This window comes from Coptis chinensis, chromosome 4, assembly GCF_015680905.1.
Source record: "Coptis chinensis isolate HL-2020 chromosome 4, ASM1568090v1, whole genome shotgun sequence".
Taxonomy (NCBI): domain Eukaryota; kingdom Viridiplantae; phylum Streptophyta; class Magnoliopsida; order Ranunculales; family Ranunculaceae; genus Coptis; species Coptis chinensis.
The window spans coordinates 23,259,636-23,331,003 of NC_141459.1; the positions used below are offsets into that span (position 1 = coordinate 23,259,636).

General features: G+C 39.8%; 4 protein-coding genes, 1 long non-coding RNA gene and 2 pseudogenes across 14 annotated transcripts; 2 read left to right on the forward strand and 5 right to left on the reverse strand.

Moving 5' to 3' along the window:
- Positions 1 to 7,474: 7,474 nt before the first annotated feature.
- Positions 7,475 to 24,895, reverse strand: LOC147502720 (rust resistance kinase Lr10-like). 2 transcript variants are annotated; one of them, XM_086607560.1, is made up of 4 exons: positions 24,251 to 24,895; positions 15,895 to 15,972; positions 14,512 to 15,792; positions 7,475 to 7,578 (listed from the first exon to the last, which is right to left on the reverse strand). In XM_086607560.1, exons 1-3 carry the CDS (start codon positions 24,282 to 24,284, stop codon positions 14,636 to 14,638), a joined length of 1,269 nt encoding a protein of 422 aa, XP_086463686.1. In that variant the 5' UTR covers positions 24,285 to 24,895; the 3' UTR covers positions 7,475 to 7,578; positions 14,512 to 14,635. The 2 variants fall into 2 exon arrangements, with proteins under 2 accessions (XP_086463686.1, XP_086463685.1); XM_086607559.1 differs by lacking the exon at positions 24,251 to 24,895 and adding an exon at positions 17,395 to 18,430.
- On the forward strand, positions 7,587 to 8,704 carry LOC147502721 (uncharacterized). Its single transcript, XR_015221782.1, has 2 exons — positions 7,587 to 8,071; positions 8,436 to 8,704. It is a non-coding gene; the product is annotated as an uncharacterized LOC147502721 (long non-coding RNA).
- On the reverse strand, positions 12,807 to 14,099 carry LOC147502722 (protein FAR1-RELATED SEQUENCE 5 pseudogene; annotated as a pseudogene).
- Positions 24,896 to 25,049: 154 nt separating the features above from the next.
- LOC147502723 (LEAF RUST 10 DISEASE-RESISTANCE LOCUS RECEPTOR-LIKE PROTEIN KINASE-like 2.8) lies at positions 25,050 to 27,665 on the reverse strand. The gene is made up of 3 exons (XM_086607561.1): positions 26,857 to 27,665; positions 26,557 to 26,634; positions 25,050 to 26,451 (listed from the first exon to the last, which is right to left on the reverse strand). The coding sequence occupies exons 1-3, from the start codon at positions 27,644 to 27,646 to the stop codon at positions 25,295 to 25,297; spliced, it is 2,025 nt and encodes a 674-aa protein (XP_086463687.1). The 5' UTR covers positions 27,647 to 27,665; the 3' UTR covers positions 25,050 to 25,294.
- Positions 27,666 to 28,768: 1,103 nt separating this feature from the next.
- On the forward strand, positions 28,769 to 29,932 carry LOC147502724 (uncharacterized). Its single transcript, XM_086604599.1, has one exon. It carries the CDS (start codon positions 28,769 to 28,771, stop codon positions 29,930 to 29,932), a length of 1,164 nt encoding a protein of 387 aa, XP_086460725.1.
- Positions 29,933 to 38,846: 8,914 nt separating this feature from the next.
- LOC147502725 (LEAF RUST 10 DISEASE-RESISTANCE LOCUS RECEPTOR-LIKE PROTEIN KINASE-like 2.4) lies at positions 38,847 to 45,829 on the reverse strand. 9 transcript variants are annotated; one of them, XM_086607567.1, is made up of 5 exons: positions 45,377 to 45,829; positions 42,837 to 42,925; positions 41,135 to 42,741; positions 40,440 to 40,517; positions 38,847 to 40,148 (listed from the first exon to the last, which is right to left on the reverse strand). In XM_086607567.1, the coding sequence occupies exons 3-5, from the start codon at positions 41,925 to 41,927 to the stop codon at positions 38,992 to 38,994; spliced, it is 2,028 nt and encodes a 675-aa protein (XP_086463693.1). In that variant the 5' UTR covers positions 41,928 to 42,741; positions 42,837 to 42,925; positions 45,377 to 45,829; the 3' UTR covers positions 38,847 to 38,991. The 9 variants fall into 9 exon arrangements, with proteins under 9 accessions (XP_086463693.1, XP_086463695.1, XP_086463688.1 ...); XM_086607569.1 differs by lacking the exon at positions 42,837 to 42,925 and adding an exon at positions 45,077 to 45,238 and having other exon boundaries at positions 41,135 to 42,433; XM_086607562.1 differs by having other exon boundaries at positions 42,837 to 45,238.
- Positions 45,830 to 65,760: 19,931 nt separating this feature from the next.
- Positions 65,761 to 66,264, reverse strand: LOC147502726 (rust resistance kinase Lr10 pseudogene; annotated as a pseudogene).
- Between the last annotated feature and the right edge of the window lie 5,104 nt (positions 66,265 to 71,368).

The following is a 71,368-nucleotide window of genomic DNA, read 5'->3' on the forward strand; positions in this document are numbered from 1 at the left end:
GTAATTTAGTTAATGTACATCATTGATGGGTACCTTTTGGTATTAGGTAAAATACCAACGAAACTGGGATAGAAGTCAGATAGCGTTGGGGGGGGGGGAGGTTTACACAAATTAACCCTAATGAAAATGTCATGGGATTTGTATTCATACAAAAAGAAAAAAGAAAGAAAGCAACAAATAATCTTCTCTTCTAACCTTCTTCTCTTTTCCCTTCTTCTCCTTCTTGCTACAGTTTGGAGTGAGCAAACAAATGGTTTAGTTGGTCATTAACTCATGACAGCTCTAAGCACTAAAACTCCTTGACTCCCTCAGCATATAAACACCACTATAAATGTTCAATATACATAGCAAATAGAAACACCACTACGACTCGTCTTCCCTTAAACGTCAGACGGTATATAAGCGGAAACAAACATATTGACGAAGCGAAAGCAAATAGAAAATAAAAAGGTATGTAAAAGACTTGAGTAATTTGATATTGATATTGAATGAATTGTTTAGAGACTACATTCTCTTATATAGAGTACTCTATTACTAATTTGAAAATAGAAACAATACTAAAAAGAGCTAATAGCTAACTTAGAACTATAGCTATAGTTGCTAAAACTAATACTAATTTTAATTAGCAATAACATTATTGTCCTGCATCAGTCCCCCGTTCTTGAAAAGAACTTAAACTCAAGTTCACCTCAGTTAAAGAAGCATACTCATCTCCATGTTAAGGAAAGATATCATGGACATTAAATGTAGGAGAAATATGCAAGTTTGGAGGTAGGTCGACAAAATAAACATTGTCACTTATCTTCTTGAGAATCCGTATGGGACCAATTTTCTTCCTTTTAAGCTTGTTATAAGTACCAACTGGAAAATGCTCTCTACGGAAGAAAAACTATAACCATGTCACCTTCTTCAAAAGTCTTTTGATGCCTATGTTTGTCTGCATCTTCTTTGTACCTAGCATTAGAAGATTCATGATTCTTTTTCACATCGTCATGCAACTTTTGCACATTATCAATCAACTCATCTGCAACAACATGGGAATCGGGCAAAGAAGGCAAAGCAACAAGATCCAAAGTATGGTTAGGCAAATGAGAGTACACAATCTCAAAAGGAGACTTGCCTGTAGACCGACTCTTTGAAGAATTATATACAAACTCAGCTTGGGAAAGAGCAAAATCCCATTGTCTTGGTTTATCACCAGTAATGCAATGGATAAGATTACCAAGAGTACGGTTGACTACTTCTATTTGGCCATCAGTCTGTGGATGAGCAGTACTACTAAACTTCAAAGAAGTATTAAGACGTTTCCACAATGTCTGCCAAAAGTGACTAAGGAACTTGGAATCACGATCAGAAGTAATGGACTCAGGAACACCATGCAAGCGAACAATCTCTCTAAAGAACAAGTTGGTAATATTAACAGCATCCATTGTCTTCTTGCAAGGAATAAAATATGTCATTTTAGAGTAGCGGTCCACAACAACAAAGATAGAATCATTACCTCGCTGTGTATGAGGAAGTCCTAGTACAAAGTCCATAGACAAATCAACCCAGGGGCCAGAAGGAATGGGAAAAGGAGTATACAATCCAGTATTTTGTCTCTGTCCTTTGAATTGTTGGCATATTAAACAACGTGAAACAAAATCAGCAACATCTCGCTTCAAAGAAGGCCAAAAATAACGCTCTTCAGCCAATGCTAAGGTTTTATCACGACCAAGATGACCACCAAGGCCTCCACCATGAAGTTCCTTAATAACAAAATCTCGTAGAGAACCTTGAGGAATGCAAAGACGATTTTCTTTGAAAATAAAACCCTCATATAATAAATAATCAGCAGTACCTGATAGATTGGCAGAACACTTGGACTACATATATGTAAAGTCTGGATCATCGGGATAAAGATCTTTCAAATAATCAAAAGCAACAATCTCACTACGAACAATCACCAATAAGGACTTATGTTTGCTAAGAGCATCTGCAACCTTATTTTGAATACCAGATTTATGTTTCAAGATGTAATTAAATGGTTCCAAATATTCAACCTAGCGAGCATGCAATCGGTTTTGATGTTTGTTACTCTTGATAAAGCGTAAAGCTTAATGATCGGAAAAAAGAACAAACTCACGATGAATCAAATAGTGTTTCCAATATTTCATAGCTTGCACCACTGCATAGAATTTCAGCTTATAAGCAGACCACTTCTGGCGAGTTTCACAAAGTTTCTCACTAAAATAAGCAACTGGTCTACCTTCTTGAGACAAAACAATACCAATGCCAATAATGGAGGCATCATAATCAACCTGAAATAATTTCTCAAAAGAGGGCAAAGCGAGAACAGGAGTTGAACTTAACTTTTCTTTCAACAAAGCAAAACTTTGCTCAACTTCATCAGACCAAACAAACTTATTTCCCTTCAAGCAATCAGTTAAGGGAGCAGCAATAGCACTAAAATTTTGAACGATAGAAAGTAGCAAGGCCATGAAAACTACGCATATCATGGGCAGATTTAGGAGTAGGCCACTCACGAATAGCCTTAACTTTCTCATATCCACATGAATTCCATCAGTGGATACAACATAACCTACAAAATGGTACTTCTTAAGGTTAAGAAACAACTTACTCTAGCTGAGAGCATTAAACACTTCCCATAGATTAGAAAAATGCTCATCTTCAGAATGGCTAAAGATCAGAATGCCATCAAAATAAACGACAACAAACTTTCCAATAAAGTGCTGCAAAACCTTATTCATTAAGCACATAAAAGTGTTAGGCACATTGGAAAGGCCAAATGGCATAACAAGCCACTCAAATAATCCATACTTCATTTTGAAGGTTGTTTTCCATTCATCACCAATTCGAATTCTAATATGATGATAGCCACTTTTTAAATCAAGTCTGGTAAAAATAACTGAATTTGCTAACATATCAAACATATCATCAAGACGGGGAATAGGAAAACGACACCTGACGGTAATCTGATTGATGGCTCTATTATTAACACACATACACCAAGAACCATCCTTTTTATAAACAAGTAATGTTGGAACGGCACAAGGACTCATACTGTGATGAATCAATTCTTTTTTCTAGTAACTCTTCAACCTGTTCTTGGAGAATACCATGTTCTTTTGGACTCATTCGATAATGTGGAAAATTAGGCAAACTAGTACCTGGAACAAAATCAATATGATGTCAAATGTTCCTCATGGGAGGCAAAGAAAGAGGGCCATTAGAAGGCAAAACACATGAAAATTCCTATAAGATGGGGACAACTTTATCAGGAACCTCAATAGGAGAATCAGAAGAAGTCGGCTTCACGACAACTGCAAATATCTCATTTGGCTTCTCAAAGTTATAGTTAGTAGAAACCAATAAAGTAGGAGCCTCAACAATTGAAGTTGTAGATTGTAGAAAGTATACTTCAAATATTTGTAAGAAGTTGAGGTTCATCCTAGATTGTTTAGAGTTGAGAGATTGGGAGTTTAGGGAAGAAGGTAAACTCTTAGTTTAGGACTTGGCTAGCTAGTTTAGTTGTGAATGAAAACATTGAAAAGCAAGTTGTTGAAAATTGAAATGACTCAAAACATTAAAAGCAAATGATTGAATGAAAGATTGAAACAAGAAAAACAAGGAAATATTGATTGATTGAAATAAACAAGATAGAAATACAAGAAAATAAAGAACAATAAAGTAAAACTTGAATTGAAAAACAAGACTAGAAAAGTAAAGCAAACCAAATGGTTTGGATCCTAATACAATGGATGGTTTCTTTCTCCCTTGCTTTTTGTTTATATACCCCTCTTTTTGCTAATTACAGATTTTCCCTTCTCCATTAGTCTTGAGACACCTCACATCATATTTTGCTTTTGCTTTTTTATTTCTTTCTCACCAAGATAGGTTTAGGAGAAGACCTACTTTTGAGTTAAGGATATCCATCTTGGGTATTTAGAGTTGAGGACCTTTGACTTTTGACCGTTGATTTTTTTTGGCACTTTTTCCTAGCAGCTTATGGTCTTCATAATAAGCATGATTAAGACTCTTTTTGGTGCTAAGACATTGCTTTTATGATAATTGGTCAAAATATCGATCTCCATAACCTAAAAAAGGCAATAAAAGCTATGAGTTGTCTTTTCGTTAAGCGTAAGAAATGTTGTAATGCATTAATAAAGGGGTAATAAAATGCATATTTGGGAGCTGATCAGCAGTAGATGGAGAAGACTTAGGTTTGGCATAGGAAGGAGCCAATGTCACTTTCAAACCATCCTTGACAAAAGAATAAGTATTCTGCTTGCAATGATGAATAGCATCCACATCAAACATCCAAGAACGACCAAGAAGAATGTGGCAAGCATTCATATCAACAACATCACAAAGAATAGTATCCTTATAGTTGCCAATAGAAAAACTGAGAAGGCACTGGTCCTTAACATGTTGTTTACACTCATCTCGTATCCAACCAACTTTATAAGGGTGGGGATGTGGCTGGGTAGCAAGTTCCAATTTCGCAACCATTTTTTTGACACAATGTTCTCACTACTGCCAATGTCAATAATCAGAGAACACAATTTGCCTTGAACTGTACAAGTAGTCCTAAACAAATTATATTGGTGTGGAATAGAAATATATGGAGTATATAACAAATTCTGAACTACAAAACTAAAGTGTTCACCCTCGTCATCACCATATGTCGGTTCATCTGCCAACAATCAATATTAGCCTCAAAACTATTATCCATATTAGGAATCTCGTCTGCAAAAGCAATATTATGTTTTCGACACTCATCTGAAGAATGACCAAAGTTACCGCACTTATAACACGTACCAGGATTGGGACGGAGGTATAGATTGATGGATGGAGGTTTAGGATTTTGAGTGTTAGTGTTGGAGGAATTCGGGAAATGAGTTGAGCGGGTATTAGGACGGTTTGGAGGTTGATGATAGGGATGTGTTTTATAATGAGAGGTGGTGGGTTGGGTAGGGGTATCATGTGGAGTGGATGGGGTAGAAGGGACTTTTGAAGATGGAGATGGTGAAACACTAGAAGATGGTGAATTATGATAAGATGGGTTGGATTTAAATGATGGGGGGATCTTTGGTTATATGAAGGACGGTTAAAAAGTTTAGGTCGCTCCATGAATTGTTCAACCTTAAGTGCATTATTAATAACGGCATGTAAAGTAAAGTGTTAATGTAAAGCTAGATCTTTATAAATATTCCATGATAAACCATTAATGAATCTAGCAATTTATAAATCCTCAATCTCTTGCAAATCATTACGAGAAAGCAACCGATAAAATTCATCAATATATTCTTGAACAGTACGATTACCTTGTTTGCAATTCTGGAGTGCAGTGAAGAGAAGTTGAGCAAAATTTGGAGGAAGATATTGTGCCATTAATATTTGCCTCATACGTTTCCATGAATGAATCGGTTTCAAACCTTGACGAATACGCTCTTGTTGTTTCTGCTCCCACCAAGAAGATGTGCCACCAGTAAATTTAAAAGCCACAATCTTAACTTGCTTCTCTGGAGGAATTTCCATAATATCAAAAAAATAGTCAACAGACTTAAGCCAATCAATAAAATCATCAATATGCAAAACACCATTAAAAGTTGCCAAATCCACCTTGATGCGATACTCATTACTATTTTCACCATAATTGGTTCGGTTACCACCATAATTATTCCCTTGTCGACGAAAATTATTTTGACTTTGCAAATTTTGGAAAGTATTTAGGATAACAATTTCCTCATTTTCATCATCGTCATCTTCATTGTCGGCTAGACCATTAGAAGGTTTGAGGTTTTCACGAATATCAGGCTAGAAATTATGTTGGGTTGAAAAACCAATTTGGGTTGGGCCATTAATGGGTGGGGGTGTGCTGAAATTTGGACCATATTGGAATGTGTCTTGTGTGGATGGGTATTGAAAGACCTATTGGGCTTGGTGGGCTAATTGGGCTTGCTGGATATTAGTGTTAGTTGGAGGAAAAGGGTCAGGTGTGTGAAAAATATCAGAAACAGAAGGAATTTGGGGCCTTGTTAGCAATTCGCCGAATTATTTGTGAATCGAATTTTTGAAGAGCAATATGTATAATACTTCCGAATGTTTCAAAGATTCGGAATAATTCGCGATTTTTTACTTTGAAACGAATAATTCGGTTTTTGGTAAATTTTTCAAAAATTTGACTAAAAAATTTGGCTAAAAAAAATAAAATACTAATAATAATAATGAAAATTCAGTTGCGCTTTTGTTATTTTTTATGTATTTTATATCCTCACTCTTACTTTAAGTGCTTCACTCTTACATTCTTAGTAATAAATTAATCCAAAAGCTTTGCTTTTATACTTTTTAGGCAATATTTTAATTGTCATGTCATGGTGTGTGTGTATTTTGAAGTTTGAAATGTAATTTCAATCCAAGAACAAATAAATGAAGATACCTATGTAGACCGTTTAATTGGTTTCGATGTTTTTGTAGCTAAATTGCGTGGATTTGTTTGTTATGTTGTAAAGAATGACAAATATTATTAATATTTACTAACATAATATCACGAATTTTTAACTTCCGAATTTTTACAACAAAATGTTTAAAACACGTATTAATTAAACACCGCATAATTGCCGTATTGCGAATTTTTTACCGAATATTTGACCGTACCATTTTTTTGAGTCGCCGAATAATTGTTGAATTATTCCCATACCGAATTTTTGCCGTATCCCGAATTGCTAACAAGGATTTGGGGTTGAGGATGATGGGTGGGTGGTTGGAAAGAATGGCCAGAAACGTTTTCAGCACCTTGAAATCCAAGATTTGCAATGGGGTTTGTAATGATGGGATATTGGGTTTGAATAAAGGGTGGGTTATTGTGGATTTGGAGATCAGTGAGGTATTGGTTGTAATTTAAGTAAGGACCGGGATCATGGCGATGTTAGGTTTGAGAAAGAGTTATAATAGTGGAGGGAGGAATATGGGTTTGGGGAATAACTTGACGTTGGTAAAGTTGAGTTATTGGTTGCTATTGTTGAATTTGGAAGTAGGGCTGAGTTGAGAATTCAGTGGTGGTGGTCTGTAGTTGGTGAGCGGCGGTAGGTTGATGGGTTTGAATAGTTTGGGGAAGTGGATTGTTGTTGTTGTTGCGGGAATTGTCGGTATTGCGAGAAAGACGTTCAAGGTTGGAATCTAGTGCACTATGAATGGTGTTTTGAAGTCGAACTTGTCTGTCGCCTTCAGCCTGACTTTTTCCTCATTCTCTTTCTTTCTAGATTTCCGCCGAAATCGGGTTGATTTTCCGATCGGAAATCCGTAAAAGCTTGCTCCAAAGCACGATTGATATCTGCCATGGTAACAAAATCTCCCATATTTGCGTCTAGGGAACACGATTCATCATCATCGTGATGGGCCATCAAACCTTGGCTTGATACCAATTCATGAAGCGGAAGCGAATAGAAAATAAAAAAGGCGTGTAAAAGACTTGAGTAATTTGATATTGATATTGAATGAACTGTTTAGAGACTACATTCTCTTATATAGACTACTCTATTACTAATTTGAAAATATAAACAATACTAAAAAGAACTAAATGCTGAGTGATTTTTTGCTCCCAGCGTTGGTTCCTCCAAGCGCTCCAAGGGATATATCAGCCATACACGTTTCATTTTTTCCATCCAAAAAAAGATGTTACAGCTGTATAAAATCTTCAAAATTTTGGATTTTACTTGTTTGTCCCTCATAATTAAAAAGGAAATAAAAAGGAAAAATATAAAGAAAAAAAGAAAGTGGAATAAACCAACGTGTGTTCCTTCTTATACGGCAGTTTCTTCAACTTCTTACTGCAAAAACCAGTTACTCTTTTCAATTAATTAACAACCACACTTATCTAGTGACTAGATGCGTAGGTTCCCTAATCCACAATTATCCAACAGTAACAAAGATCTGATGTTGTTAGGCACCTCATTCAATGCTTGAAAATCACCAGACCTTTGATTCATACTAGCTAATTTATTTCCTTTGTTATTGAAGCTGGTCAAATGAAGCCAAACATGATATAGTACTTGAGGATAAGATTTCAGTAAGTTTCCTTGTCTTCATCCTTGAGCCACGTAGGTTAAAAGCGAAAAAAAGAAAAAATATAGTCAATATACTGAAACTACAGTATACCTAAACGTGCTAACCGCAGTTGTTGGTCCTCTGGGTGTGAGTAGAAGATTACAATTTGTTGTTTATAATTTTGCATACTGTTTCTAATTGTGCTAGTGATGGTGGTTGAGGACTTGGGGTCCATGGGTCTAATGAGTTAGCATATTTGATATGATATTTAGTTTTTATGGGAGTTGATCATCTTCTCAGATATTATTTTTCTATATTAATTACCCTGGGCTTTGTTTTTTCCGTCAATTTGTTGCTTTATCTATTTCTTTTTTGAATGACGACAGGGTGATGCTGACAGTGCACTTGATCGACTTTGGCAGAAGAAGAAGGTCGAAGTTCAGCAGCAGTAGAGATGCTGTTTAGCATTTGAAGGTCTTCTGTAGGGAGAGTAATTTAGAACTTAGAACCCTTTTGGTATTATTTTTGGTGAACCTAATAGTTTTTAATCGATGTTTGTCTTAACACTTGGGATACCTGAATCTACATGTTAGAATGAACTAATGAAGTGTGTCAACTGCTTTCTACTTCTGCAATGTTAACCAGCTTTACTTAATTTCCATCCTCATTGGGCGACATCTGAGTCTAAATTATTATTTGATGACTTAAAGAGATATTTAGATACTTGTCTGTATGCCCTATGTAGGATTGTATTTGTGTATATATATTTCAAGATGATACCTGCGCTTGTAGATGCTACTGTAAGTTGTACCGTAGTTGTGAAATAATTCCTACACTGTCGTCACTCACAACACTCTGTTTGGTTAAGGCAGTTGGCACATTGGGGTGGGAGAGGATTTTTCTTCATCCTCCAAAAATCAAATACTGATTTTGAGGAAATGAAGTGGTAGGTTTATCAGCTTCAGAGAGATTTATGATCCACTGCCTGCAGTGTTGATTCAGTTGAAAAAGAAGAGCGACTGAATGAGAGTTTTTAACGTAATTATGGCGGGGTGTAGCCCTCTCTTTGGATCCAAGGTCCAGAAGTCCAAGTTTGCAGTCAGCTAGTTACCATGGCCATAGGAATAGATAGGCAGGGAGTTGTCAACTTCTATGCATTATGTTTTGATCATGCACATCAAGAAACATGTTCTCTGGTAATGTCTGTTTGACTAATTCCTCAGACACCAAAATTGAGAGGAAATGGTAAAGCCATACCGAATAGATAGAATGCTGCACTTGAAATCCCAAATACTGAAGCAACAGAACTTCCCAATACCTAAAATCCCAAAATTCAGACCCCTCTTCTTTGAATCTGTCTTTGAATTGTAATAATTTAAGAACACAAGTTAGAGTGAAAACACTCCCTTTACATGTTCACTGAATTTTATACAAACGACAAATAAAAACAAAATGTATGTAAGTTTTCTCATTTAACTACAAATCAAGACTTCCTACATAAATCAAATATAAAAACAAGTACTATTTTATTTTTCTTTCCAACAATGATGCACTACTCTAGATAAACGTACTGTAGCTTTTGCATATTGGTCGGAACCGATCCATCCCACTGCCCAATTTTTTCTTGCGAACAGATTTCCACATTGCCCGGCAATCTAACAAGCTGCCAACCTCGCCAAACTGGAGGTAGAGGAGCAATATCTTTTAGCACAACTGGCACAAAATGTGTTCCTTTGTTTATGTGGCAAATGACGATTATCCGAAACAATTCTTCGGACTGTCCTCGGTGGGAAGTACGTAACACATAATTTTGGTGGTGCTATAGTGACAAAAGCAACATTAAAAGCACTTGCGACTAAGGAACCCATGTCCGTAGATCAAGCCATTCTTTTTCATTCATTGTAAAAGACTTGGTACACTCTAAGTTTCTTTTTGTGGTTTTCAAACACGCCATGACCGTACAACTTTGTATAGTAATCCGTGATATTGCATCAGCTCTTTCAACATAAGCTCCCTTATGGTCTTCCATGCTAAATCATCTGTATATCCTAACAGTGTAGCTATGGATCTATAACCACAATGCCCATCCGGAGTTACCTCGCCCAATGACTCAATCATATCACAAATCAAAGGATTAAAGTCACCCAAAACATTTTCCCACTTATGCTTGAGGTCTTCATTTTTTAGAATTATTTCCGGCCTAGTATTTTTTTTTCTACTTCTCTTCACCTTAATTTTTTTTGTTGCTTCCCTTTCCATGTCGTCATTTTTGCTGAAATCAAGCCTTCTACGTGGTAATCCCTGCATAAAGTGTACATTTTGTTTATAATTATTATGATTCTATGATATGATAAACTTGTGACCGAAAAAATTGAAGTATCTAAAGCTGTAGTACTAGTTTTTGACATACTAATAGCATGACTCTAACTAGATTATAGTTATTTTAGATGGTACCTGCCTAAACTCGATTATCATTGATCATGGAATTAAAGCTGCTTGATTGTGGTTGTCCTCCATGGTTCATGGAAACCTGCTTTGTGCCATTCAAACTTTAGTATAATTTCATTTGGTACAAAAAAGAGTGTATAAATTAAGTTATGGAATTGAATCACCTGTTGCAATAGTTGTTGAAAACTGAATGTAGAAGTAGTTGCAAAGCGATTTACAGAGCCGACTCCATTTTCTAGAGCACTAATTCCCTATCACAATTCACAAATACGCTTTAGCAAGACAAATAAGAATGTACACATAACCACTTTGTAAATGAAAATTGATCGCTTGCATTATCTACGTGAAAGAAAACCAAGCAGTGCATGGCTATTTAGTTTAACATCACAAGTCAGACTGTCAGAGTCCATAGAATAAAAGAGATTTTTTTTTTTTTGTAAAAACACATGGGTTACTACTTACTATCACAATGCAGCACATAAACTATTTGTACTATGCTCTATACTTTCTAAACCCATAAAACACCTCCTGATCACAGTTCCTGTACCTACTTTCATACAGTTTCTTCTTTACATCTGTTTAAATTGCACTCGATGACAAATCAAACTCTAGCAAACACAAAAATACGGTAACATGTGTGTATTCATTTGGTAAATGTTGTGATGTTTTGATATCAAGTTGTATTTGCTGTTCAAACAATGACTCCGTGGTTGTTTCCATATACAAAACTATTTGAATTACTGGTTATAGCCTTTGTGCCATGATCAGGATGACCAAGGAACTGATCACGGTGAAGTGTTTCACTGTTTGAAAGGGTAATTTATGGATGTTATATCAGTGTTCATATTTTATCTTTTTTACTTTCTGACTAAAAGAACCACAATAAGATCCAATCAAGGCATAAAACGTCATACGGAAAACCAAGTAGATTAATTCATAGAGAACCAACAAAAAACAAAGCTACTGATTTCTTTTGTAAAAGAGAATGTTAATTCAAACTAAACTTCACAAGTAAACCCACCAGCAAACAATAAAATGACAAACCAAATGACATGATGACTTTCAGACAAATAAACCATTTAACTTCTCAAATACTCACCTGGCTCAACGATGCCACAGGAGGTAAAGGGCCGGGGGCAGTGTTGCGCCCTGTAGGCAATGTCGAGGCTGACCTCTGAGCGGGGATACTAAGCTGTTCATATAGAGCCATTTTGTTCCTTGGAGGTGCCCTTGGTCCTCCTTTCTCTGTATCATTAACATGAAGCCTAGGAAACCATACTTGAGTGGATTGAAGAGCAACTTCTTCAGCAGTGTTAAAATGTCTATTTTCCTCGTCACTTGTAGCTTGAACAGTATTCTTGTCACCTTGTTGTCATAAAATAAAGAGATGATAAGGCCACTAAATTGTTAATTAATTAAAATATCACATCATTAACCAAATGTAAATAATATTAAGACAAACCTTTCCCGGTTCTTTTACTCTTCTTCGATTTCGTTTCCAACACGCCTTTAATTCGAGCCTTGGGACCAAAACGTTTCTTTTGCGTACTGGATTCCTTAAGGGTGGAATGTCACCTGATTGGCTTCTAGTAAAGTTTTCCTCAATCTGCTTTGCAACATTATGTGAGCTTCCATGTGTATCTCCTTCACTGTCAGAAAAGAACTCTAGTGTTGAAATTGTGCGAAGCATTTCAGATATTGCAAAATCCCTTCTTCTCTTTGACCTTGCTCCTTGTCCAACCAGTGTTTGTGCACAATGGGATATTTCACTAAACCGTAGTGAGAATTCGGGATCTAAGTCATCTCGAATCACTTCCCCGTTAGAGTCATACACAATATTGGTTGCAGCTTCCATTGTCCATCTCTTTAAATAATATCTTTTGAGGGAGACTAGACACCTCTAACTCAATGAATAATTTCAGTATGTGTTTACACAAAATCCCCGAAATTCAAACTTTTGCAACCGCAGCTCACTAGTTGTGTAGAATCCGTGTGAAATGGCTGTCCGGCTTCCTAGTATTTGCTTTTCCAACCAACCTTACTGAGTAAGATCTTGTCTCACCATCAACACCAAGTAGTTCTAACTTTAAAGCCAGACTTTTGATGCATTGCTCCTGAAAGATCTTAAATATATTTCTTGTGTACTTCTCCGATGCTTCACGCTCAACCACCCAAAGAGTAGACAAAGTAGGTTTTGTTTTTCTTGTTATTAGTATCAGCTAACCTTTCTTTCAAACGTCTCCTATTCAAAGCCTTGTCAAACTGACTTACAAATTCTCGAAGAATAAGATTTCCCGAGAAAAATTTCTTCAAAAATTTGTTAATGCTCTCACTTCTCTCAGCGTAGTTGTCATACCAGCACAAAAATGCTCGTGACCATAAACTTGTGCCCATTTAGTCTTCGTCTTATACAAATTCTTCAGCCATTCATTTGCTTGCACGCCATAGTCAGAAAGTAACTTTTTCCAACTTTCTTCAAATTCATCAACTGTTTCAGGGTTATATATACACCTTCTAAAATCATTTGCAAAAACTGTTGGGTATTTTTCGAAGACATACTTTAAGCACTTAGCCGCATTGAGATATATATGCCATAAACAAAATCTATGGTGGGTGTTAGGGAACACTGTGCTAATAGCATTGCCAATTGCAGGCGCTTGATCTGTAAAAATGGTTTCTGGGTGCTTTCCTCCCATTGCTTCTAGAAATGTCTTGAACAACCATTCAAAAGATGGTATTGTTTCATCCCCAAGCAAACCACATCCGAAAAGAACAGTTTGCCCATGATGGTTTACTCCGACCAGTGGTGCACATATCATATTGTAACCATTTGTCCTAAACGTTGTATCGAAAGACATCACATCTCCAAAATTATGGTAGTCCGACCTTGACTTCGCATCAGCAATGAAAACTCTACAAAGCCTATTATGCTCATCCCTTTTAAGCTTGTAGAAAAAGAACTTATTGGCTTCTTCCTTCTTTGACAAGTAATCTAATAGGCATTGTGCATCACCTTCTTTCACAGACTCAAGACGTGTTCTTGAAATAACATTATATAAATCTGATTCTAAAAAATTCAAATATTCCGCCCCACCAGCCTCAGTGCTCAAATAACCCATAATATCGTTGGTTCCAATTCCTGAGGAGCTCATATTTTGTATGAGGTCTTTTTGTGAAAGATCTATTCTACGGTGAGACCGCAACATGTGTGCATTAGTTGGATCCACAAGAGGATGATTGTGCTCTTCCACAAATTCAGTCACAACATACTTCTTATTATCGTTCAATCTTATCATCATCATTGCCTTGCATCCACTCCTCCTTTCATCTCTTTTTTTAACTGGAGTTGTCTTCTGTTTGTAAAACCCTTCCCAAGAGCAAGTCAAATCTCTTCGCATTATTTCACGAGCCGCATTTCGATACATCGAGTTCTTCCTAACACTAAATCCGACAGTCTTTGCATATCTGTTATAGAAATTATATGCCCCCATATCACTATCCAATAACATCCCAACTACTGTGAATTTGATTATCCGAATATTTGTTATACTCGAAAAGTCCACACCCACTTCCTCATTACTTTTGATAATCCATAACACCATCATTTTCCATCGAAAGTATAAGGATGAACGAGAGAGCCGAGCAGCAATGTGTGTGTATTTTTTTTTTCTTTTTAGAGAGTACGTGAAGAAGACTTAAGAGGTTCGAGGGACGGTTTTTTTTTTTGTTCCAATTTCCAACTCTTTCTGTTTTCTCCATCGTGTTTTGCGGTAAGAAGTTGAAGATACTGCCGTATAAGAAGAAACACACGTTGGTTTATTCCACTTTCCTTTTTTCTTTATATTTTTCCTTTTTATTTCCTTTTTAATTATGAGGGACAAACAAGTAAAATCCAAAATTTTGAAGATTTTATACAGCTGTAACATCTTTTTTTGGATGGAAAAAATGAAACGTGTATGGCTGATATATCCCTTGGAGCGCTTGGAGGAACCAACGCTGGGAGCAAAAAATCACTCCTAAATGCTAACTTAGAACTATAACCATAGTTGCTAAAACTAATACTGTTCTTAATTAGCAATACCATTACTGTCCTGCATCATATATGAATGTTAACATACAGATTTACACCCTAACCGACTTAAACAAGAACATCCGGAAATATGCTTTCATGACTTTGGGTTGTCTTTTGTCGAAGTGGATGGGGTGGTATTCCAATTTCAACATGTCCTTCCAACATTTGTACTACCTTGTCCATGGACGGCCTATTTGAAGGGATATGTTGAACGCACCAAAGACCCACTAAACACATCCTCTTGACAATATTTTCATCTTCTTCTGTTCTTTTTTCTTCATCCTCATCAATCTCAAAAGAAGCATCGTTGTCCCCTCTTCTCTTTACAAAAGGAAATTCATCATTCTCGACTTTGTTATACAACCATTCAGGGAAATACACTTGACTAGATTCAGACACTTCAGATTCATAGTTCTTCCTCTTGCCAACCATCTCTAGAAGAAGCATCCCATAGCTATAAACATCAGATTTCTCTGTCACTGGACCAAAAGTCTTCAACCACATCTCTGGCGCGGAATATCCCGGAGTTCCCTGAGCTGCAGTTAGGGACACATGACTACGGTCCTTATCAATCATCTTTGCTAGTCCGAAATCAGCAACTTTTGCTGAGAAATTAGAGTCTAGCAAGACATTTGGAGGTTTAATGTCAAGGTGCAAGATCCTATTCCTGCAACCTTGGTGCAGGTAGAGTATTCCCCTGGCTGTTTCTAAGGCAATGCTACACACTTGCTTAGGACTTAGCCACTTGTCTTTAGTTTTGATGTCATCTTCTGGTCCATCATTTTCTTTCTTGATATTGTAGATATACTTATCTAAAGATCCATTTTCCATGAACTCATAAACCACCGCATGAGTGTCCCCATCAACACAGTATCCAAACATACCCACCAAGTTATGATGGTGTACACTCCCTATAGTTGCCACTTCATTCATAAATTGTTTCTGAGTTTGCTTAGATCTCTTCAAGATCTTTACAGCTACTAGTATTTTGACCCGGTTTCTCTGAATGGTCCCTTTGTACACAGTACCAAATCCCCCTTCGCCGACTTTTGATGAGAAGTTATTAGTTATCTTCTTTAGCTGAGAATACGAGTACCTTTTTGGAGATATGTTTGACATGGTCCTCATGTCAAAGTGAAAGTTCAACTTCTTTCGACGAGTAAGGATCAGGACTAACGCAACAAGGACTACCAGAAACAATAATGACGCAGAAGCAGAAATAGCTACATTGAACCAAGAGCTGTTCGTTAGACGAAAGGTTGCTCATAGTGTATGTATGCACTATAAAATAAATACTGAGAAGCTCAAAAATGTGCAAAATTAACCTGCAATAACTCCTCTAGATGGTCCAGAGCCCCCGCCTCCTGGTGAATTCACCCACGTTGAAAGGTCCTCCAAAATACCTAGTTAAAGAGAGAGAAAAAATATAGTTGACAATAAAAATGTATGATTGGTACTTAAAAAGTAATAAAAATGTATCTATCGCAAACTCCGTGGCATTTTGAACTATACTATATTCTTGAACATATTCTCTAAACTACACATCAGGTGTCTGATTCAATGCAAACGTGTATGCACATCTGGTCAATGATAGATATGTAACCATGTAAGAGCACAGGTCAGAAAGCAATACTTGAAGCCTACAAGCAATCAACTGGAACTATGAGCAACACAACTCAGGAAGTTCAGAACTTGCATTGCCACTTTACACACTCTTGGGCTACAAAACAAACTCAGAAAGGCACCTCGGACTATGGATGCTACTGGTTTCTCCTCTGCAAGGCTTTCTAAAAGTCAATATATTGTGTTTGATGAATCCGGAGATGCACTTTTTACTGGGAGCTTAGGGAAAGGGAGGGCCAAAGCGCTTAGGGCACTTGAAATCTCAGTGACGAGTTTAGAACATTTAGTGGATACTTGAGTCTAAAGCAGAGCAAGTTGAGAGCGGCAGCCCGAGCACGAGCCTGCACCTTTAAAGCATTGTTATGTGAAAATGGATATAAAACTTGTAGAGAAAAAGACGTTTTTCTCTATCTGGTGTTAAGGGCACGACCCGCGCTCTATTTATGCCTGGACAAGGCGCGTGGCGCACTCATGTCTTTGGCGACTTCCAGATCGTTAGGTGTGACCGCGCTCGACTTTGCCTGGCTTTAGGCACGACCCGCGTTCGACCTTATTTCAGCAAGATAAGACTGTTTCGGAAGTTTTTTTTGAAACAGTATAAATATAGGTTTTTCTGTAAAAACCTAACCTAACCAAAAACCAAGAAAGAGAGAGATTATAAGAGAGCAATTCTTTGTGAGTTGAGTGTTCATTCTTTGTGAATGAATTGAGAAATCTCGTAATCTGTTACTCTGGACATCAAAGAAAGCTTGGAACTCGCAGTGTGGACGTAGACAAATTGCCAAACCACGATATATCTTTATCTTGTGGTTTGTTATCTTTTACATTAATTGTTTTACTTTATATGCTTGCTATTTGATATGGAGAAGTGCTGGGATATTACTTGGAGGGTGTTAAAGTTTTGTAAAGAGAGAAAGATCAATCCTTGTGTAGGATTGATCTATTTGTTGTGAATAACGTTGTTTTCACATTGTCTTATTCACAACAAAAATTTTCAACCAACATAAACAAATAGACTCTAGGACATTGATATTTTAAGTCATAGACACATGCACTAGGATTAAAATGTCTTTGCGATATAGAATTTAATTTTTCCTATAGTGTAAGCTCATCCAAAGGATGGAAGGGCGGGTTTTGACTTGATAATTTGAGTACCAATATATGTGAATCGAATTTATTTACCCAAAGAAATAAGTACATACCATCAGAGCAATTGAAGCTATGCACACTAGTTGGACAAAAGCAAACGAACGAGCCCGTTGTAGGTTTGTTCCCACATCTACCGCCAGAAACCTCACATCCACGACACTCCAAAGGCTTTGTAAATCTGATCTCAAATCCTGACCGTAGATATGCTCTCAAATCTCTTTCAATAGTCACATTAAAAGAGTCACTAGGGGTAAATACATGAAATATCTCACAGTTAGCATAATTAACATCATAAAATGGAGCGTAATAGCAAAAGTTGGAAGTAGTATTGCATCCAAGGCAAGGCGCATTTTGCAACCCTCGGATTGCGTTAGAGGGAATAGGACTAGTACAATTGAGGTGGGTGCCAGGATTATAGTTCGAACGTAGTGAAAAAATGGTACTGTCTAATGCATAATTTGGTTTAGATACTGGCACACCACAAGTGAAAAGAGAATTTGATGCAATAGATAAAGTGGCGGCAGTGGGATCAGTAGAATTAATGGAGAGAACTCTGAAGGTATCAGTGGTACGTGGACTAGTTAGGAGGAGGGTTTCATTAGAACGACAAAAGGGTTGGATAGCTGGAGCATGGCATGGAGTTGGCAGAGCAAATGGATATGGGAGTGAAAAGTTGTTGCATGTTGAAGGTGCACACAAGTTGTAATAATATGTAGGATCTGTGCTTGTTGGTATAAGTGGTGGGGGTGCTTGTTGAGAGTTTATTGAGGAGATTAATAGAGTGAATGAGAGAAAGAAGAGAATAGTGAGTACTTGTTTCGTAAAATTTTCAAGGTGAGCCATGGAGAGAAATTTATAGTGATGCTTTTCAAATTTTTTAAGTATAGAATGAAAGAGCATTCATTATTTTATATATATATAGAGTTCTGATAGATTTCTCTACCGTCCGGGTAGTGGGATTTGCTGGTCTTGTACGCATAATGGTATAAAAGTCAGTGTTTGGTGTTTCATTCTTAAGGAAAGACTTGGACTTCATGACCCTCATATCACATTTGCGAGAAATAATGTTAAGAAGCAATTAGCACGACTTGTCTTGTATGAAGTGGATTAGAGTGTTGGGGATTACACCAATATCAATCGGTTCCCCCACTACACAGATAACTTGTATGAACACACTTCAACTCCAGATAAATCTCAAATATCACAAACTACCTATACTAACATACCCAACTCGCTAAACAACTATTAACAATGTGATAATAATGTAAAGCAAAGTAAAGCAAAACCACAACACAAAGATTTACCGTGTTCGCCAATGATGCCTACTTCCACAAAGAGGTTCTTAATAAAATGGGAAGGAAGATTACAATCTCTCCCCTACAGTCTTCACCTTACTAGATCACTCTTTTATCTCTTTACTGTGGGTTGTATCTCAGAAAGGTACTCTCTCTCTTTGTTTTAGTCCGGATTCCAATCCTTCCGACTTGTTTGGTTATGTTAGGGTTAGGTTTTTCAAAACCTTGATTTTGGTTTTATCTCCAAAACCAAATTCGGGCAATCGAAAGCAAGCCCACGAAAAAATACTTCGAAGCGCTGGCGGCCGCTGAAATCGTACCTGAAGACTGGAAAGCCGAGCGGCGGGCTCTCACTTGAATTGGCCTACTATGTTATCGAACTCGAGCCGAAGTCGCTCTATCCGAGCGCTGGCGCTGGCCTCGATTTTCGACGCCGCCCGTTTCGCTTTCCTCGGTTTCTCTCCTCATGTGAGGGATAACTCCAACAATCTCCCTCCCAACAAATGGGGGCTACCTCCATGCAATTGCCAAATCATCAGGAGGAGTGTGTCGCCATTCCGCAATAGCACAACAAACATCAAACTTACCTTCGGGTAGCTTTTTCATCATCATATCCGAATTTCTTGTCGGTGATGGATCTTCTCGATACACAAATGCTTGTCTTCGAAAGTACTTCTCTAATCCAATGATAACGACGTGTATGTGTTTGGATCTAGAATGAAAACTTCGGATTCTTGCTCAAGTGGATGGCGCCCGATCGTCACATAGAACTACAAACCGTTTTCGCTTTTAGCCCTAGTTCGTCGAAGAACCTCTTCATCCATAGCAACTCTTTGCAACACTCGGTGGGTGGTCGCAATACTCGGGCCAGAAGTGGAGAGGCAACACACTTTTGCAACTTAGATTGCCAAGAAACCGCCCCGCAAAAGTAAACCGTGATAACCGGAGGTGGACTTCATCGAAGTCAACATCACCGCCATGTCCGCATCGATCAGTAGCCTTCAAGCAAGTGGGGCTTACTTCCACCAAAGCACAAACATGATTTGGAAGTGCCTTTGAGATATCTCAATATCCACTTAACACCTTCCCAATGTTCTTTACCCGATTTGATGTAAATCGCTTACCACCCCTAACGGGCGAAAAGCAATATCCGGCCTAGTACACACCATGGCATACATCAAACCGCACCATCGCGGATGCATAAGGAATCTTTTTCCATCCGACTCGCTTCATGCTCACCCTTAGGGACACATCTTTTGGTCAAATGAACCGCCACCAAGCGGATTAACCGACGGGCTTCGCTTTGATCCATGTTGAATCTCTTCAACACCTTTCAATGTAGCTTTCTTGAGAAAGCCACAACTTCCCACTCTTTCTTCACGAAAGTGATCCGCGATCCCAAGTATCCGCTTTGTTTTGACCCAAATCCTTCATCTCAAAGGACTTACTCAAGTCTTTCTTCACTTTGATATCTTGTTGATGTTTTGGGCCAACTATCAACATATCATCCACATACAAAGAATAAGACAATGAAATCTCCATCCGAAATCTCAACAAACACACAATGATCTGGAAGCGGACTTCTTGTATCCTTGCTTCACCATAAAGGAGTCAAACTTTATGTACTAATCGTCTCTGCTTGTTTCAACCCATACAAGCTCTTTTATCACCTTTGCATACTAGGTGCTCCTTTTGCCTTTGACCTCAAAACCCTCCGGGTCGGGTCCATGTAGACATCTTCTTCAAGGTCTCCATGAAGAAAAGCCGTCTTGACATCTAGCGCTTCAACCTCTAGGTTCATACTTCGGCCATACCCAATACCACCCGGATAGAAGTCATCTTCACTACAGAGAGAAAATCTCATCAAAGTCAATTCCTTTCCTTTCGACCGAATCCTTCACAACAAGGCGAAGCTTTGTGCCTTGGGTGAGATTGTTCTCCCTCATGCTTGACTTTGTATATCCACTTATTCTTGAGAACTTTTCTCCCTGGGTTTCTCAACTAACTCATAAGTGTGGATTCTTATGCAAAGAATCCATCTCGCCATGCATGGCCTTCAACCACTTTTCTTTTGTCCGTACCTTCAAGTGCCTCTTGATAGTACATAGGTTCTCCACCATCCGACAAGAAGACGCGACGCATGTGGTGGATACCCGTTGAAGCTATTCTCCTCGGTCGGACCTCCTTGCCCCATCCGGCCGGTGCCTCGTGAGGTTGCACTTCTGCTTGCTCGGTGGTGGTTCATGCATCTCATCCGTGATCTTCTATACCAATAGGTTCTATCCCATCATGAGCAATAGATTCTCATCATGAGCTTCAAACTCATGGTTCTCTCAGATTCTCAATGCCTTCTCGCGACGTTCCACGTAGGAACTTCGGTTCTCAATCAACAAGATCATTGGTGAAAGCCTCGTGAAGCTTTCCCTCCTCAAAGTCCGCTATGGTTTGGTCTTCTAGGAACACAACATCTCGACTTCGATTACCTTCTTGTTAATCGGATCATAGAGTTTGTAACCAAACTTTTCATCTCCATAACCCGTAAAAATGCATCGCTTGGCTTTGTCATCAAGCTTGATCTCTCATCCTTCGGAATATGCACAAATGCCCCGCGACCCAAATACCTCAAGTATCCATAATCAACATCTCTCGCCGACCATACTCTCCTCGATAATCACTATTCGAGCTTTCACGGGTGTGACAGTGTTGATCACATGCACGGACCAGACGATTGCTTCTACCCAAGAGCTTCTAGGTAGCTAGAGTGAGATAGCATGCATCTTATCCCTCTACAATGGTACTGCGGTTCATTCTCTCTCGCTATTCCATTCTCATTGCGGTGTTTGGGAACGGTCCGCTTCATGATTTAATCCCATGACTCGCAATACTCTTCAAATGGCCCAATGTACTCACCCCCATTATCCGATTTAATACACTTCAACAACTTCCCAGTCTCTCTTTCCACCATGTCGTGGAATTTTCAAACACGCCAAGTACTTCATCCTTGGTCTTCGACTATAGGCCCATATCTTTCTTTTGACGATCATCAATGAATGTCAAGAAGCAAGCCCCGGTGGGACTTCACTCTCATAGGACCACATAAGTCCGTGGTACTAGCTCAAGGAGGTTGTCCTTTCTTCGCGGAGATCGGAATCTTTGGAAAGACACCCGTGTTGCTTTCCTACCAAACAAAATGAGTACATGTATTTAAATGTGTACCTTTAATGTCCGGCACGGCCTTTTGCTTACCAAGAACTTCCATCCCTTTTATGCCCATGTGACACGATCTCTTGTGCCACGCGGTTCAGATGAAGCTTCTTCTTTCGCAGATTTGCTTCGCGCTTTTACACAAACTAGCCTGGTTTTGTAAAAGAGCAAGTTTTCTTTTCCTTGGCCGCTATAATGGAACCTCTCTTTCGTTTCCATACCCCGCTACCAAACGAAGTTTACAAAGCCATCATCATCTAATTTCCCCCAAATTAAATTAGTTTAACCGATGTCGTGGACATGTCTTACATCCTCGAGTGTCAAGGTGTAGCCGACATTGGTTTCTATATGAACATCTCCAATGCCTATAATCTTCGAGACGCCATCGTTACCCATCCTCACTTCACCATATTCACCACAAACCGTAGGTAGTGAAGAATCCTCGCGGCGGTGTGACGGATAGGATGCTCCTCAGATCTATCACCCACTCAGATCCCGACATGAGGTACTAAAGACAAAGACACACCACACCGACATAATTCCCACTCAGGTCGCCGACCGGTCGCGGTGCAAGATCTCGCCAGTGTTTCCCTTCCTCCTCCGCACCATGTCTTCATGTACACGCTTATTCTTCTCATCCCTCTTCGTTCCGCGACTCATATCCGAAGTGACCTTTGTGGCACAATAGTAACATAACATTGCCTCTCCGCCTTTAGGAGTTCTAGCTTCACCCCTAGATTTACTTCGCCATCACCTCTAGAACGAGATGGTTTTTCGCTTCGACCTCTCCCCGCTTTCCGCGGAAAAGGACCTCCGAGTGAGAAGAGTCGCTTTCTTGCACTCCTTCTAGTCTCCTCATTCAACAAAGACGTGGTAGCCATCTCCATGGTAACAATTCCATCCTTGGTCGCTCCATGTAGAGAAACCGCTAATGTCTCCCAACTTTCGGGCAGAGCCTAATAGAAACAAAGCCTCAACTTCGCCTCCCAAATTGATCTTCATCAAATGCATCCGATTGATGATATTCTCAGACTTCATTAAGATGCTCGCATATCAAGAACCTTCTTGGTACTTCGCGGTTCGCGAAACTTCTTAACGACTAGCACTTTGTTTCCACCCGACTTCCTCTCATAAAGGTCTTCGAAGTTTCTTCCATAGATCGGGCGTCAGTATTTGGGGCCTACATGGTGAAAGACACCGCCGCCAATCCATCGTCGAATGTATCCAATCTTTTTCGCTGCTTTTTCCACTCAAATTTCATCGGGATTTTTTTTTCGGTTTTACTCCCTCATTCTCAATGGAAGTGCCAAGTCCTTGCAAGATAGCAAGTCTTCCATCTTGGCTTTCCAGATGGTGTAGTTCTTCCTATTCGTGACTCATCATAACGAAAGTGTTCACGGAATGGTCCATCTCTACAAGTTATTTAACCTCAAATCTTCTCTCGTGAATTTCCCTTGGCCAAACACCTCCCGACTAAGATTCGGATAACACCCTAAAGCTATTCTAACCAAGGCTCGATACCAATTTGTTGGGGATTACACCAATACCAATCGGTTCCCCACTACATGATAACTTGTATGAACACACTTCAACTCCGTGATAAATCTCAAATATCACAAACTACCTATACTAACATGCCCAACTCGCTAAAACAACTATTAACAATGATAATAATGTAAAGCAAGAAAAGCAAAACCACAACACAAAGATTTACCGTGGTTCGCCAATGATGCCTACTTCCACAAGAGCCAGTTCTTAATAAAATGGGAAGGAAGATTACAATCTCTCCTTACGCCTCTCACCTTATTAGATCACTCTTTATCTCTTTACTGTGGTCAGATCTCTCAGAAGGGTTCTCTTTGTTTTAGTCCTGATTCCAATCCTTCCCGACTTGTTTGGTTATGTTAGGTTAGGTTTTTTCAAAACCTGATTTTGGTTTTTATCTCCAAAACCAAATTCGCGGTAATCAGAGCAAGCCCACAAAAAAATATGCTCGAGCGCTGCGCTACTCTGAGCGCCGAAGTCGAAGAAGACTTGAAGCCGAAGGCGGCCACTTTGAAGCTGGTCGCCTCTACGAGCGAAGTCTTGTCTTGGCTTCCTCGACTTCGCGACGTCGAAGTCGAAGTTTGCCAAGTCACTCCAGTTTCTCTCCTCATGTGAGGGATAACTCCAACATAGAGAAGGTGACACCAAGTCACTGCTCTGGTGAGACAAAGATGTGATGCCACAGCCAACTAGCTACAAAGTCATGGAGATGATAATCGGATAAGTATTAAATAGAATGATTTCATATATTCTTTCGTAGAAAAGTAATCAAATTTGTAAAAAGAAATATACATGATTCGAAATTTCAAACCATGGTGTTGAAGTCGCTGTGAATGTCTCAGTCTCTCGGGAAGAAGCGCCATACCTGCAAGACCAGGGTTTGGCTTCTGGAAGCCCATCTTGATTGATTTCTACTTGTACTCCTGATGGAGAAGCAGAATACTTACTTCGTCTTGCTATGGGGATTACAATGAGACCGTTCACCCTTGAGCGGAGTGGGGTAGACCTGAGAGATTCAGATTACATTGTACAGCTTTTACTGGTCATAATTTTGAGTGGGGTCTTACTGACTGACGCTTTAACGGAGTACCCTATACTTGGTCAAACAAACAGACCTTTACTAATTAAGTGAAAGTTCGGCTGGACAAAACCATTGCAGTCTCTGATCACAGTTTTATCGTTCCGAAAACTGACCCAGTGCATTGCAAAAAGCCAGTTTCACTTTCAGTCTTCCTAGCTTGAGGATGCTTCTTGTGCGCCTACTATCCAAAACTCTTGGATCTGGCAATCGTGTCACAGATTCTTCATCCTTTATCTTTTGTCAAAAGCTGAAGCAAGTGAAATACTCTATCAAGCTGAAGCAAGTGAAATACTATCCAAAAATCATTTCAGGAAGTTACAAGAGTCTAAATTCCACTCACACTCAACTCAATTGGATTCAGTCTCTCCCACCCAACCCGCATAACACCGTCTCCGAAGCTTGTATGCAGTTCCAATTGGTCAGACTAATGCTCTGTGAGGAAATGAAGCGGAGTGATAAATCACGAGCGTGTTACTTGCAGTGTGGTGACCAATAGACTAAAGCTTTTCATTTGTCAACTCTGGCAAAATGGCATCTATTGCATTAAAAAAGAGGACGGTGACTGGCTATATAACAAATCAAATATTGGTAACCATATTGTGAGCTTCTTCAGAGATCTTTTTACTTCAAAAAATCATGTTGTTTCACAGACTTTCAATGAAATTAAACCGCTTGTCACACATGAAGACAATGAGGTCTTGACAAGGGCAATTTCAATAGAGGAAATACATGCTGCAGTCTTTGATTTGGGTCCTTATAAGTCGGACGTATATTAAGAAGAAACACTCGTATATGAATGTTAACAGACAGATTTACACCCTAACCAACTTAAACAAGAGAATCCGGAAATATTCTTTCATGACTTTGGACTGTCTTTTGGCGAAGTGGATGTGGAGGTATTCCAATTTCAACATGTCCTTCCAACATTTGCACTACCTTGTCCATGGACGGCCTATTTGAAGGGATATGCTGAACGCACCAAAGACCCACTAAACACATCTTCTTCACAATATTTTCATCTTCTTCTGTTCTCTTTTCTTCATCCTCACCAATCTCAAAAGAAACATCATTGTCCTCTCTTCTTGTTACAAAAGGAAATTCATCCTTCTCGACTTTGTTATACAGCCATTCAGGGAAATACACTTGACTAGATTCTGAGAGTTCAGATTCATAGTTCTTCCTCCTGCCAACCATTTCTAGAAGAAGCATCCCATAGCTATAAACATCAGATTTCTCTGTCACTGGACCAAAATTCTTCAACCACATCTCTGGCGCTGCATACCCTGGAGTTCCTTGAGCTGCGGTTAGAGACACATGACTACGGTCTTTATCAATCATCTTTGCTAGCCCAAAATCAGCAACTTTTGCTGAGAAATTAGAGTCAAGCAAGACATTTGGAGGTTTAATGTCAAGGTGCAAGATCCTATTCCTGCAACCTTGGTGCAGGTAGAGTATTCCCCTGGCTGTTTCTAAGGCAATGCTACACACTTGTGTAGGACTTAGCCACTTATCTTCAGTTTCGATGTCAACTTCAGGTCCAACATTTTCTTTCTTGATATTGTAGATATACTTATCTAAAGATCCATTTTCCATGAACTCATAAACAACTGCATGAGTGTCCCCATCAACACAATATCCAAACATACCCACCAAGTTATGATGGTGTACACTCCCTATAGTTGCCACTTCATTCATAAATTGTTTCTGAGTTTGCTTAGATCTCTTCAAGATCTTTACAGCTACTGGTACCTCGACCCCGTTTCTCTGAATGGTCCCTTTGTACACAGTACCAAATCCCCCTTCACCAATTTTTGACGAGAAGTTGTAAGTTAACTTCTTTAGCTGAGAATATGAGTACCTTTTTGGAGATACGCTTGACATGGTCCTCTTGTCGAAGTGAAAGTTAAACTTCTTTCGACGAGCAAGGATCACCACTAACGCAACAAGGACAACCAGACACAATAATGACGCAGAAGCAGAAATCACTGCATTGAACCAAGAGCTGTACGTTCATTAGACTAATGGTTGCTCATAGTGTATGTATGCACTTTAATTTAATACAATGTGGCTAAAAAATGCGCAAAATTAACCTGCAATAACCGCTCTAGATGGTCCGGATCCACCGCCTCCTGGTGAATTCACCCACGTTGAAAGGTCCTCCTGGAAGCCTAGTTAAACAGAAGGACAAAAACTCTTAGTACGTACATTTCTTTTCTAAGTCACACACATGCGCGCACTAGGATGAAATTGTCTTTGCTATATAGAATTTTATTTTTGCTACAGTGTAATTAAGCTCATCCAGGGGATGGGAGGGAGGGGGTTATGACTTGATAAACTAAGTACCAATATACATGAACCGAATATATTTACCCAAAGAAATAACTACATACCATCGGAGCAATTGAAGCTATGCACACTAGTTGGACAAAAGCAAACAAACGAGCCCGTTGAAGGTTTGTTCCCACACCTACCACCAGAACCCTCACATCCACGACACTCTGAAGGCTTTGTAAATCGGATTTCAAATCCTGACCGTAGATATGCTCTCAAATCTCTTTCATTACTGACATTAAAAGAGTCTTTAGGAGTAAATACATGGAATATCTCACAGTTAGCATAACTAACATCATAAAATGGAGTATAATAGCAGATGTTAGACGTAGTGTTGCATCCAAGACAAGACGCATTTTGCAACCCTCGGATTGCATTAGAAGGAATAGGACTAGTACAGTTGAGGTGGGTGCCAGGGTTATAGTTCGGATGTAGTAAAAAAATGGTACTATCTATTACATAATTTGGTTTAGATACTGGCACACCACAAGTGAAAAGAGAATTTGATGCAACAGATAAAGTGGCGGCAGTGGGATCACTGTAATTAATGGAGAGAACTCTGATGGTATCAGTGGTACGTGAACTAGCTAGGAGGAAATATTCATTAGAAGGACAAGAGACGTTGATAGCTGAAGCATGGCATGGAGTTGGCAGAGCAAATGGATATGGGAGTGAGATGTTGTTGCATGTTGAAGGTGCACACAAGTTGTAATAATATGTGGGATCTGTGCTTGTTGGTGTAAGTGGTGGGGGTGCTTGTTGAGAGTTTGTTGACGAGATTAACAGAGTGAACAAGAGAAAGAAGAGAATAGTGAGTAATGGTTTCGTAAAATATTCAAGGTGAGCCATAGAGAGAAATTTGCAGTGATGGTTGTCAATTACTGTATATATAGTTGTGATAGATTTCTGTAGGCTGTATGTCCACAAATTTGTGGGTAGTTAAAGACTTTGACTTTAGTGAAGTCAAAATTCAGATTTCAGTGAAAGACTTTGACTTCATGACCCTTAGCGCCATTTTAGCGACACTAGTCTTGTATAATGTGGAGTTGAGAAGGTGACACACTGACACCAACTCATTGGTCTGATTAGACAAAGATGTGATGCCACTGGAAACAAGCTACAAAAGTCATGGAGATGATAATGAGATAAGTATTTTGTGGCTTGCATGATTTCATGTACCGGGTACAGAGATTAGGGGTGTATGTATGACCTAAGAGGGCTGGTGGTGACAAATGGACCGGATGTGATATAGTACAGGGAGCAGGCTGCATAGGATCAGGTCCGCGACATCCTAACCGTTTTGGAACCGCTGCAAAACGTGGAGAGAAAGAGAGCGGTATCCTAACTGTTTCGGAACTGATGTGAGACGTGGAGAGACTAGAGAGAGGGAGTGAATCATAACTGCAAGATAACTGCCGCGATACGTGGAGAGAGAGAGGATGATGGATGAGGCAAGATCGACGAACCAGAGGAAAAGAGAAAAGGAGAGGGGATAAAAAGGCCAGAGAAAAGAGGAGAAAGAGGAAAAAAAAAAAAAAAGGAGAGGGGAGAGAGAGAAAAAGAGTAAGCATACAAAGAGAAGTAATCTCATAGGTTGTAATAGTATAGCATACATTTGGCGCCGTCTGTGGGGACCGAAGAGAAAATGGCTACGGTAGTGAAAAGAGGAGTAGGGAGACCTAAGAAAGCAACGGTGAGAGAAACTATCGAGGAAACAGAGAGCACTGAAATGGAAAGGATAGGAGAGGAAGAAAGGGTAGGAGAGGAAGAAGGGGTAGGAAAGGAAGAGGTATCTAACGTGGCGGCGGACGCTACCAGACTTCTTCAGGAGGAGATAGTTAGGCTACGAACGGAGAATGACGAGTTAAGGAAGGGGAGAGAGGTTACGCAGGGTGCAACAGGTCGGGATGATCATCGGAGCAGCGAAGTAGAGGGGGAGAACGAGGGTACCCGCCACAGGACGCTGAACAAATGGTGGGTATCACCTTGGAGGTAGTACAGGCTATGATTGAGAAGGATAGGGAGATGAATCGCACTGCAGAAAAAGCGAACCAGAGCGCTGCGCAGAAGGAGGTTGCAAGCCTCAACAAAAATCCACTGGCAGATTCGATATGGAATTCAGAAGTGCCTAAGAGATTCTCCCAGCCCAGATTTGAGAGGTATGATGGAAGGGGAGACCCGACGGATCACCTGCACTATTTCCGACAACAGATGTCGTTATGGCAGGAGAGTAAATATGATTGGCTTCGTTGCATGATGTTCCCCGCTAGTCTGAAGGGGGGAGCCTCGGATTGGTATTACAGGTTGGCTTTGCGGAGCATTAAAAGGTTTGAAGAACTGGAGCACCCATTTGTTGACCACTTCATACACCAGAAAAGAAGGGTGGTTGACATCGCAGCACTGTTCAACATAAAACAAAGGTCGGCGGAGTCCTTGAGAGAGTTTCTGTATAGATTCAAGGAGGAAACATTGAGGGTGGAAATTTTGGAGGAACATGCAGCGGTCATAGCCTTCCAGCACGGCTTGAGGGCGGGAACTAGAGTTCATGAGTCGATTTCCAAAATCAAAATCACTTCTTTACTCGCTCTGTATCCCAAGGTAGAAAAATACATACGCTACGAGGATATAATGCAGAGAAATGCAAAGGAGCATAAGAGAGCAGGGAAGGCAGTGCAGGCCGTTGACCGCGATGACTGCAAGGGAAAAAGTAGAGTAGAGGAAAGAGAGAAAGGAACGTACAGAGGAGAGAGCCGAGGTCCGGATAGGACGGGAGACCGCGACCGAAGGGATATCCGAGAGAGGAAGTCGTACAGGAAAATCGAGCAGACTCCGCTCAACAGGCCCCTAGAGGAAATCTTGTCGCTGATTAAGGGACTACAGTACTTTGAGGGTCCGCAGAGTACGCCAATGGAGATAGAAGGGAAGCCATTCTGTGCCTATCATAAAATCAGGAATCACGCCACTAATGAATGTTACACCTTGAAGTGGTTGGTAGAGAGAATGATTGAAAAAGGGATGCTCAGGGAGTTTGTCGTAGAGGTTCACCAAGCCGAGAGAGTGCCAACTTCGGCTAGAATTTTAGGTACCATCAATGTCATCTTTAGTGGGGAAACCTTGGGAAGAAATGCACACTGAGAAAAGATGAGAAAGACAACAAGTTTACAACAAGTGAATGAGGTGGTAAGCATACCGTGGCTAGTTCGCAGAATCGCAATGGGTGAGGAAAGCATAAGGTTCACCCCGAAAGACTTAGAGTCAATAATTTCTCCGCATGAGGATGCACTAGTGATTACTATAGTAATGGGCAATTATTTGGTAAAAAGGGTGTTGATAGACTGCGGCAGTTCAGTGGACTTGTTGTTTAAAGGGGCGGTGGAGGAGATGAATATTGGAAAAGATCAGTTACAAGCCCCTCAAACTAATCTTTATGGGTTCAACGGTAGCATGACAGAGCCCATGGGGGAATTGATGCTACCGGTTACAGCCGGTCCGACAACGGTATTCACCAGATTTATGGTGGTGGATTCAAGTTCCTAGTATAATGCCATCCTGGGGAGAAAATGGATCCACAAAATGAAGGCCATCCCATCGACATTGTACCAAGTGATCCGCTTTCCTACTAATGGGGGGACATATGAAATAAGGGGGGATCAAGTAGCAGCGCAGAATATCCATCAAGTGACTATAAAAAGTCTGGTCCGCGATACAAAAGGAGAGGGGTCATCACACGAAACAGGATTGCATAACAATTACAGGAGGCAGCGGAAACAGAGGGGTACGAGCCTCCGCTGGGACCGAAAATGTTGGATGAGGTGGAGGTAGTGAACTTGGGGGTGGGAGATGAGGAAAAGTTTACCTGGGTTGGAGCTGACCTGCTGGAGGAATGGAAATGTAAGTTGGTACAGTTTCTAACAGACAATACCGATATATTTGCATGGGTAATCGAGGATATCATAGGTTTGGATCCAGAGTATGCTTGTCATCACTTGCATATGAATGAAGATGCTAAGCCAGTGCGACAAAAGATGAGAAGTATAAGGCCCAAATACGCTGAAGGGATCCGCGAAGAGGTTATACGGCTGAAGGGGGCAGGGATAATAAGGGAAGTGGAGTTTACAGAGTGGTTATCTAATGTAATCGCGGTACTGAAAAAGAACGGCAAGGTTAGAATGTGTGTCGACTTCACAGACGTAAACAAAGAATGCCCGAAAGACTGTTACCCTATGCCCCGGGTGGATGAGTTAGTTGATAGAACGGCAGGATACAAAGTGTTTTCCTTCATGGATGCATCGATGGGATACAATCAGGTCGTGATGTTCGGGCCAGATCAGGAGAAAACCACCTTTGTGGTGGAGGGTGGTACTTATTGTTACACCAGGATGCCTTTTGGCTTAAAGAACGCGGATGCTACCTTTCAGCGGTTGGGAGAAAAGATGTTCGAAGGCAAGATTCGAAAGGGGATAGAAATATATATTGACGATATGGTGGAAAAGAGCATGTCGGAAAAAGAGCACTTAGAAGGCATCCAGGAAACTTTTGGCATACTGCGCAAGCATAAGCTGAAACTCAATCCCGAGAAATGCACATTCGGGGTAACTTCAGGAAAGTTTCTGGGCTACATAGTCACCCACCGCGGAATAGAAGCAAATCCGATCGATTCGATCGTTGATTGAGATGCCATCTCCCGCAGAATGTGAAGGAAGTACAAAGATCGGCGGGAGAGTCAGCCGCGACTTAACAAAGTTCATTTCCAAATCGTCGGACAAATGCCGGCCTCTATACCGCTTGCTGAGAAAAACTCCTGATTTCCATTGGACCACGGAGTGCGAAAAAGCCTTTCAAGAGTTGAAAAGGTACCTTGGGCAGGCACCCTTGCTATCACGGCCGGAACAGGGAGAGAAGTTGCATTTGTATCTGAGTGTTAGTGAGTACGCGATAAGTTCAGTTCTAGTAAGGGTGATCGACAAGATAGAAAAGCCAGTTTACTTTCAAAGCAAAACCCTACTGGAGGCAGAGACCCGGTACAGTAGGATTGAGAAGTATGCTTTGGCGTTGATATTTTCAGCCCTTAAATTGAAGCCGTACTTCGAAGCTCATTCTGTGGTGGTAGTAACAAATTTGCCTCTCAGACAAGCATTGAAGGCCGAGAAGTCAGGTAGGATGCTTAAGTGGGCGGTATTACTCAGTTCTTATAAGATTACATACCAAGTCCGAACAGTAGAAAAGGCACAAGCCATGGCGGAGTTTCTAGTCGAATTTCCTGCAGAGGATCCTACTTGGGGAGATGAAATGGTGATGGAATCTGAAGGGGAGGTCGGCCGCGATCCAGTGGATCCTTGGGATATGCGCAATGGGTGGAGAGTTTTCGCGGATGGCTCTGCTATGGATACAGGAAATGGCATAGGGGTCGTGTTAGTGACTTTTTAGAACAATCGCCTTGAGCTATCCATGAAACTTGGGTTCGCCGCCTCAAATAATGAGTCTGAATATGAAGTTGTGATAGTTGGGTTAGACTTGGCCAGAGATCTAGGGGTGAATGAGTTGTCTGTTTTCTCAGATTCCAACTTGGTAGTGAGTCAGGTAAATGGAGGGTTTGTGGCTCGCTGTCCCCGGATGGCAAGATACCTTAAGGTCCTACAACGAAGGGCAAGTAAGTTCGACAAAATACAGTTTGCCCATCTGGGCCGCGGAGAGAATAGACACCCGATGCTTTGGTTTATGTGGCTGCAGTTCTGCCTGGATCAGAGGGTCGGTCTATTGAAGTAAGAGTTTTGAGCAAGCCAAGTACATCAGATGAGGATGGTATTTGGCTCACTACCGAAAGGGATCAGAATTGGATAGAACCAATAAAGACTTTCTTGAGGGGAGTAGAGGTAGAGAATAAACAGGACAGGTGAAGGATGGAACAGCTGAGTCAGCGGTACACATTGCTTGATGGTGACCTATACCGAAGAAACTTCAGTGGCCCATTGCTAAAATGTATAGGTCCGCGGTAGGCTCATGAAGTTCTTGCTGAGGTTCACGAAGGAGATTGCGGGTGTCATTCCGCGGGGCGAACTACGACTCATAGATTGATATCACAAGGGTATTTTTGGCCCCATATGAAAAGAGACGCCACAGAGTACGCCAAGAAATGTGAGAAATGCCAACGATTTGCTTCATTCATACATTCACTAGTTGAGCCATTGCATAATGTGTTCAACCCATGGTCGTTCGCCATGTGGGGACTGGATATTGTAGGACCTCTACCCATGGCGAACGGGAAAAGGAGATTTATGTTAGCCGCTACTGACTATTTTACCAAATGGGTGGAAGGCGTATCTTTGCATCAAGTTAAAGAAGAGAACGTAAAGAAGTTTTTGTGGGAGAATATCATATGCAGGTTAGGGCTACCGCATATTGTCATCGCAGACAACGGAACTCAGTTTACAGGGAAAAAGGTCCAAGAATTTCTTCAAGCATTCAAGGTCAAGCAAGGGTTTTCAGCCCCATACAACCCTGAAGGAAATGGACAAGCAGAAGCATCTAACAAAATAATAATAGATAATCTAAAGCGAAAGTTGGAAGAGAGGAAAGGTGCATGGGCAGACGAGTTAAGTCATGTGTTATGGGCATATCGAACCACACCAAGAACATCCACTAATGAATCACCGTTCGCAATGGCGTACGGAGTAGAGGCCGTCATTCTAGTAGAAATGATAGAATCCACGACCAGAACGCAGGCTGTGGAAAGTGGACTGAATGAGAAAATATTACCCGCGGATTTGAATCTTGTTGAAGAGAGAAGAGAGATAGCCCGTATTCGGTTAGAGGAATACCATCGGACTTTGCAGAGACAATATGATAAACAAGTGAAGCCACGGAGTTTCAAGGTGGGTGACTATGTGTTGCGACGAGTTACTCCTGCCACCAAGAAAGAAAACGATGGGAAGTTGGGGCCAAACTGGGAAGGTCCATATGTCATCAAGAAGAAGGGTACATCCGAACTTATGGATTACGCATCACGACCGAGAAAAAGATAGAGAGGCCGTGGAATATCAGAATGTTGAAAAGTTCCATGTCTAGGACCTTTGTTTAGTCTTTTCGTATTTGATAGCGCACTCTTTGTATTGTTTATTATTATGACTATGAAATAAACATGCACTTCTTCTAATCGAATTAGCAGTAGATAATAGAAATCAAATCAGGGACGAGTATAGTTGCTCCACCAAGCTTCACGCAGTGGGTCAAAAAAAAGGGGTGGAGATCCCTTCGCGACGGTATGTCCGAATCAAACTGGGGGCAACCCTGACTAGCTTCACAACTATACAAAGAGAGAGAGGGGGAAGAGCCCCTTCGCAGATGTATGTCCGAATCAAACTCGGGCAACCCCGACTAGCTTCACAGCCTATACAAAGACAGAGCGGGGAAGAGCCCTTCGTGGATCAGATGTCTGAATCAAACTGGGGGCAACCCTGACTAGCTTCATAGCTATACAAAGAGAGAGCGGGGGGGAAGAGCCCTTCGCGGACTGTATGTCCGAATCAAACTGGGGGCAACCCTGACTAGCTTCACAGCTATACAAAGAGAGCGCGGTGGGGAGAGCCCTTCGCGGACTGTATGTCCGAATTGAACTGGGGGCAACCCTGACTAACTTCACAGCTATACAAAGAGAGAGCGGGGGAAAGAGCCCTTCGCAGACTGTATGTCCGAATCTAACTGGGGGCAACCCTGACTAGCTTCACAGCTAACTAAAGTCAGAGGACCGTAAGACAGAATCAACTTGAGAACAAGTCAAAATAGCCCCATCGAATGGTAAGAACAGAATATCAGGAGAAGAGTTTTGATTAAATGGCTACAATAGTGATTTGATAAGGAGTGAAGTCTAAAATTATAATAGACAGTTAATGACTACGAAGGGAAGAGTAAACAACTTTGTTTGCCACTTGCAACGCAAATGTATTGGTTCAGAGAAATACATGTTCAAACACAAGCAAAAGCATTTTTCACAAAATATTACAGATCAGAATAATTATCTCCAAAGAAAGAAAGCCAGCATAGGTTACTGCTGTGGTCAATAGTCACTTCTTCCTGAGAGAGGTTGGCCTCATCACAAATAGTGGTGCTATTATCTTCGCCCACTTCTCCAGGGGAGGTCTCGGCACTAGCAGTAAGAATAGGCACCTCAGTGGTAGTCGTCTTAGCAGTTTCACGATTCATGGACGATGGAACCAGCGGTGGAGTATCTGCGACTGGAGGTGGCAGGGGAAGAAGGCGCCCACCGCGGATAGATGATCCAGTTGCTGCTGCAATTCACGAGCTATCTTCTTGGTAGCTATCCCTCGAAATCGCTCCGTGGCTTCCTTCAAAGCCTTGTCCAAGGCAGCTTGTGAGACAAGTTTCTCCGCCTCTTTTAGGCTTTCCAGCTTAGAAGATACCCCCGCCACGTAATCCCGATGCTTGTCCTCGGCAACCTGAAGCTCTTTTGTGCTTTGAGTGCCACGGTCCGTGAGTCGTCCCTTTCTTTCTCCAACTTGGAACACTTTGATTTCAAGCCATCAATCTCCTGCTTCGCAGCATCTAGGTTCTCCACAGTACTGGTTAGGCCGCGCAGCACATAGCCAATATCCAGGCTCAGCTGAAGAGAAATATTTGGAATCAAAGATAGTAAAGCAGATAATGGGAAAGTAAAAGTAATAACACACACCTTTTCCCAACCAGTATAGATGGAAGCCCTATGGGATGCAACAGTGCCAGAGTCTCCATAGGCTTGATCCCGAGGGAAATGGGAGCTGAAGAACAAAGATGCTGCGACAGCTGGATTTTCCAGAGCTGAGTCACGAGTGTTGACATCGCAGTCTCTGGCCTTGAATTTTGGATGTCATACTTCAATTGGGCCGGATGTCAAGGGACCCACTAGACTTGGATCCTGCCTGGGACGGCGAAGGGGAGCATTAGACCGCGAAGAATCAGCGCGGGTACCAGTTGTGGGATGAGAAGTAGTCTTGGCCTTTTTTGCGGGAGGACTCTTCTTGAAACTTCAACAGGCGCACGCCATCAGAATCGCTGTCCCAAAGTTTGAATTTATTTACATCCATATCGGTGGCAGAAGTTGGGGAGAGATTGCAGGCAAAGTCGTCTTCCCACTCAGCCACACGAGAATACGAGGGAGCAGTAGTAGAAGGGGCCTTAGGGGCAGCGGCACGTTGGGCGACAGCTCGTGAATGAGAAATTTTGGTGGTATACTTGAATGACCGGTGAACGGGACGTTTTCTTTTTTGAGGGGGAGACGGTTTTGGTTTTCTTTCTTTGGGGGGCGGCAGGCGATAGAGTGGGCCTTGGTATTTGCCGATGTCTTTCAGAGAAGGGTCAAGTAGGAGAGGATTGGCTTTTTCGGGATTTATGCCGAGGATTTCACACTGGGCACTCCCCAGATCGCGAAGGGATTTGAAGATCTCTGAAGAAACGCCGGTGTATATCTGTGACCGCGAATCGGGTCTCCAACCTGGATCAACAAAAATAGAGGCAAGTTACAAACAAGTTTGACAAAAAACACTACGACTCAAAATGGTTTGCTTACCGCTGGGAAGGAAATGGAGATGCCTCAAAGAAACTTCCAAAGGGAGGTCCGCGGATAAAAAACTCCCAGACACATACAACGGATAATGGTGCCACACTTTGTCAGAAGTGGTGATGTGAAGAATAAAAGACTTCTTTTGCGGACTAGTGCAGAAGGATTGGTATCCCACACTCTCAAGTTTAGTGCTTTTCTTTATATAAAAATGGGCAAGAATATCGCGGAGCTGGATTTTGGGGGAATGGGTCTCGTTGTAATGGTTGGCGGCGTACATAACACGCCAGAAGTTACCTATATATGCCTTGATATGGCGGAATGTTGAAGTGGTTACACACTTCGACGTCAAGAAGAGTTAATGGAAAACGCAAACTTGCCGCTATCTGTCCTACAGTGGCGACAAGATAACCAGGTCGCGGAGTTACCAAGTGAGGAAAGTGGGTGACGCCAGACACGTGTTCTAGAATCACGTCACTGGGTATGCCATAAGCAGCTTTAACGGCATCTAAGTTGGGTCTGTGGTAGTACGACGGCGGGGGAGGAAGAGAAGACGTCCTCCCAGAAGTAGAGGGAACAGCGGCTGGACTGGTGGAGTCAGAAGCGGGGATTCCGATCGGTCCGCGGAGGGTGTGCTAGATCTGGGGGTGGACGATCCAGATCGGTCGGATTTGGTGGCGGAGGTAGCCGCCGATTCCGATTCAGACATAATGGGATTAGCATAAGGGATGGAATTTCACTCAAAGGGAGAAATCACAATTCAAGAAAAGAGGAAAGCGATGAAACAGCACCCAAAGATACTAAAACAAATAACAAGAGGAAAAGAAAATGAAGAGCAAGGGGAAAAACAAACCTGCGATAGGAGGAAGCCAAAACAACAGAAGAGATGGAGAGCACGAGCGGAGCCGGAGATATCTACTAGAGGGAAGAACAGGGGAGAAAAAGCGGAAAGGGTTGAAGAGAGAGAAGTTGAAGAAGAAAGTGAGGGTTTGGGGTTTTGTGAGAAATAGTAAGTTTGAGCGGGATTTGAAGGGGCAAGGGCAAAAAGGGGGATGTACTGAAAAAGAAAGAACCACAGAAGTTGAGACATGTGGATTCTTGAAAATCGAAGAGGCAGGTTCGGAGGCGCATGCACCGTATTTCCAGGTGGCAATAAAGAGGGAGCAGGTGGAACACGTGCTGAGAAAGAGAAAAGGTGGGACAGAATAAAATAATAAGTGGTGACAGTGAAAAAGAATAGAGATATACCGCGGAGAATGGATGATGAAGGTTAGTTCTCAACCCCATTGCTCTCTGTGGACCATCAATGTGACCGAGAAAGGGCATCTGTAGGGGTCGTATGTATAACCTAAGAGGCTGGTGGTGACAAATGGACCGGATGTGGTATAGTACAGGGGAGCAGGCTGCATGGGATCAGGTCCGCGACATCCTAACCATTTTGGAACCGCTGCAAGACGTGGAGAGAAAGGGAGCGGTATCCTAACTGCTTCGGAACTGCTGTGAGACGTGGAGAGACTAGAGAGAGGGAGTGAATCATAACTGCAAGATAACTGCAGCGATACGTGGAGAGAGAGAGGATGATGGATGAGGCAAGATCGATGAACCAGAGGAAAAGAGAAAAGGAGAGCGGACAAAAAGGCCAGAGAAAAGAGGAGAAAGAGGAAAATAAAAGAAAAGGAGAGGGGGAGAGAGAGAAAAAGAGTAAGCATACAAAGAGAAGTGATCTCATAGGTTGTAATAGTAGAGCATACAACCACACACACATCTCGTATCTCGGCGCACACACACACATCTCGGAGCACACACACAGATATCGAGGCACACACACATCTCGGATTCGGATCAACGGCGAGATAACACGGTTACAGAGATGATCTCTGTACCCGGTTGTAGAGATCCCGAGTCCTTTCATATATTCTTTCGTGGAAAAGTAATCAAATTTGAAAGAGTAACAATGTAACACACATGATTCGAGCTCAACAACATAACCATTTTGAAGTCGCTGTGCATGTTTCAGGACAAAGCGCCATACCTGCGAGACCAGTGTTGCTTCTGGTCTTATAAAGTGTAATGCTCTCTTTGGACAAGCATGCGTTGGATGCTATTAGAGATGTAACCCTTAGATAAGAACCCGGCACGACTCACTGATTCTTATCTAATGCATAGTATTGTTATATTGTAGTGATGGGGTTGGATCTTCTTCTATGCTTTCAGTAGTGACTGTGCCAACAACTGCTGCACTGCTGCAGTATGAAGGCCTTTGATTATGGAAGTTCGATGCTTCACCATAGCTTTGAAAGGGCTTTCATTAGACAGGAGAAATTGTTTCTCCAATCGGCATTCCAACATGTTAGCTAACCACTTACCACCTACCTACCTATTCATTAGAAGAGCAGAGGTATGATTTAAGTTTTGAAAGAACTGAAGCATTCTTTACAACCGAAACAAACATCGCCAACAGGCAAGATCTTTATACTTTTGTAAGGCTCATACAAAAACTCAGGCCAAGTTAAGATTACTGATTTATTTCTCAAGTAGGAAATTGATCGTAGAACAGAACTCGATAAATTTGCATAGCTGAATCATGTACATATGGAATCAATTTGAATGTCAAATACACACACACACACACACCATAATTGCATTAACCAAAAGTATCCTGAGTTATGGTTTCAAGACTGTTGGTTGCATTTCGTAGAAATGGATGAGGTGGTATTCCAATTTCAGCATGTCCTTCCAACATTTTTACTACCCTATCCATGGAAGGCCTATTTGAAGGGATATGTTGAACGCACCAAAGACCCACTAAACACATCCGCTTCACAATATTTTCATCTTCTTCTGTTATGTTTTCTTCATCTTCATTAACCTCAAAAGAATCATCGTTGTCCCCTCTTCTCGGTACAAAAGGAAATTCATCCTTCTTGACTTTGTAATACAGCCATTCGGGAAAATATACTTGACTAGGTTCAGATGCTTCGGTCTCGTAGTTCTTTCTCCTGCCAACCATTTCTAAAAGAAGCATCCCATAGCTATAAACATCAGATTTCTCTGTAACTGGACCAAAAGTCTTCAACCACATCTCTGGCGCTGCATACCCTAGAGTTCCTTGAGCTGCGGTTAAAGACACATGACTATGGTCCTTATCAATCATCTTTGCTAGCCCGAAATCAGAAACTTTCGCAGAGAAATTAGAGTCGAGCAAGACATTGGGAGGTTTAATGTCAAGGTGCAAGATCCTATTTCTGCAACCTTGGTGCAGGTAGAGTATCCCCCTGGCTGTTTCTAAGGCAATGCTACAAACTTGTTTAGAACTTAGCCAGTTGTACTCAGTTTTGCCTTCAACCTCAGCTCCAACATTTTCTTTCTTGGTATTGTAGATATACTTATCTAAGGATCCATTTTGCATGAACTCGTAAACAACCGCACAAGTGTCGCCATCAACGCAATATCCGAACATACACACCAAGTTATGGTGGTGTACACTTCCAACTGTAGCCACTTCATTCATAAAGTGTTTCTGAGTTTGCTTAGATATCTTGAAGAGTTTTACAGCAACTGGTACCTCGACCCTATTTCTTTGAATTGTTCCTTTGTACACACTACCGAATCCTCCTTCACCAAGTTTTGACGAAAAGTTGTTAGTTAACTTCTTCAGTTGAGAATACGTGTACCTTGTTAGAGATATGCTTGACATGGTCCTCTTGTCAAAGTGAAAGTATAACTTTTTTCGACGAGCACACATCACCACTAATGCAACAAGGACTACGATAAACAATAATGACGCAGATGCAGAAATCGCTGCATTGAAAGAAGAGCTGTTTATTAGACCACAAGTTTCTCATAATGAATGCAATGCATCGTTCTATTATATAATTCGTATACGTTGCAGTGTTGCACACACCTTAGCTATATCTTTGTATTGGCAGAAGGCAAGCAAACTAAATTAGACACAATGAACTAAATATAACTGTATTGCACCAAATTCAAATATGTCCAACCCAAAAAAATTCAGCAAAATATATGCATGGACTCGCTTGAAAAATATCCATTCAAGTGAAACAAATAGTGGATATAAAGTTCTAAATTTACCTGTGACAACTGCTCTAGATGGTCTAGATCTCCGTCTTCCTGGTGTATTAACCCATGTGGAAAGATCCTCCAAGATACCTAGTTAAACAGAGGTTAAACAGAAGGCACTATCTTGATGATTATAACAGCATTATATTCTTAGTTGAATAAGTAATAGCAGATTCAATGTTCATGTACTATATTCCTCTGTTGTAGTGCTATCCACCATCTTCTAGCTTCCGGTAACTATTGTATTTAGGTATGCAGCGTAATTCTCTTTTCTTTTAGCGCTGTTTCTTATTATCTTAAAATTTTCTTTTGGTTTGTTTAAAAAAGAATTATTAGAATTCATTCAAAACTTGCATATCAAGGATTCAAGAACAATCAGATACTGCAAGCTTAAGCAGGTCAACTATGACAATCTCACAATTGTATACATTTTTCTCTAACTATCTGTCAATCATTTCTCTAGACTTTGAGGTTTGGTTTCCTCGTTTTGGTCATTGTAATATTCATTCGATCGGCCATAAAAAATTCATGTAGTAAGCTTTCCATGAACCTCTAACGCTCTAAGTCTTTAACACAGCCTGACCCTAAGCTGCTCGAGAGGGTTAAAGGGCTTGATAGTTTTAATTTTTTTTTTTAAAGTTTTAAGTATCAGTGTTTCTATGTGAAACGTGAACGCAGTATTTTTACCCAAAGAAATAAGTACATACCATCAGAGCAATTGAAGCTATGCACACTAGTTGGGCAGAGGCAAACGAACGAACCCGTTGAAGGTTTGTTCCCACACCTACCACCAGAACCCTCACATCCACGACACTCCAAAGGCTTTGTAAATCCGATTTCAAATCCTGACTGTAAATATCCTCTCAAATCTCTGTCAATACTTACATTTAAAGAGTCACCAAGGGTAAACACAGGGAATATCTCACAGTTAGCATACTTAACATTAAACAATGGAGAATAATAGCAAAAGTTAGCTGTAGTGTTGCAATCAAGACAAGACGCATTTCGCAACCCTTGGATTGCATTTGAAGGAATAGGACTAGTGCAATTGAGGTGGGTGCCAGGGTTGTAGCTCGAACGTAGTGAAAACATGTTACTTAGAGAATATGCATAATTTGGTCTAGACACTTGTACACCACAAGTGAAAAGAGAATTTGCTTGAACAGATAAAGTGATGGCAGTGGGATCAGTGAAATTAATTGAGAGAACTCTGAGGGTAACACTGGAAAGTGGACTATCTAGGAGGAGGGATTCATTAGAAGAACAAAAGGGTTGGATAGCAGAAGCATGGCATGGAGTTGGCAGAGCAAATGGATACGAGAGTGAAATGTTGTTGCATGTAGAAGGTGCACATAAGTTGTAATAATATGTAGGATCTGTACTTGTTGGTATAAGCGGAGGTGGTGCTTGTTGACAGTTTATTGAAAAAAATAAATTTGTGACTGAGAGAAAGAAGAGAAAAGTGAGAGATGGTTTTCTAAGGTTTTGAAGATGAGCCATGGAGAGAGAAATTTAAGGAGATGGTTTCCAATTTTTTAATGAAGTATACAAGCGCATGAAAGAACATTGGTCATCTTATATTGTGTTGATTTTTTTTATAGAGTTCTGTATGTCCCCAATCTAAGGTAGTGGGATAGAAAAAACGACCAAAATGGGTAACGTAATTTCCCCAAAAATTCAATTGGGTAACATATATTTTTTTTTTTGGGTTAATTAGGTTAATGAACTTAGTAAATTGGTCAATAAGGATAATCTGTCAACCATCCGTATGATATCATCATTAGCTATAATTTTTAATGGGTCCTATTATTGACCAGACCCCAAATTGGGTTAGGCAGACCTGGTCTAATTTGGAGTCTGTACTTATGTTGCGCACAACACAGAGTTTATACACCCCCCACCAAAAATAGCCCGACTAGAAAAGAAACTGAGAAACCGGTTACATACAATTTTCAACCCTTCATCTCCTCCATCTCCTCCATCCACCTGCTTGTACCTACAGCATACTAGACAATGATAACAGTTTATCGTTAGCATTCTAAAAAGCAAGAAAATTCATCTTTGATCAGTTCCATTTCTAACCATTAAGAAAGAGAAGCATTTTAGGTAGCAAAACCTGCCTACGACATCAAAAGCAAATAGCCTCGAGTTAAGCACACACAATATGTGGAGATGCCTTAGGAAGAACAAATAAGGCAGCCATTTGTAGATACTATGCAAAAGCCAACAACAATAATCATACGCATGCACACAAAACAAACGGCAACACTGACGCATCTAGCACCAAGAGTGGCAACGAACAACTCCATCACAACTGCAACAATGGAGGTCATATTTTCTTATTAATCCATAAAGTTCAATTCAATAGAAACCAAAGAAAGAAAATAACAAGTTGTTGCAAGAACTTACTTGACTTTCAAGAAGTACTAACTTTCCCAAATACAACCCAATTCTAAGAAATGATTCCCAGAAAAATCGAGAGGACGGCTTGCAAATGACTGATGGAAACCGGCATTAGTATTCCTAGACGACTTGTGGAGGCCTCACCAAGAAACCATTTCGAGCGACTTGATTGGCCGCTTTAGTTATATGCCAGATCACCCAGCGAGGTCGCATAACTCAGTTCCCAATGATCTTATGGTGTCAATATTGGGGCGACATTGTCGGATCGGATTTGACTAATTTTTGCAGTATGGTGGTGTCGTTTGGTAGTGATTTGTGTGGCCCAAATGTTTCTTGAAATCATGTGATTTTTTTTCTTCAAATCCAAATTCAATTAAACCGATCTATAAACTTAATATCCAAATTTGTCCACACATACAATTTGATAAAAATGACATTAATTGAAAAACATATATAACTAAAAAAAAACACAATTTCGTCAGGATAATCATTTTATTATTCATCAATTTCACTACTTTAACTATTTTTATTTTTTTTTAAAAGAAATACAATAAAATTATTTCAAAATGTTCTTCATCATTAAGTGGTGGACAAATTTTTATTTTTTAGGGTTAGGAAGAGTGAGTAAATGGATTGAGCTTTAAAGTTTGGAGGGAAAGAGAATTGGGTTTTAAGAGGGTCTATGATGATGATGGAGAAATAGGTAAAGGGCAATAGAAGGTTGCAATAGGTCACATTGATTTAATTGGTAGAGTGCCCAACACAAAACATGAAACATGATTTTTAGGTCAATGGTAAATTTGTAATAATAATTTTTTTAGGGTCTGCTCAACACAAAATAGAAGGTGCCATAGCGAGTACTTTTTTAATTTCTCTATAAATAATTTAATTCAATTGCTTTTTGACATATTAGTAAAAATTTCACCCACCTCAAGTTTCTTTGATAGGTCAGTTAAATTAAGGGGCGCGGTATTGGCACCCCGATAAATGGGACTAACACCCATTTGACAAAAAAGTAAAACAATAATGGTTATTCCTTATATGTCATTTTACACCTTCACATGCCCATAGTTCTATGGCAGGCAGTTGCCGCGACATCTCATATCCCACGACAGGCAACCGCGAGATTGCACAATCCACGGCATCGGGTTGCCACGAGATCATATATCATATCCTGGCAGGTGCCATTTTGACCATGCATTTTTTTTTTTTTTTTTTTTTTTTTTACTTCAAATTTTGCGTATTGAACACACACGACATATGGATACCTCATTTTCTTCTTTAAAGTTTCTTTATACATTCCAAGAACAACACTAAAACTATGACAAAAAATATATACAATCGAGCCATAATTTTGCTATCTCGCGGCAAATAGTTTCATATGTTATAAGAAAATTTTGTGATCAAATTAATGAAGAAGAGTTTTGATAATTAACACAAGCAAAGACTCCATTTTAGTAAACAAAATCATTTCGCGGCAACTAACTATTTTTTATGGTGGTTATTAAAAAATAATAATAAAAAAAACCCACGGCAGCCACCTTCTGTGGGATATGGGATCTCGCAGTAACCCGATGCCGTGGATTGTGCAATCCCGCGGCAGGTGTTTGTCGTTAGTGTTTTTTGTGTATTTAATGGAAAGGTACTAGTACCGTTGAATTGGTCAAATAGCTGCTAGTCCCATTTATGGGGGTGCCAATACCGCGGCCCTAAATTAAGACATATACATACTAACATACTTATATACATACTAACATACTTGGATAGCTTAACCAGAATAACTTATGGCAAAACCAGAACAGGTGCATTAGATTCCAAAAAGAACAAAATTGGAATAATTTTAGAATTTAGTTGACTCAGTGAGTCGAATCATCTTCTTCCCCAACACCCAATTTCTAAGAGTAAGTAAACAAGAAGAAAATAAGAGTTTGATGAGACCCTTGATTTCACCATAGCAATTAAACACACTAATAATCGTAGACACTGATTGGAGGGAAATAATGGTGGATGGGTTGTTCGTTATTCAGAGGGAAATAATGGTGAAGATGAGTTTTTCGACGCGTGCTTGGTTTCTCATGTGCGAACAAAAGAATGAGGGTTTATTTTGCTCATCTGTTTTTCGCCAAAATCATATTACACATGTGAAAATGACAGCCACATAAGCTAATTTCAAACGACAAGATAACAGATTACCCCGATTGACCAATTTACCAAGTTGGTTACCCATTGACGAAAAAAAAACATACCTTATCCAAATTGAATTTTCGGAGAAAGCACGTTTGGCTAGATATTCTGTTCGTCTGCCCAGAAAGTGCTGACTCTAGTGTTTTCTTAGTGATGATTTTGACTTCATGATCTAGCAGAACGAGTCTTGCATAATGTGTATTAGAGAAGGTGACACCGTGACACTTATATTAGACAACAAGATACAACAAAGTCAAGGATACGATAATCAGCTAAGTATTTTGTAGAAAACTATATCATCAGGACATATGTAAGGAGATGATACATGATTCGAGTTAAACAACATAACCAAAGCGCCATACCTGCTAGACCGGCGTTGCTTCCTGACGGAGAAGCAAAATACTTACTTTGTCCTGCCGTGGACAAAGTACTAGTGCAGCGCTCTCTGTTGATTTCGTTGTTTGTATCGTGTGGTTTCAACTGGTGATTTCTTGCAAATTAGAAGGTTAGACGAGGACACAGATGATGGCTCGTATTATACTCTGGGTTTTGAAGTCTTTAAATTGGATCTGCTTGTGCGTGACTGGACCCGAGTAAGAAGCATTCTTTAACACCGGTACCTGATTGTGGTGAATTTCGACAGACTTGACCACAGCTTAGACATGCTAGGTGTTATGCATTTATATGTCACTCCGTCCAGAGTCTTAGACACAATAACTCGGACCAAGTTAAGATCAGTGATCTATTTCTCAAGTAGGAATTGTTCAATAGGATAGAATTTATGAAGCTTGTATAGCACCATGAACAACTTCACCAAAAAAAGAAATATAATAACAATATGAACGTTAATCTACTTGTTGCTATTTAGGTTATTCCATCTCTAGTATAAATATATGTATTGTAGGTTAGGGTAAATATACTCTAAACCCTACCTTCTTCTTGTGCCTCCATCCTTTCTTCTTCTTCTTCTACACACTCAATCCCTTTAACCTAACAAGCTAACTACCATATGTATCTCCTAGTATAAATAACATGGTATCGGAGCCGACTCTGTTTAGTGAATGATAGGAGAGAGATCCTCAGTTTCAAGGTTCCAGTTTTAGTATTAGTTGGTGTCTTAGTATTCTTTTCGCCCTAATGATCTCGGAGATTGATAAAGAGGAGACGTCTGTCTTGCGGTTTTGCGCAGCCAGTATTCTTTTTCATCAAGTGAGTTTTTCTTCTCTTTACAATGACTGATGTTGTTCCAAAATCCGATGAATTCGGTAATACGTCTGTTTTCTCTGTTGGTATGACCTCTGTCAAATTGGAGGGTGTTACCAATTACCTTCAATGGGCAGAGGCAGTTATTATTTATCTTACTGGAAAAGGTAAGGAAAATCATCTGACAGATCCCCCAGATGATAAAGGAAAGACAACCTGGACAAAAGATGATGCCTTGGTTAAGAATTTCCTATGGAATACTATGGAGAAAGATGTTTGTAATACTGTGCGGTTTTTTAAAATCTCGAAGGAGATTTGGGAGTATCTACAAGAATCATACTATCAATCTTAGAATACTTCTCGTATCTTTCAGTTGTATGAGAACATCTTTGATCTCACTCAAGGAGATATGTCTATCTCTGAATATTACAATTCTTCGTAGCAAGTGGGAAGAACTGAATATATATCACCCACTTACTACAGACATAAATCGATTGAAGAAACAAAGAGAGGAATTTCGAAGTCTCCAAATTCCTATCCGGGCTACGCCCCGAAGTTTGCTAATGTGAAAGCCCAAGTTCATTTGAATCTAAGCTCCTTACTGCAATGCGAGGCTTACTCTCGTTTGTTTCAGATTATTGCACCTCCTCCAAGGCACAATGACAATGCGGCTTTATTGATCCCTCCAAGTAGTAATAACAACCCCCCTCTTCGGGTCGTGGTAATGGCGGTAGAGGAGGAGATAGAGAGTGGTGGCGCCGGGGGTGGTGGTCGTATCCGCGGAGTGGCCATGGTCGTGGTATTGGCGGTTTTGAGCCTTGTGAGCATTGGGCTTACAAATCATAGTGCTGATTTTTGTTGGGATATAACAGGGCGCCCACCTTTGCACAAAGCCAACAATGCCCGCGAGTTGATAAGAAAGTGACCGATTTTCAACGAGTTCAAGAAGACTTTGCGATACGATGAAGCGGATACAAGCTATTCCAGTTCATCGAAGTTTGTCCGACTACCCAATGCGACCCGGCCGATTCGGGTAAAAAACATGTCTTCATACAAGTGGTAACGACTCTTGGGTTATTATTTCGGGGAGCTTCCGATCATATGACGAGGTAATCCCGGTTGTTTTCTAGTTTTGTGTATATACTCACACACCATCATATGTCACATTAGCAAATGGGGCTAAGGCTAGTATTCTTGGTCGGGTACTATTCGGTTAACTTCGTAATATATCACTTGTCTCGGTCTTGCTTATTTGAAATTTCCCCTTTAATCTATTAATGCGTTCATCGTCTCACCCAATCTCTTCACTGTAATGTCATGTTTTCTTCCACTCATGTTGTGTTTCAGGATCTACAGACAAAGACACTAGTTGGTGGGGGGTATGAGCACGGGGGCATCTATTACTTTCAAGATGATTATGGGCACTCTCACCATAAGCAGGCTCTTACAGTCTCAGTCTCTCCTGTTCAGTGGCATAGACGTCTTGGTCATCTTCCTCTTGCTAGTTTGCGAATTTTAGTTTCCAATATTTCTTCTAGTATTCAGTCTTTAGGTTGTGAGGTTTGTGAGTTAGCTAAACATCGTCATGCTACTTACAAAAATAGGTTAAATAAGTGTTTTAGTGCTCCTTTTCAATTAGTCCATTCAGATGTCTGGGGTCCTTGTAGAACCACTGGCCTTTTTGGAGCCAAGTATTTTATTACATTTATAGATGATTTTTCTCGTGTTTGTTGGGTCTATATTATGGAAAATTGTTCTCAAGTATTCTCTATTTTTAAAAAATTCTATACTGAGATTACTAATCGGTATTCTGCACACATGCATGTTTTTCGAACTGATAATGCCAAAGACTATACCTCTACAATATTCCAGAGTTTTTTAGATGACCATGGCATTACACATCAAACCTCCTGTGTGGATACACCTCAACAAAATGGGGTTGCTGAGAAAAAGAACAGACCCATTCTTGAAGTCGCCGATGCTTAATGTTTCAAACAAATCTCCCAAAGTTTTATTGGGCAAAGGCAGTCCTTACTGCCACATACTTGATTAATCGTATGCCCTCTTCATTATTAGGGGGAAAAACACCACACTCTGTTCTTTTTCCTGGTCAACCTTCTTTCCATCTTCCCCCTCAGATTTTTGGTTGTGTCTGCTTTGTTCATAATCTTCAGTCGGGTCGTGATAAGTTAGACTCTCATGCTATTAAGTGTGTTTTCCTTGGGTATTCACGTACACAGAAAGTTATAGTCCTCATCTGCGCAAATCATTTGTCTGTGCTGATGTTACTTTTTTTGAAGATGTCCCGTTTTACTCTTCAGAAGGGAAGATGTCCTCTGAACCATTTGAGGATTGTGTTATGCCATCTGGTGTTGCTGGATATGATCTTGGTGAAAATGAGGGAGCTCGTGAAGAAGGAGCACGACCTGCGCCCATAGATGGCCTTATAGAGCGCGACCTGCGCTCCCTTGATGGTCGAGTTCCAGGCGATAGAGCGCACCCTGCGCCCACTATTGGCTTTCTTGAGCGTGACCTGCGCTCCCTTGATGGTCGAGTTCCAGGTGATGTAGCGCGACCTGCGCCCACTGATAGCCTTCCAAGAGCGGGCGCGCCCAGTACCTTCAGTTGCCATTCCAGAGTTTGAGGCTGAAAGTTCAACTGCTCCACTGCCCTCACCTCTTTCCCACTGTGTCTGTGGATCCTATTGCCATTCCATCGACCTTGATGTTCGATTGCACTCGAAAACTTGAACGCCCACCGCCGATTATCGTCGTCTTCCTAGTAAGTATGCTCGAGATTCTATTTCTAAGTATGTTTCTACTGATCATTTACCACCATCTGTCAAGTCTTTTACTACGTCCTTGTTGTCTGTCTCTGTCTCGTCTAACTACAGGGATGCTCTATCTCATCCTGGCTGGAAGCAAGCAATGGACGAGGAGTTGAGTGCCTTGTATTCTAATGACACTTGGGTTCTTACAGATCTTCCTTCTGGGAAGAAAGCAGTTGCTTGTAAGTGGGTTTTCACTATTAAGCATAATCTAGATGGTACTATTTCTCGTTTAAAGGCTCGTCTGGTTGTAAAAGGCTTTACCCAGATATATGGTATTGATTACTCCGAGACGTTTTCTCCGATTGCAAAGCTCGCCTCTGTGCATATTATGATTTCTCTTGCCGTTCATCATCACTGGCCTCTGTTTCAGTTGGATGTTAAGAATGCCTTTTTACATGGCGATCTTATGGAGGAAATCTATATGGTTTAACCTCCTGGTTTTGTTGCTTGATAAGAGCCCAAAACTGTAGTTTTAACCCCTTAACAATCATACTTTTAGACCAATTATGTGAGTAATAATTAAGAGTTAATACTGATTACGTGTTTTTATGCATTTCAGGCTTCAAAGTCTATTATGTGCGTAAATATGCCACTTTAGCGAGATAAAGGAGCAAAGGTCGGTTGCTAAGGAGTTAAACGTGAATAAAGGCCAAGATTCAAGGAGACAAAGCCTTTGTAAAGCCCGGTCAAAAGCTGAAAAGTCAACACGAAAGCGTAAAGAGTGCACAAGTCGTGAGAACTTCCGAAGGCCGTATCTTTGGACTCAGATCTCGGAATTGGGAGTAGCTTATGTCAAAACGACCGGCTCGAAAAGAGCTTTCCAATGGTCCAAGCCTTGGCCCAATCAGAGGAGCAGAAGTGGACAAAACATCTGTCGAAGCCAACTGCAGCTGAAGAGCCCATTTTGGACTAAAGAAATTGGGTTTTGGCCCGATTTTCCGCCCAAAACATGGCTCCAAGCCCATGCACGATTTTGGATCTGGAAGTATAAAAACAAAAGCTTGACTCTTTGTTAATGGCAATTAGGTTAGGTAGCAAAAGTATTTAGGTTAGGAAGCTAATGTTAATGGAGTTTAGGGTTAGAATAATTTTTAGATCTAGAATTAAATCTCTATTTTAATTAGTTTTCATTTCCCTTTGTTTTAATTTAAAGTATTAAAATATTGTTCTTGCTTCATTAGATAAATAAAGTAGTTTATTATTGATCAAATTCAATTTTGTCATTTATCTATTGCTTAGATCTAATTTCATTTCTTGGTTGTTAGTCATTTCGTAGTTATTGATGTTGGGTTGGATTATTGTTCATTAAATTCATAAATTAGGTTGTCTTCATTTTGATTCTTAGACTATTGTTAAATTTAGATTTATAAAGTTTTAATTTCAATTTAATTTAATTATGTCTTATTGTTATTATTGTTCTTGTGTTGGGAATGGTAGTATAGAAATTTCACACCAAACACATCACTCTCACCATTGTTCCTTTTGGTTTGATTAGTTGAATTCTATTTAGTCTTGATAGATTGAGAGTGGAGCGAATCGACTCTCGATATTACTTCATTATTGAGTAGGAATATTGATATAAACACGTATTTACATTATTATGATTATTTGTGTTTACGATAGATAGTTAGAATAATAATTAAAAATCATCATTATCAAATGGGCCAGCCTGCCATCTTAATCTCGTTCAAGACAAGAATTCAATTGCTTGAATCAAGGGGCAATCCCCCATTCTCTACCCACCCACCCTTTTAATTTTTCATTCTTGTTTCTTGAATTTTCGGAACTGTTCACTGTTTCAGGCATAGGGGCTGCGGATTCACAGAGAAAAACACTGCGGTGAAGGTATTTCTAAATTTTCGAAAATTCTGAAAATTTTCATACATATTATTTAATGTGTTGTTGATTTACTGGAATATTTTCAGATTTTTCAAAGTTGTTTTACCTTGTGAAAAAAAATACGATCTTTACAGTGCTGCATTTCAGTTTTCACACCGTATGTTCTTGAAAAACAGACGAGTAAGGTTACTTAGGGAGTTCTAAAAATTCTATAATTTTACAGGAGTATCTATCCTAACTAAAGAGTTTGTAGTAAAAATTTGATGAGTTTTTGATTTGTTTTGACCTCCTAAATAGTAGAGTGTTTCCAGTGTGTTTCTGCAGTGTTGCAAACACTTAATATCTGAAACACCAGCCAATAAGGAGAGGTTGTAGAACTCCAATTGCTCTAAATTTTTTACAGGAACAAGTAGGATCTGTCAGGAGTCTCCAGTAAAAATTTGGCAATTTTTGGATTTTTTTTTTTATGGGTTAACCATTCGGTTGTTTGTATTGTGTCCGAAAACCGTTTCGCAAACTTTGAAGGGCTGTAGAGGGACTTTCACAGCTCCGATTGATCTGAAATTTTACAGGCTACTTGATAGACGTCTTAGCAAATTACTGTAAAAATTTCAAATTTTTTGGAGTACGATAAAAGGCCTAAAACTTGAAAACCCTGGAGCGCGACCGCGCCCAAAACACTAGACATTCGACAAAACAGAGGGCACTCGCGCCCAACTCGCGCCCAACCCGCGCCCTACAAGGAAAATTCATCATGAACAGCCCGATTTTCATAGGAAAGTTCAAATTTCTATTCCTTAAAGTTATAAAGTGTTTCTAACTTGTTAAATACACTGAAATCGCGTATACAAGACGCTATTCGTAGCGAAGCAAGGAAGCATTCAGTACTCATTCTTTCACTCCTCGCCTCTTACGTGGAGGAGTTTTAATTCTAGTAGAATCGGGCTTGTTTTTGAAGAAATAAATACAACACCTATCTAGAATTTCACACACTACACTTGCATCAATGGCTAAAGAACAAGAGACTCTCTCTCGATTTTTATAAAGCCCTAAACGATGGCCCTAAGTGGGTGCATCGTTCTTGTAGACCTAGTGGGGGATTTTTGAATCCCCTAATATATTTAACTTGTTACGGTTTTCATGGTTTAGACCATGAGAAGCCTTACCAAAGACATCGTTAGGATAGACCAAGTTCTCACTACATTCCATCATCCTGGCGTAAGTCCGAACAAGTTAAACTTAGGGTGTTTCCTTTCACCCTAGCCCGACAAAGGCGGCGTCTTGGTTAACGCCCAAACGCCAAACTCGTGGACTCATGGGCTCAACTTGTTCAATTGTTCATGGAACAGTTTTACCCCACCATCGAAGACGGATGAAATGCTTCACAAGATTCATTTCTTCCACCATAATCCTCATGAATCCTTTTTGAGGCACGGAATCGTTTCATCGATCTTTCTCATTGAATGCCCAAGATCATAATCTTGCAAAAGACACGCTTGTTTCGTGCTTTCTTCAAGGGGCTTTCACATTATCATAAGGAGGTTCTAGATATCATGGTGGGGGTAGTTTTCTTAGTAAAGGAGCCTTGGAGGCTTATACATTCTTAGAAGATCAATCTAAGAGGAACAACAATTGGGGGAGGTAACGATTCCTCCCGCTCCTCTCCTTCTTCTCTTGAGGTTAAACATGATCCCCGAGCTTAAAACTCTTATCGATGCCCTCACTAAAAGGTAGATGCCATCTCGTTCAACAACAACAACCCACTCCGGTCATGAATATTAACTCTACTCGTTGTAATATGCATTTGTAGTCTTGAGCATTCCGACTTCTATTGTCCTCTTTGTCTATGCACAAACACCACCACAACCATCACACTTCAACCAATTAACTCAACATCAAGGACAAGGGAACTTAGGTGACCAAAATAGAGGTTTAGTACCCATAACCTTAACTATCAACATCAAGACATGAGCGCCAACAAGCTTTTAATTCCAATACAACCATCTACGGACAAAGTAGTAGTGACCTTGTTGGAGAAACAAAATCAAATTATGCAACAAAACTCCAACTTGATGAAAGATCGGCATGATCAAAACTCTAATATGATGAAACAAACGATGCAAATGATGCAGTCTTTGTGCCAAAAGGTTATTGACATGTCTTCTAACCAAAATAATAACCAAACCGGCGTGTTTCCAAAGTCAAGCAATGCCTAATCCTAAGTTAACAAACAAACACCGCCGAAATAAAAAGTATTGTGTAATGGTAATATAAACCAAGGGGACCTATGGTGATCACTACCGCCGTTCGGGGAGAGTAGTTGATAACCAAGTGACTATGCCTAAGAGATCACCCGCAAACTATAAATGATACCATACCAATCACGGTCATAGAAATTGAAGACCCTACGCTGTAGAGGTTCAATATGGAAACCTAGTTGGAAAGTGATAAAAGATAAAGCAACGGTTAACAAATATGTTCCCCCTCATATTAGGTATAGGGATAAAACACCGCATGAACAACTAGATTTTCAGTCTATTGAGAGTTTTGTATATCACATTAGTGCTTAGGCGATGTGTCGCCCCTACACTAGTACATATCCCTCTTATGGAAGAAGACAAAGATCACAATTTTGACTCTTTGAACATAACTGAACTAGAGAAAGAATTTTCAACCCTACCTTCCGACCATAGAAGAGATGGACTAAACCTCATAATAGGCGAGATAGATGAATTCCTCAAAGATGGAGATGAATACCATAATTATATGGATCACGAACAACCTAGATGGGGAATTGACGAGTTTCTAAGAGCTGTGATGATCCACCTTCTCAAGCACTACCTAGAGCACCACCCTACCACCATCCACTGAGTTAATCCCTCATAAAATCCAATCATTCTTCCACCACCTTTTCTTCTAACACTTATCCACATTCCAAGTATTTTCCAAAACCATTCATTTACTCACGATCATTCACTTGGACACCTTCTTATTCGACTAAGTTGCATGGTAGAAAGTTTTGGAGCTTGATTACGTTTGGTGGTGCATTCCATGTTAACTATTTATGGAAAGATCCACAATTGTTTAGATTATTAATATATGGGAAACTGCATGTAAATACATATATATCACTTTAAGTCTAGGGAATCGACTTTAAAAGACCCGTTTTAAAACAAATTTTTACAAACCTGTTTTCAAAAATTTGTTTGGGGAATGGGTGTTTGGTTTTTCCATGCTTGATCACTAAACTTCCTATTCTTATCCCCACCTCGCTCCCCTTTAAGAGTAGCTAGATTTCTCTTTGTTTGTTGTTTTGATGTTGTCTTTTATTATTTTTAGTAGATAGGATGTTACGTTGTTAAATTCAGTAGTTAACTTTGAATTTGGTAGTTAAATGTTGTTTGAATTTCAATTTTAATATAATGTTGTTCTTTTCAAATTGTGCATGGATTTTATTGTTAATCCCACCTTCCGAATTGTTTGGGGGTGGTATTATTTATTCTATCATGATTTGTAGAAGATCCTCCATTTTAGAGTTTGTTTTGGAGTGAAGGTTGAGAATATTGTCATAATTGGCATACCTATGATTAGATGTGGTGGTATGATGAAATCTAAGAGAGTTTAGAAGTTACTAGTCTAAATCCAGTATAAAGATATTAGGGTTGTTATAGAATCAAGAATATGAGTTGTTTCCGTTTTTGGGTTAGGAAATTTTATTGTTTCGGAAATTGCCTTAAAGCTTTTTGGCAACTTACCGATTCGTTTTAACAATTCAAAACCTATAAAAACTTCATTCATTCTACACTCACAACCCACACTACACCTAACTTCCATTTCTCACCTTTCACTCCCACGTTTCCCACGTTTAGCATTTTTCACGAATCAACACCTCGAACAACGCCCGCCCGAATGGCTTTCGCTCTACACTTTTGTCAAAATTTTGTTTAGAGGCGTCCAGCAGGTCAAGGTCAGCAGCGACTTTCGCTCAAACACTGGAATTCCAAATACAGTAGCGACTTCGGCGCCCTAGTTAGTTGGCCTTTCGGCATACGACTTCGCCGACCGAAAAATTCCAGTTTTCAGCGGGTTGTTCCCGGTTCATTCACGCAGTTGTTCCAGGCGTAGTTCGAGATGACATCTCCTATAATAATACCGAACAGTCTTTCAAAGATTTGTTTCAAAGCACTACTTATGGTGCTTGGTTTCGAGGTGATCACACGCGTAGTCGGGAACCGCTTATGGTTCTTGCTAGCATTTGTTCTTGGACTTGCCATGCCCGCTGAAATACAAGACCCATGATGCTATTGGGTAGATAATATGCATGTCTACACTTATGACTTTTTGCATGAGGCTTATGGGTCCGGCATTTTCCGTATCGAGGACCAAGGGGAATATAACGTCGCCCTTGGTAGCCTGTCCATGAACATAGGAACTGTTATGTTTTGGATCATGCTAAACATTTTAGGGGAATGACATTTTCTTACGTGAATGATGCCACTTGCGGCGTCTTCCTTGCTTTAGCCGGGGACGTATGTGCCATGACCTTCCGAGAACTTTGATGTCTAGTTTAGCACGAGCCCATAGCATGAGGCATAAGTATCTTCTTATGCCTATATTAGTTTCCGTCAGAGTATTATACTATGTTTCTTCCTATTATTTTTTGCCCGTTTCGAATTTGGGTTGGGGTCGACATCGTGAGATCCACCAATTCTATTATTCGATCTTTTCCGTGCAATGACTTGGCAAGGGTGGAGGATACAACCTCATCAGGTTGCACCTTACACCCCATCCGACCAAGTGGCTTTTAACAAAGTTAGGATCCGTAGATGATAAATGGAGGCAAGCTTGGCAAATTATAATGGCATGGCGGGATGCGAAGGAACCTCACTTCTTTTAGAAGAGGAGGATGACGAGTAAATCTTTGGAGTGGAGGTAAGTTTTAGTTTTTGAGTTAGTGTTTGCTTATGTCCCAAGCAATTTAATTACATTAACCCCATAATGGGTGGAACTCTTATAGAGTTGCGTCAGTTTTTTATTTCCTATATTAGTATATTCTAACCTTGTTTTGCGGATGTTCGAATTTCCGCATTTCCATGGTATTTTTCTACCCTCTTTATTTAAATGCTTTGAGGACAAAGCATTCTTCTTGTTTGGGGGCATAGAAATACGTGTAATTAAGGCATCTGTTAGGATATAGATATGTATAATATGCATTTGTTTTCAAGTTAAAAATTTCAAAAATATAAATAAATAAGTTTATGCTATACACTTAGGAATATTGGTATTGTTTTCTTTCTCTATGCTTTTAACAATCTAGAAGTCTCAATGTAGCTTTTGCATCGAATAATTGTTAGAAACTTAGGTTAATATGTAGGTAATAATCTTTGCATCTATCTATAAATATATTACATGAGTATCTATGATTGTTAGTAGTAAGTTTGAAATCTAGGCTAGAGTATTTATTCTACAAATCGTGAGAATATAGCCTAAAAAGCCTTATATGAAGCGAAATATTTGAGAAATGACACAAGGGAGAAGTAAAATCCGGATAGAAATCACACCGTCCACTTGCTTGATCACTATGCCATATCCTAAGCGAGAATTTAGGCCCTCTTTGGATCGATATAGCCAAAAATTCAAACCTATGAATTATTTTCCGCTAGTTAAGCCCCTCGAGCCTTTCTTTAGCCTTCCATAAACCACAATTTCTTTACCCCATTACAAAAAAACAAAACAAAATAAAAAATTCAACTTACCCAATCTAGAATAAGTCCGAGAATAGAATGAGTGAAGAAAGAAGAAGAGAAAAAACCTGTGTAAACAAAAATTAGTTAGTTGCTTGAGGAAAAGAAAAGAAGTTTCCAAAGAAAAAAGAAAAAAAAAAATAGAAATAAATAAAAACTCCAAAAATAGAATAAAAGGGAGTCAAAAGCCAAAGAAAAAAAAAAAAAAAAAATATGGCTAATGATGGAAACAAAAGATAGAAAAAAAAGAAAATAACAAGGTTTTCTAAGTTATATAATATGAAGACTCTATTATCTCGGACTTGTCCTTTTGTATATCCATTTCCTTCCTTCTTAAACCATCTCCTAATCCCAAGAACACCTAATAAAGACCTCTAGCTCAATTAGGAATAGGTTAGTGTGATAGTAAGTGGCAGTTGTGTTTGATCGACTCCGGCTTCCTTGTGTGTCATTGAGATTGTAAGGTAAAGTGTGCCCCCGCGACACTTGGAGTATGAAACTTGAGCGGAAAAATCGAGTGATTTTTGTCTTGACTTTTATGTGAGGACCTACTTAAGGGGCGTTATTCGAAGTTTTCAGAAAGCGGACACGCTAAGCATTTCATAGCATTACTCATTGTATATATGTTTATTAAGTAGATGATTGATTATTATGCATATATTAGCTTAGGTTTCGACATGATTATTACGTATTCAATTGCTAGTGAGATGTATAGATAGTTGAGACATGAATGAGGAAACAATAGTTTTATTTCTTAGTCGTTGTAGTATAGATGAAGTTTGTGAGTACCTTCTTTGGAAAACTCTCGCGAGGCTATAACTTCGTCCACTAGGGAATTCCTAGTGGTTTAAGGCCTTGTTGCATATGGGTCAATGCAATCGCGACTTTCAATAAACGAGTAGATAGAACTCCATTTTTGGTCACTTATTCTAATTTCTCATCTTTGCTTGAGGACAAGCAAAATGATGTTTGGGGGTGGTTTGATAAGAGCCCAAAACTGTAGTTTTAACCCCTTAACAATCATACTTTTAGACCAATTATGTGAGTAATAATTAAGAGTTAATACCGACACGTGTTTTATGCATTTCGGGCTTCAAAGTCTATTATGTGCGAGAAATGTGCCACTTTAGCGAGATAAAGGAGCAAAGGTCGGTTGCTAAGGAGTTACGTGAATAAAGGCCAAGATTCAAGGAGACAAAGCCTTTGTAAAAGCCGGTCAAAAGCTGAAAAGTCAACACGAGGCGTAAAGAGTGCACAAGTCGATAGAACTTAGAAAGCCGTATCTTTGGACTCATATCTCGAATTGGGAGTAGCTTATGTCAAAACGACCGACTCGAAAAAAGAGCTTTCCAATGGTCCAAGCCTTGGCCCAATCAGAGGAGCAGAAGTGGACGAAACATCTGTCGAAGCAAACTACAATTTGAAGAGCCCATTTTGGACTAAAGAAAATTGGGTTTTGGGCCGATTTTCCGCCCAAAACATGGCTCCAAGCCCATGCACGATTTTTGGATCTGGAAGTATAAAACAAAAGCTTGACTCTTTGTTAATGGCAATTAGGTTAGGTAGAAAAAGTAGTTAGGTTAGGAAGCTAATGTTAATGGAGTTTAGGGTTAGAATAATTTTTAGATCTAGAATTAAATCTCTATTTTAATTAGTTTTCATTTCCCTTGTTTTAATTTAAAGTATTAAAATATTGTTCTTGCTTCATTAGATAAATAAAGTAGTTTATTATTGATCAAATTCAATTTTGTCATTTATCTATTGCTTAGATCTAATTTCATTTCTTGGTTGTTAGTCATTTTCAGTAGTTATTGATGTTGGGTTGGATTATTGTTCATTAAATTCATAAATTAGGTTGTCTTCATTTTGATTCTTAGACTATTGTTAAATTTAGATTTATAAAGTTTTAATTTCAATTTAATTTAATTATGTCTTATTGTTATTATTGTTCTTGTGTTGGGAATGGTAGTATAGAAATTTCACACCAAACACATCACTCTCACCATTGTTCCTTTTGGTTTGATTAGTTGAATTCTATTTATTCTTGATAGATTGAGAGTGGAACGAATCCTGACTCTCTGATATTACTTCATTATTGAGAGTAGGAATATTGATATAAACACGTATTTACGTATTATGATTATTTGTGTTTACGCATAGATAGTTAGAATACGTAAAATCACTGTTATCATTGCTCAAGGGGGGAAAGTCTGTCAATTAAAGAAGTCTCTTTACGGGCTCAAGCAGTCTCCTAGAGCTTGGTTTGCGAAGTTTAGTCAGGTTTTGATGGCTAATGAAATGACTAGGTGTGAATATGATCATTCCGTGTTTTACCGAAAGACCCAGCAAGGGATTATTGTCTTAGTTGTGTATGTTGATGATATCATTGTCACAGGGTCTGACAAACAGGGTATTGATCGACTTAAAGTCAATCTCTCAAGATAGTTCCAGACCAAAGATTTAGGAGAACTGAAGTATTTCTTAGGCATTGAAGTTACCAGGTTCCCTGGTGAAATTCATCTCTCACAAAGAAAGTATGTATTAGACACCTTTCGGTGAGAGGAGGTAATTTAGGAGCTTCGCCCGATGAGAGACTCCTATGGATTCGAACGACAAACTCTAGTCGGATGTTGGAGAAATGTATGTCGATATTGAGGGATACCGTAGATTGGTGGGAAAGCTGATCTATGCTACTATTACTCGCCCCGATATCTCCTTTGCAGTCAGTGTAGTATCTCAGTATATGCATGCACCACGGATTCCTCACTACCAGGCAGTTATTCGTATTCTGAGGTATTTGAAAGGTTCTCTTGGTCGTGGATTGGTCTATTGTTCTAATGGAAATTTTGATGTTGTTGGATATTAGGATGTCGATTATGCGAGGATCGGTTTCGGATAGGCGTTCCACCTTGGGTATTGTACTTTCCTTTGTGGAAATTTGGTGACATGGAAGAGTAAAAAGCAAACAGGTTGTGTCAAAGTCTAGTCAGAGGAAATTTGAGTATAGAGCTATGGCTCAAGGGCGGAGTGAGTTAATGTGGATTAAATGTCGCGCTACATGAGTTAGGTTTCGAGGTACGACTACCGATCCCTCTTCATTGTGACAATCAAAGTGACCATTCATATCGTTTCTAATCAATATTTCATGAGAGAACTAAGCACATAGAGGTAGATTTTCATAATGTCAGACATAAGGTTGAAACAAAGGAGATAAGTACTCCTTATGTGGCTTCTCGAGATCAGTTAGCTGATATCTTCACCAAACCGATTGATTCGGTCCGGTTCGAAGTTATATTGGTAACAAGTCGGAATGAAATGGCGATATCTATGCTCCAGCTTGAAGGGGGGTGTTGAAGTATGTAGTGTCGGTCTCACACATTCTATAAGTGTGAAACCGTACCTTATTTAGCTTGTTGCTATTTAGGTTATTCCATCTCTAGTATAAATATATGTATTGTAGGTTAGGGTAAATATACTCTAAACCCTACCTTCTTCTTGTGCCTCCATCCTTTCTTCTTCTTCTTCTTCTACACACTCAATCCCTTTAACCTAACAAGCTAACTACCATATGTATCTCCTAGCATAAATAACACACTCATACACCATATATTACAGCTTTAAACAAAAGCATCTTTTGCTGAAATGGACGAGGTGGTATTCCAATTTCAGCATGTCCTTCCCACATTTGTACTACACTATCCATGGAAGGCCTATTTGATGGGATATTGTTGAGAAAAAGGTATTTTTTTCTTTTTCACGTGTAGGGCGCGACTCGTGCTCACTTTTACCTTGACAAGGGCGCGCCCTGCGCTCATGCTTTTGGTGACCTCCAGGAGTTTAAAAGCGACCAGCTTTCGTTTTTCTTGGAGGAAGGCGACAAGCGTTCCACCATTTTCAACCACGAAAATTCACTGTTTAGGAAGTTTTTCTGAAATAGTATAAATATAGGTTTTTTCTGTAGAAACCTAACTTTTCTAAAACCAAGAAAAGAGAGATTATAAGTGAGCAATTCTTTGTGAGTTGAGTGTTCATTCTTTGTGAGTGAATTGAGAGACTTGTAATCTGTTACTCACGGACATCTAGTAAAGCTTGGAACTTCGCGATTGTGGACGTAGCAAATTGCGAACCACAATATATCTCATCTTGTGGTTTGTTCTTCTTTTACATTAATTGTTTTACTTTATATGCTTGTTATTTGATATTGAGAAGTGTTGGGATATTGCTTGGAGGGTGTTGAAGTCTTATCTATTGAGAAGGATCGATCCTTGTGTTGGATTGATCTGTTTGTTGTGGGTAACGTTGTTTCTGCAGTTATTTATTCACAACAATTGGTATCGGAGAGTAGGTATACGACCTAGAATTTTGAGTTTAGTGCTCGAAATTTGTGTAGACAAGGTGTTCGATTAAATTCCGAAATGAAATTATTTTTTGGGTTATTTTGTATAACCTGAAAGATGGCTCCCAATATGTCAAACGCAAGGTTTGAAGTAGAGAAGTTTAATGGGAAGAATAACTTTGGGATTTGGCAAATCCAAGTAAAGGACATTCTCATCCAACAAGGTTTGCACAAGGCTTTAAAGGGGATTAAATCTAAAAGTATGAGTAATGATGATTGGGAAGAGTTCGATCTTCAGGCTTGTTTATCAATTTGGTTATGTCTTGCTAATGAGGTCATGTATAGTGTGATGGGAGAAAATACCGCTGCCGGTATTTGGCTCAAACTAGAGTCTATGTATATGACCAAGAGCATGACGAACAAGATGTACCTTAAGAAGCGTCTTTATCGGTACATGATGGTGGATGGTTCAACGATGCAAGAGCACGTTAATGAGTTCCGTCGGCGCCTAGCGGATTATTTGAATGTTGGTATGAAGATGGATGATGAGGATCAAACGACATATTTAATATTCTCCTTGCCAGAAAGCTATGAGCATCTAATGACTACATTTATGAACAGAGAAGACGTCGATCTTGACGAAGTTCAGAGTGCACTTCTTTCTTATGAGTTGATGAAGAAGACACGTGTAGAGAATATCATTGATGCAAGTCAGGGGCTAGTGGCAAGAGGAAAGTCGTATGAAAAGGCTTCTACAAGCAATGAGAAGTCTAGGTCCAAGTCAAAGAAGCCTTTGACACATGTGAAGTGCTACAATTGCGATGAAAAGGGACATTATGCAAGTAATTGTCTTCACCCGAAGAAAGAGAACAAGAGAGATGGTAAGAATAAAGGAAAGGCAAAAATTGAGGCAAGTTATGCTTCAGGCTCTGAAGGGAACGAGTTGCGTTTCTGTGTGTTCACACAAGACTATATGGCTGAAAGGTGGAGTCTTGATTCCGGATGTTCCTACCTTATGTGCCCGAATAGAAAATGGTTTACTTCTTATGAGAGCATTAATGGTGGTTCCATTTTGATGGGTAATGACGTTGCTTGTAAGATGGTAGGAATTGGAACTATACGGGTCAAGATGCATGATGGTATAGTGAAGACTTTAACTGATGCGAGGCATGTTCCTGAGCTAAAGAAAAACCTTATTTCTCTTGGTACCTTGGATTCCAAAGGCCACAAGTTTGTGGGCGAAGGTGGAGTCTTAAAGATTGTCAGTGGCTCTTTAACAGTTATGAAGGGTCAAAGACATGGAACCTTGTATACTTTGATGGGTAGTACGGTGATAGGTGATGTAGCAGTGGGTGCATGTAGTGATGATTCTGAGTGCACTAAGATGTGGCATATGCGACTAGGGCATATGAGTGAAAAAGGTTTGTCTGAGTTATGCAAGTGAGGGTTCTTGAAGGACTTGAAGAAGCCAAGTATGGGTTTCTATGAGCATTGCTTCTATGGGAAGCAGTGCAGAGTCAAGTTCAAGTCAAACAAGCACACGACAACAGGTATCCTTGACTATGTGCATACAGATGCTTGGGGACCCTCCAGAGTGGCTACTAAAGGAGGTAACCCTTATTATGTCTCATTCATTGATGATCATACCCACTATGTGTGGGTGTATATATATGATGAAAACGAAAGATGAAGTGTTTGAGATATTTAAGAAGTGGAAGGTAAGGGTTGAGAATCGCACAGATAGGAAAGTAAAGACACTACTGATCACAAATAATAGTCGCGAGTATATACCTATGGGCCTTTCAAGAGTTTTGTGCACAAATGAGGAATTACCGGGCATTGATCGGGGGGGGCTTTTAGAGAATGGAATGGCAGAAAGGATGAATAGAACCTTGCTTGAAAGAGCGAGATGTTTGTTGTCTAATGCCAGTCTAGGCAAAGAGTATTGAGCGGATGCGGTGCCCATGGCGTGTTACACGTATAATAGGTCACCGGTTCAGTATAGATTGCAAGACACCTTATGAGGTGTGGTCGTAACCCAAAGTGATTATAGTATTTTGCGAGTGTTTGGATTGACTGCTTACTACCATGTGAGGGAGAGCAAGCTAGATCCTAGAGCTAAGAAAGTCATATTCTTAGGCTTCGCAAATGGGGTAAAGGGATACAGATTGTGGTGTCTAGAATACCACAAGTTCCTGGTCAGCAGAGATGTTACATTTGATGAGATTTTCGTGTTATCTTTCAGTAAGCCGGAAAGAGCTGGGCAGAATGGTGAGTCTATAGAAGTTCAAGCCACTGAGCTTGAGTTGTCTGATGCAGTAGATGACTAGTTGGTTCATGATGAGGTACCAAATCATTGAACCACACAGCAACAGGAAAAAGAGCAAGAGCATCCTCAACTTGTATTGGATGACCCTAGGCCAAAGAGACAAGTTAAAGAAGTGCACAAGTATGGGCACGAGAAGCCGGTGAAACACTATGGTCAGGTGGATTTAGTGGCATATGCACTGAATATCGAAGATGATGAGCTAGATAGTTTCAAGGAAGCTGTTAGAGATGCTCATTACAGAGATTGGTTGGTTGCTATGCAAAAAGAGATGGAGTCTCTTGATAAAAATCACACATGAGACCTAGTTTTTTTGCCAAAGGGCAAAAGGACTATCAGCAGTAAATGGGTGTTCAGAAAGAAAAAGGTCATTCCTGAGTTCGACAATACTGGGTAAAGGGCAAGAGTAGTAGCAAAGGATTTCTCACAAAAGGAAGGAGTCAACTACAATGAGGTATTTTCCCCGGTGGTCAAACATACTTCCATTCGTGTGTTATTGAGTTTAGTTATTCACTTCGACTTGGAGTTAGAGCAACTTGATGTGAAAATTGCTTTCTTGCATGGGGACTTAGAGGAAGAGATCAATATGAGATAACCTAAAGGGTTTGTCGTTGCTGAGAAAGAAGATCATGTATGCAAATTGAATCGGTCACTGTATGGGTTAAAGCAATCGCCCAGGAAATGGTACAAGTGCTTTGACACGTTCATGATGCAACATGAGTACACCCGAAGTAAGTATGACTGCTGTGTCTACTTTAGAAGGCTTCGTGGTAATGACTTCATCTATCTCCTGCTTTATGTGGATGACATGCTTATTGCTTCCAAAAGCATGATGGAGATAGACAAGTTGAAATCTCAACTTAGCTCTGAGTTTGAGATGAAAAATTTAGTTGGAGCCAAGAAGATACTGGGTATGGAGATTGACAGAGATAGGAAGAAGCGACGGATAGTTGTCACTCAGAAGAAATACCTTCAGAAAGTAATTTCTCGATTTGGTATGGAGAATGCAAAGTCAGTTTCTACACCTTTAGCTGGGCATTTTAGGCTTTCAGCTAAGTTCTTTCCTAGTTCGGTGGAGGAACAAAAGCATATGGCAAATGTTCCTTATGCAAGTGCCGTGGGCAGTTTGATGTATGCTATGGTGTACACATGCCCAGACATTTCACAGGCAGTTAGTGTTGTAAGTAGGTATATGACAAATCCTGAGAAGCAACATTGGGAGGCAGTGAAATGGGTACTAAGGTACTTAAAGGGTACCTTGGATGTGGGATTAGCTTATGGTGGAGGCACTTGTTATGTTAGTGGGTTTGTGGATTCTGATTATGCAGGTGATCTAGATAGACGACGATCGACTATTGGTTATGTGTTTTGGATGCATGGTGCACGGTTAGTTGGAGGTCTATGCTACTGTGCTCTGATTGCTCTATCTACTACTAAGGCAGAGTATATGGCAATGGCAGAGGCAGTGAAAGAGGCACTATGGCTTCGAGGTCTTCTAGATGATATGGGTATTGAGCAGAACAGTGTTGTTTTATATTGTGATAGTCAGAGTGCTATTCATTTGGCGAAGAACCAGGTTCATCATGCTCGGACCAAGCATATTGATGTCCATTATCACTTTATACGGGATGTCGTTGAGAATGGTGATGTAGCACTTGAAAAAGTGGACACCCATGACAATCCTGCTGATATACTGACGAAAGTTGTCACCGGAGTTAAGTTCCAACACTGTTTGGACTTGCTCCAAATCCTACATGTTTGAAAGTTCCCTTTGTAGGCATGGCCCTTCGGGGCAGTTGACTGCGAGTCTTCCTTACTAGATGTGTTCCTACTGGATGTGTTCGGCTCAGTTTTATGTGTTAAAACCTCACCGAGGTGGAGAATGTAGAGAAAAAGGTATTTTTTTTTCTCTTTCACGTGTAGGGCATGACTCTCGCTCACTTTTGCCTTGACAAGGGCGCGCCCTGCGCTCATGCTTTTGGTGACCTCCAGGAGCTTAAGCACAACCCGCACTCATTTTTGCTTGGTCGAGGGCGACCCGACCACCGTTTCCAACGCGACTAAATTCATTGTTTCGAAGTTTTTCCGAAATAGTATAAATATAGGTTTTTCAGTAGAAACCTAACTTTTCCAAAACCAAGAAAGAGAGATTATAAGTGAGCAATTCTTTGTGAGTTGAGTGTTCATTCTTTGTGAGTGAATTGAGAGACTTGTAACTGTTACTCGGACATCTAGTAAAGCTTGGGACTCGCGATGTGGGCGTAGGCAAATTCTTTGAACCACGATATATCTCGTCTTGTGGTTTGTTCTTCTTTTACATTAATTGTTTTACTTTATATGCTTGTTATTTGATATTGAGAAGTGTTGAGATATTGCTTGGAGGGTGTTGAAGTCTTGTCTATTGAGAAGGATCGATCCTTGTGTTGGATTGATCCGTTTGTTGTGGGTAACGTTGTTTTCACAGTTATTTATTCACAACAGATATGTTGAATGCACCAAAAACCCACTAAACACATTATCCTCTGTACAACTTTGTCTTCTTGATTTATGTTCTGTTCATACCCATCAATCTCAAAAGAATCATCACCATCCACTCTTCTCATCAGTAAAGGAAATTCATCTTTCTCGACTTTGTTATATAGCCATTCTGGAAAATAAACTTGACTAGACTCGGATGCTTCGGGTTCATAGTTCTTCCTCCTACCAACCATCTCCAGAAGAAGCATCCCATAGCTGTAAACATCAGATTTTTCCATCACTGGACCGAAAGTCTTGAACCACATTTCTGGTGCCACATTCCCTGGAGTTCCTTGAGCTACTGTTAGAGACACATGACTATGATCCTTGTCAATCAATTTTGCCAGCCCAAAATCTGCTACTTTTGCAAAGAAATTAGAGTCAAGCAAAACATTTGGAGGTTTAATGTCGCAGTGCAAGATTCTATTCCTGCAACCTTGGTGCAAGTAGAGCATTCCCCTAGGCCCTAGTTGTTTCCAAGGCTATGTTATACACTTGTTTAGAACTTAGTTCTCTGTAAATAATTCTGGAACTTTCCATTGCAACTCCATCATTTTCGTTCTTTATACTAAAAATATATTTATCTAAAGACCTTTCTCCATGAACTCGTAAATGACTGCAAAGGTGTCACCATCAACACAGTATCCCAACATGCCCACCAAGTTATGGTGGTGTACATTCCCAATTGTTGTGACTTCGTTCATAAATTGTTTCTGAGTGTGCCTATATTTCTTCAAGATTTTTACAGCTACTGGTACTTCATCTCCGCTTGTATCAATCGTTCCTTTGTAGACAGTACCAAAACCCCCTTCACCAATTTTTGATGAGAAGTTGTTGGTAAATTTTCTTAGCTGAGAATAGGAGTACCTCGTTGGAGATATGCTTGAAATGGTCCCCCTGTCGAAGTAGATATTAATCTTTCGTCGATGAGCAAGAATCACCACCAATGCAACAATGACTACCATAAATAGTACCGCAGCAGTAGCAGAACTCACTGTGTTGAAGGTAGGTAACTGCTCATTAGACTGGAGTAAGCTCATACTAGATGTATTAAAAATGATTGCAATGTTACTTCTGGAAATAGTTGCATTGGTAGAAACTAACCATAGCAAATTTACACATGGATGAACAAAATATATATTTGTCGTTGCACTAAAATCCAGTACATCCAATTCCAAGCAATCATGATCAAATCGGTATATGGACTAATATATTGACTGGAAGCATGCAAAATAACTTTAAATGTATTAAGAGCTAAATTTACCTGCAATAACTGCTCTGGATGGTCCAGACCGCCTTTTGCCTGGCTCGTTCACCCAAGTTGATAGGTCCTCCAAAGTTCCTGATTAAACAGAAAGAGCTAACGTGAGGAACTGAGGATTGTAACAACTTTTCTACTTGAATAATTGTTGGGAGATTGTAGATGTTGGTGTTAATTAGACAATGACCTAATGATTTGGGTAATAGGGAATGGCTGCACTCTTCTTGGGATAAGAGTTGCCTACGTATCAAGTTTCTCGGGCTAAACTTGAATCAAACCTTACGTAGTTCATTTCTCTCTATTTATAGATGTGTGCTTGGACCGTTATGAATTGTAGATCCACCTTGTGTGCTATCTTGATGATTTGTCATTAATCTACTGTTATAAAGTTAATGTTTTTTTTATTGTGGCGTTGATTGAGCTCCAAGATTGCGCTAGTTGATATCCTTCCATAAATAGCTGTAACTGATACTTTAGACGACCTGGGTGTTGGGTCGTTGGGTACGGTCTGATGGTGTTGGACGACTTGAAGGAGGACGACCTGTTATGTGGACACATGTACTGTAGTGTGGAACGGATGGTACTTACACAGCCCCCTTTATTTTTTATTTGTCACTACACCAGAATTGCGGATTAAGGACGAGCCTATAAGACTGATTTTACCGTCCTTAATAAAGTACTTGTATACCCGTCGTACACTCTTCAAAACCGTCGCAGGGAGGAAGTCCAGGACTCTTTAAAGATTTGACCTGGTCATAATAGAAAACATGAAACCCAGCCGTCGTAATCCCAAACATTTTTCGTTGCCTTCCAAAATTCCCTTTTCTTTGGACCCGTGTTTCTGCTTCACTTGAACCTAAAAAAAAATCCTCTTCTGCCTTTCTGTCTGTGGAAGCCGCCCCATAATCCCTTGATTTGGGTGAAGAAGCATTCTTCTCTCATGGGGATCGATTCGGAATGGAAGAAGAACCATTTCAAAATCCTTTATTTAGCCCTAGTTATTCATCCAATGAAAACATTTCAATCAAAATTAGTACATCCCCATTTCTATTCCTCTTTATGAAAACCTCGTCTCAAAGCACGCAGCTGTCCACGGTGAAGCTTAATTCCAGCGCCCCACTATTCTCAACTCCTCAAAAGAGGAGCAGCTTCTCGAATGCTGTTTTTCTAAAATGCTATAATAGAAAGGAATGTGTAGTAGCAGCAGCTTCTCGAATGCCCATCAATTGTTTCGGAGCAGCAGCTGCCGATGAAAGATTTGTTTCAAGAACGTGTCGGATAGTTGAGTCAAGTATGCGGTGTGTTGGATTGTCAATGGGGGTGATGAAGGTCAAGATAAACTTGCCCATATATATTTTGGCTGCTCATTTCGACGCCATTGCTCGTTGTCAGGTATATATATTGTTGAAGGCAGGAAACGCTTATCACAAATACAAGGTGAAGAGGAACTGTTGGCCCAAGGTCCGTGGTGTTGCTATGAATCCTGTTGAGCATCCTCATGGTGGTGGTAATCACCAGCACATTGTGCATGCTAGTACTGTTCGTCGTGATGCCCCTCCAGGATAGAAAGTTGGGCTCATTGCTACTAGGATCGGTCGCCTCGATCTCTGCGGTCATTTCTTTGCTCACTCTTTGCTAAAGAGAAGGCTTAGATATTATGCTTTCGTTCTCAACTTTTTCTTTGGAAGTGATCTGTGTCAGACATTTGTTATTCACATTTTGAGAAAAAAAAGGTATATATATTGTTATTATTATTATTTTTCTAATTTATTGAATTTGTTTAGTGTTTTTCTTTTTATCTATATTATTTATATTAATATTGTCATTTTAATTTTAGTATGTAAGTTGGGATTATTTGATTGGGAAAATGTACTCAACGTAATCATGTTGTCTATGGTGGCCCTTAAGCCGTTGTCATAGGAAGACCAAGATGTCAGTTGGGAAACCAGAATGCCTTGCTCATGACCAAATAGCTCAATGACTCTATCTCGGGGCAAGAGTGTAACTAGATGTAAATAAATTTGTAAAATGCATAGTGACTAAAGGTAGTTATACAGTAAGACTACTAGTGTGTACTAAGAAGAATAACTATGGGTTGTGATAGAAGGCTTTGGTATATTGAAATTACGAGTAGTGAAGGAGCAATATAGAAGTATAATATGTTGTGTAATTTACATGTAAAGGACCGAGTCATTTACATGAAATAATGTTAATTATTAGGTATATACACTTTATACGTGCTTGTTTATATATCTTATGTGGAAATGATGAAATGAGTGTTTATATACGCTTAAGTTACAAATCTTTTTCAACTCTTGATGTCATCTAGTCTTGAGGAAGGATCATAGGAAGTGTTCGTCTTTAGTTGGTGTAACTGTCAGGCATTGTTAAGGTTTAGTCTAGTTATTATACATTTACATTATTCTTGTACAAAGTAAAATGAAATTAGTGGAAGTTCATTGTTTTGACGTTTGAATCGTAAATTCCAGAGATTAGGTTGGGCTAGATTCAATTCTACTAGCTTTAGTCCCTGCTTTTTGTTTTATGTTTGCTATCTATCTACTGATCTACAAACACGAGTCCTTATATAAATTCAAAAGGATTATGGCACGTTTTAGCTAAAGGAATCCCAATTATTATTTTTTAGCTTTTGGATCATTGCATTTATGTACTTGTTTCTCAATTTGTTTAGTATCTTATTGTTGATATTTATATGTCAGGGTGCTGGTATTCAAGAACTAAGGTTCTAGCTGCTTTCAAATCTATCTTTTTGGCTTGTTTAGGCATGTGTAAGATGTAGCTTGGCAAAGTATATTAATCGGATCAAATAGATTGGTATTAATTTTCATAGTACTTACTTTGTAATTGGCAAACATGAGTGTTGTTGACAAGTGTTGCCTACGTGCATGTGCAATTAAAGCAAGTTGAATTCTCCAAGTACACTAGGAACCTTTCCCCTGCAAGTTGATCTATTTTTCTCTTAGGGCCTACTGGTATGTTTATGTTAAGTATGTCATCCATCTGATATGCCTTGGCGGCGTTTATCATAATACATCAGTTCTCAAACCTCGTTTATGTCAACTTGTTCCCGGTATGTTGCCAATATCTTTCTCTGCATTTTCTTGTTTTCTTATAAACTTATTTCGGTGATTTATTTTACATCGGTACACACGACGCATTTACATTGAATACTTTTGCAAGAAAGGAAAGAAAATTCAGGTTTGGACACACTTTATGTATAAACCATCCATGGCTTAAAAATATCCTGAGTTTAATTTTCCATTTTTCCTTAATCTTATTGTGTGCAAGGTTTTACTTTTAATTTGTCTATTAGATAATACTCCCAAGTCTAGGAGATGCCTTATGGTTTTAGCTTGCTTAAATACTAAATAGTTTTGGATTCTTTCCAATTTAACAAATCAAGCAAAATACACTTCCTCTGGTTGCAATTCAACGTGTCTTGATGGAATAGATAGTAAGGAAAATACATGAGTAGGAGTGGAGTGGAATTTCATGTCAAGGATGGTAACTTGGTGAGTACGTATAATGTATTTGTGATCTCATTAAACCAATGCAATGTATGCTTTTTTTTTCATTCCTCAAGAAAATAATCAACTTTTTTTTCCCTATTTTGACACATACCTAGGATAAAAAAAGGAATGTGGTATATAGGATATAGGATATTAATCTATAAAAGTGTAGGTGGAGTTTTAATTGTGTGGTTCTTGTTAAGTAGAAGAATGTGGATTGATTTGTGTTGCTGCTGCAATGATAACTGCTGATTTTGTGTTTGTCGTTTCTATTTTTGATGAGCTTGACTTTGTGGTCGATTGCATACTCTGAAGCCTTTGTTACATGAAAGACATGAATATGGAACAATTGTTAGTGTCTCTTATGCGAGTATAATTGTTTGTTCTGTTCTTAACTAAAATGACAATTGATTTTCTTGTTATATTTGTAATCTAGCTAAAGTTTTTCCTAGTTACAATTTTGTTCTTACATTACTTTATGATGTCGAAGCTTTGGGACAAGTCTTGGCATTTATTCCACTTTGATCTTTCTAATATTACTAGGACGAGCCGTATTGGTTATTCTTGGCTCAGCCATCTCCAGTGTTTTCAATAAGATGTATGGATTCCCAAGGATTACATACAACGATCAGGTGAGCAATCTCAGCAGTCAACAACTTTTTCTTTACAAATTCAAGTGTAGTATATGTTCTTTCAAATGCATCGAAGTCCAGCTCTGTTCATAATAGAGCAAAGAAAATAAATGGCAGGGCCTAGAGACAGGATAGA

Excerpts from the sequence above, each read along its gene's own strand:
- LOC147502724 (XM_086604599.1), top strand. The coding sequence starts at position 28,769 with ATGGTGGGTATCACCTTGGAGGTAGTACAGGCTATGATTGAGAAGGAT.
- LOC147502723 (XM_086607561.1), bottom strand. The coding sequence starts at position 27,646 with ATGGCTCACCTTGAATATTTTACGAAACCATTACTCACTATTCTCTTC. Across the intron at positions 26,635-26,856 it reads TAGCTTCAATTGCTCCGATG|GCTTCCAGGAGGACCTTTCA; the intron begins GTATGTAGTTAT and ends CTGTTTAACTAG. Across the intron at positions 26,452-26,556 it reads ATCTAGAGCGGTTATTGCAG|TGATTTCTGCTTCTGCGTCA; the intron begins GTTAATTTTGCG and ends GGTTCAATGCAG.
- LOC147502725 (XM_086607570.1), bottom strand. The coding sequence starts at position 41,927 with ATGGCTCATCTTCAAAACCTTAGAAAACCATCTCTCACTTTTCTCTTC. Across the intron at positions 40,518-41,134 it reads TAGCTTCAATTGCTCTGATG|GTATCTTGGAGGATCTTTCC; the intron begins GTATGTACTTAT and ends CTGTTTAACTAG. Across the intron at positions 40,149-40,439 it reads ATCTAGAGCAGTTGTCACAG|CGATTTCTGCATCTGCGTCA; the intron begins GTAAATTTAGAA and ends CTTTCAATGCAG.
- LOC147502720 (XM_086607559.1), bottom strand. The coding sequence starts at position 18,241 with ATGCTCTTTCATTCTATACTTAAAAAATTTGAAAAGCATCACTATAAA. Across the intron at positions 15,973-17,394 it reads TAGCTTCAATTGCTCTGATG|GTATTTTGGAGGACCTTTCA; the intron begins GTATGTACTTAT and ends CTCTTTAACTAG. Across the intron at positions 15,793-15,894 it reads ATCTAGAGGAGTTATTGCAG|CTATTTCTGCTTCTGCGTCA; the intron begins GTTAATTTTGCA and ends GGTTCAATGTAG.